At 37.8% G+C, this 72,089-nt stretch overlaps 1 long non-coding RNA gene across 1 annotated transcript; it reads left to right on the top strand.

The window, feature by feature from the left end:
- The first annotated feature begins 12,663 nt into the window (after nt 1-12,663).
- Nucleotides 12,664-30,578, top strand: LOC128910398 (uncharacterized). Its single transcript, XR_008466706.1, has 3 exons — nt 12,664-12,738; nt 20,176-20,297; nt 30,414-30,578. It is a non-coding gene; the product is annotated as an uncharacterized LOC128910398 (long non-coding RNA).
- The last annotated feature ends 41,511 nt before the right edge of the window (nt 30,579-72,089 follow it).

Here is a 72,089-nt window from a genome sequence, read left to right as displayed (position 1 = left end):
AGTGCAAAAAAAGGGCATTGCGGTTTCAATGCAGGAGTCAGTACTTGATCTTTTCCTGATGCTGCTGAACAGGCCTCGCTGTCTTGTATATTAGAATGACTTAATTGGAAGGTTGGAATATTGTCGAAAACTTCAGCGATTGCTGAGGGATTTCTTTTTCCCCTTCTGTCCTATTTGGTAAAATTCAGCATTCTCTGTGAATATGTGTAGAAGAATAGAAATCTTCCCTTTGCAGAGTTCTGCTGAACAAGCAGGACTGTATTGGTCTTCCTCAGAATTAAATACCAGCCAGACCTGCTGTTCATATGTGACACGCTTATTTGCATTTGCTCTGATCTTTTGCCCAAATAAAAAAGCAGGAACTGAATAGGATTTAATTACGGGCCTATTTAAGCTTTCTTTTATGCAGGCAATTGTGGAGTGTGTATTTATCTGAGTAGAACTTTTGAAACATGGTCCTTTCTGCTCTCCATTTTCTCTTTTTAATAAAGAGCTATCTAGCCACTGATGTTTGATTTGGTTTTTTTTTGTTTTTTTTTGTTTCATTTCCTTCTAACGGAAGCCTGTATTTAGTATAATGACATCAGGGTAATTCTAACATAAAGAAAATAATGAATTACATTATTTATTTTTCTCTCTCTGTAAGTCCTAAGCAAAAATATTTGCACTTTTGCTTCTTGGGTATGTAATTTTATAGGGTTCCATTTCATCTTAAGGAATTCTTATTCATCAGAGTGTAGGGGACATAAAATTAGGCTAGATTAATCTTTCTACTCTTTGATAGGGCTTTTCATTGCTTATCAGAAGAACTCGCCAAATCTAACCTCTTGGTTTTTTGGTTTCTCTGGATTTAAACTAAATGATACTTGTCACCCGTAAACCAAACTGTTTTACTTGTGGCTTAGCCAGTTCAATTAACATCTAAACCAGACATAAATCTTCAGCCATTTTTAGAAGCAAATTTTTTTTTTTTAAATGAATTTGCACTCATTTTTCATATTGTGATGATTTTCTCATTTACTGGGAATGTGCACTAGAAATGCTAGCCTGTTTCCACAGGACAAGTTGCCTGATGGGTGAGCCAGGTGTACTCAGTATGGTGAAATCGTGTTACTAGATGAGTTTTACACTAACTTATGATCAAGAGGTGAGTTTGTAACTGATCCTTTCTGAATTGCAGAATTAGTTCTGTAGAGTTCTAGTGCTAAGTGTTATTTAGTACGAGTCACATAATGAGAAATACAAGACAGCTTTTTTTAAAAAAACTCTGCCTGTAACAAAGATTTTTTTGATAATGAAGTGACAATTAGGAGGCATATTTTTTTTCTTCGATGTTGTTCACATTCAAGAGATACTAAGGTATTTGTGTTTGTATATACGTGTATAGATGTATATAGAGAGAAAGTATCTTAACCACAACATATGTTTCTATTGAGTTCATCTGTTTTCTTCAGTGACAGAGCCACATGATTATCCCTATTGGGGTTGCAGGCTAATACAGATATGGAAGAATGAGCTGGATGCCATACTGATTAATCAGGCAAGTGGTTGGTTACTCTGGTTATTTTGTGTAGAGGTCAGATGCATAGCCACTGGCAGAAATAATATGACATGATTTTTCAGATCCTGTCCTTCTTTCTCTGCTGGCAGTTGGGAAAAAGACATATGCTATACCACCAAGCTTGGCGTATTGAAAGTCAGTAGTATGAAACTCAGAGAGGAAGAGCAAACAGTATTGGAATAACGAGAGTGTTGGAATGTTTCTTGGAGATTAAGGGAGGATACAGAATATTATTTTAAGCACTTTCAGGTTACTCACTTCAGTTGTAAAAGTTACCTAGACAAACTTCCTAGGCGTCTTAATATTGTCCTCAGAGAACAAAGTCAATATGTAACACATAAGGGAAGCTTATAAGAATTCAAGATGGTGTCCTCCCTGCCCGGAGAAGCACACTTAGTCTGGTTTTGCAATACTTTGATTTAATTTAATGGTGCATGTACAATGTCAAAGAAATATATCACTTAGAAAAGTTTTCCTGTTAAGCCAAAGGTAAAGAGACTTTCACTGCTGTTAGATTTAGTTACTGCTCAGGATTTCATAAAAGTAATTTTAGATTCAAGCAAAGCTTGTAAAATTTTTTTACTCTTGTAATACATAACATAGAAAAATCATGGTTTGAATCAGCTTGATATTCATGGAGAGTATAGTAAGGAAAAAGTCCACTGTTAACTTTCATTTAATCACTTGGTAAAATTCATTTTGATCTAACTTTAAGAGATTAATTCTGCTCTATAAGACTGAGGAGTTCTGTGAGAATTAACTTTCCAAGTAGATATAACTTTTTCCCATGCTTAGGATTTTTTTTTTTTCTATTTAAGCCAATGGCAAATCTTGAGGGCATCATATCCCTGGTGATACAAGGATATTTTTCTCCATGTCCAGTTTCTTAATTAAGTTGCAGCATAAATGAATGCTTAAGATTTCATAGGACTTGATTGTCCTTTTTTCTTATGCCAGAGAATATGCTGGCTACATTAACGAGAAACTGTTTCATACCTGAAAGTAGTAGTAAAGGAGAAAATGAGAGACTGATATGAAAGAAAATTCACAAATGTATGCATTTCTACAACAACAAAAAAAAGCCTGTTATATTGCTATGTAACTGAAATGTCATGAATTAAAAATAAGACATTAACTGAATCGGCAGATCATCCTGGAAAGAAAAGGGTCATGTAGAATAGTCTGTAACCTCTGGAAAAAGAAATCAAGGTAGTTTCCTGGAATTAGTTGAGCTTGGGATCATAATAGTACCCCTGGCTAAATCCATCCACGACTCTTTTCCACCTTCTTTTGTTGTTACTTTTCTGTCAACCCCATTTCCCTCTCTATTTTGATCTTTTTGTATTTTTTTCTGATGTGTTTTATGATTCTGTGTTCAGGGCTATTGTGGTTAAGAGATAAGAAACTTGTTATTGTGCACAAACTTAGTATTTGCTGAAGTAAAATCTTCTGCACTTGATTATGTGCTAGCACTTAATGTCCTGGATTTTATTTAGTACTTTAGACAATTAGAACACATCATTTGAATACATTATTTTGCAGCTATCTTATCCCACTTTTTAGTTTTTGTCTATGTGTTAACCTTTGGAACTAGATAATCTCAGAGAAAACCTTATTTGTTTAGCAGTGATAGCAACAGAACACTTTAGTGTGGCTAATGGTTGTTAGAAGGGAGCCTAGCTTTAAGTGCAATGGCAAAATCTACCCCTGTACGGAAGGCTATTAAACGCTTGCCTACCACTTGATCACAAATCTACACTGATGGAAACAGGTGTTGCTCTGCTGACCTCATGGGAGCAATGCAAGCGTACACATTTGGATTTGGCTCAGAAACTTGAAGTGACGTGGGTCCTTGAAGGTTCAAGTGGAGAACAGGCCTTTCAGCCTGGTCTTTGCACAAGAGTGAATTTTACCCTGGGTATATGGATTATCCTACATAAAAGGCCTTCATCAGTTTTTACCATATGGTTAAAACACATATACATATTTTTTCTGTTACCTACAGGCACTGTGAAGCAGCTGGTATTAATGAATAAAAATAGCCAGCAAAATCATGGCATGTGGTTGCTAGAAGGAACAATTTATAGTTAGAAGTCTTGTAGATTACTAGAAAGAAGAAAAAAGGAACAACCCCAAAACACATGACCTCTGAAAGCATGTATGAACTTTAAGTTTCATCTGCATTTTGGGCACCTGTACTGCTCAAGGCAGCAGAATATGGAACTGATTAGAGGATACTAATTCTATTCCTATTGCTAAAAATTATAGGGAAGGGAATCGGAGACAGTATGGTGTTTTGGGTTTCTTTTTTAAACACCATTGCTGTAATTTGTCTTCTAGTTGATCAAGATGTCAAGATATTTGTAGCTTCACAGAGAACTTTGAAAGAGAGGATGTGATTTTTGAGTCTTGGAATAAATGAAATATACCTTAAAAGGTGAGCCTTGGAAGGTGGTCTTACTGTAATGCAAAAGTATAAGCTCTAGTAATTTATTTCATAGCCCTGGTTTAGATTTTTACCTTCCAAAAAATAAAGCTGACCTTCTACACAGAGCAATGATAAAATGCAAGATTATTATTTTTCACAAAATGATTCTTAGTATTTCATAATTGATAGTTACCAAGCTCGGTGGATGAGCAGTGAACTCTCTTTTAAACCTTCACTGAGGCTCATCTTATAGGTTTTTTCTGGTGGTGTGTTTGGTTTGTTTTTTTGTTTTTTTGTTTTTTTTTTTTTTTTTGATGTGAGCCAGTGAATTCATAATTTATTTCTCATACGGGCTGTGGTTCAAATGTTGGGAAGATCAGTAAAACATGCAAATTCTGTAGGATGCAAACACTAAAAGGGATTATGGTGTTGTAGTGAGAAAAATGTTGAAACTTTGTTTGCAGTGAGACTATAATGGCTACTGCAGTTCTTAATTTTTGTAAACAGGGAACAGGAGCAGTAGTAGGAAGGGGGTGGGATTTTATTGTTTTGTTCTACTGAAAGATTGGCATCAGATTCTATCTTAGGTTAGTGCAGGAGGGAAGAACATAAAAAAATCAGAATAAGATCAAAATAAATTTAGAACTGGAAAGAGTTTTACAGAAAAACATTTGAAGTTCTCCGTCATTCATTCAATTCATTCAAAAAGAAACTGAGAAGTGCCCAAGTTAGGTTAAAGTTGGGGAGGAACAGACGTCCTTGATATAAAGAGAGAAACAGCAACAGTGTTTAAAAAGTGTTCAAAGAAATTCAAACAGAAATAAGGTTGTATTTTGTAGTGAGTACGATGACCAGTTGCAACAAATTACCTAGAGATGTGATGGTTTCTCTGTCTCTTGTTTCATGAAAAGGCCACATGCCTTTGAAAGGTGTTGTAGACAAAACTGGGCATGATGTAGGAGTATCCAGGTGAAATACTGTAGGTAAGAGGAGGAGCTATACAAAGGTATGCAGTTGATCCACAGGAAGGTTCGTCTATAGAATATATTAATCTATACTGTAATTTGTCCTGAAGGAGAAGTTCCTAGATTGCATATGTCACTCTGCTTGCAGTGACAAAGGAATGTGACTTGCAGAAGCATTCAGCTGTAACCAAATTCTTCTTCCTTATAAGGTTGAGGGGAACATAAGCAGCCTAATGATGTCAAAAGAGGAACAACGTATTTCCTGATTATGCTGCTTGCTGGATCTATGAACTCCAGAAAAGCCAACAGGGGTAAATGCTTGGTGGTTTTGTGGCTTCATTACAGAAAAACTCTGGGAATATGGAAATCACAAACAGCAGGCAGGCAGGGAATTCTAGTGAGAACTTGTTTCACGATTAAAACTGCTAAACTGTGTTTTAGCTCTTCTAACTTCTTTCAAAAGGCAATGCTGCTCACTGTTGTTAAGTTTAAATTTTTGGTTACCCACCATTGTTTTTAATGGCTAATTAAAAGTTTGAAAATATGTATATTATTAACCAATATTATCCATTATGCATTTCTGTTTGGCAAGTGTGAAATGCACATGTATGGATGGTTGTAATACACCACTTTGGCTTTGTGTTTGAAAGCTGATCATCTGCATTTTTTGCTGATTTCCGGTGATGAGTGTCAGCAACCATTTGCTGTGAATGTCAGACGAATAAAAGTACCAAAGAGAGGCGTACTTTGATTTCAGCAAGAAATGTATAAAGTTGGAAGTTACTTTTAGTTTAGATGTTTACCTAATCCTAACAGAAGATGTAATTGCAAAGAAAAAAAAAACTTTAGGACAATTAATCTTTCTTGTAATAAGATATTAATACAATCCTTAAACAAAAAATAGTTCATTGTAGGTTATAAAGATGGAAATAAACATCTGCGGCAGTGAGGGACTTTAAAACCTCTTAGAACAGAAGTGTTTGTACACAGAATTGTTGCATTTTTGCTAGGCAAATTCAATTTCTAGGCTCACACATGTGAGGCATTTCTAATTTTACCCAGCCGAAATTTAGCATGCTAGCTGCCAGCCCCGATTGCTGTGGTTTTTGTTGCTGGGAGAGGGTTGGAACTCTTAATTTTTGGAAAATTCTTGCCCATAAACTGCAAATCATTCTTCATTGTGGTCGGAAAAAAAAACAACAATCCTTGAGTGTTTTATATCAAGTAGTGTGACTCTCCCTTGTAACATATTCTTACTAATGTTTTTAAGTGGAACTGCTGCATGACAACTTGTAGTATACAAAGTGTCTTCAACAGCAAAGAGCTGATTCACCTACAGAGGTCAAACTCACAAACTGGTAGTGGAAGGTAGTGATGTTAACACAGAGAGAGAAAGCTGCCCCTTGGAAATCGCTTGTGTGTGCAAATTCTTACTTCTGCTGCCTCATGGTAAATTCTCTTTCAAAAGGAGTAACCCAAGTTAAGTGTGCACATTTGTGGTTCTTTTGGAGTAGCAGCCTTGCTGTAACCACACAGTCCAACCCCTAACAAGGTAACTTTGTTACCTGCTGGTAAGAAAATGTGTAGAAAGTAAACTACTTTTATATAAAAATTCTGGACCCTCTGTACTCTATTATGCCAGTGTGATGTTATTGTTTGCTACACAGAGAGTTGTAACAGTACGAAGTAGGTGCAAGTGGAGAGATGGGGAATAAAATAACTCCTATCCCTGCCATGGTCAGAATACCTTTCCTGCGTGATCAAAGCAGTAACTTTTTTTTACACTGCAGGCACTGTTTACAAGGAATTGAAGTATTTCCATTGGTAATCTAACACTGTGCTTTGAATAAATCCTCAGCTACAGCCCTTTATCAAAATCCTGAGAGTTCAGATGTATGGTTTTGGATGTCACCATTAGTGCTACTAATAGGCCCAAAGAGGAAGGGTGAGGGATAATGCACTCCAAAACCACCCAAGTTTGAAGGTGGCCATTTTTCAGATGGTTTCAAGGCTTTGTATTTGTATCCAAGCATACAAGAACACACACTCATAATAGCAGTGTTGCCATTTGAAGAGTGGATCATCAGCTGGCTAAAAATGAAATATGTATAAAATTGCATTGATATTTATATCAAATGGATGTATGTATCACATCATTGCCTGCTATATAGTCATCTTGCACACAAATCGATATCAACTGTCCTTTATAGAATACTATAGTTGTTTAAATGTGCTGTTAATTCTGAAAACCAAACTTATTTTACCACAGAATATTCTATGCCATCTTAGAAACGTAGAATATTAGGATACATCCAAAAATATTTACATTAAAAAATCTGAAAAAAGAGAATCTATATAAAATATCTCTAAAAATCTCTATAAAAATAGTATGCTTTTGAAGTATGCTTTTGAAGTACATGAACTTAATACCCCTTTTTTCTGTATTCAGTATGCTGGAAAGTCCATTCAGAGTATATGGGACACTTACTCATGCTTTTAAATTGACAGCTGAAGATAACATTTTCAAATCTCATGGTACAAAGTGGGGTGCTATTACATCAAATTGTTGAGGGTGATAAGAGTTAGAGATCTCAATGGCTGTTTTATTGCTGGCATACATTGCACGTGCCTGCTGAAATGAATGCCTTGTATTTGAGTTAATGGGGAACCAGTCTGCTAAAGACCTTACAGCCTTTCAGTGTCATAGGAGAAAAAAAACATTGCAAGATAAGAAAATATAATGGTAATAAGGCATACTGTCATGAAAAACCAATGCTGTGTACATTTGGTGTCCTGTTTTCAGATTTATAAACTTTTTAAATTCCTCTATTCTCTTCCCATGCTTGAAAGAAAACTGTACTGTTGTTTATACAGAGGGCAAGGTCTGAGTAGGTGATTTGATTAATCTTGATAAGTAATGCTAGATACAGTTATGGGGGGAGGTCAGAGATTTACATGAATACCACCTTGATACATTAGTTTTATTACAAATAGCATAGTTTTGTTTGTTAGTTAACTCTGGGAAAACTTATTTGTTCTATAACATGCAAAATTACACAAGCAAGATATGTAGTCTTCTCTGATACAGGAATTTAATACAATTAAAATGTTTAAAAAACACATTGTAAAGGCTGCTTAAATCCTTTAATGAATAATAGAGGCTTTCTCTTGTGTGTGATGAGGACAGCATAATCCTTTCCCCAGAAGGCCTTTCTTTCAAAAGAGTTTCTTTATACATTCCTTCTGTGTCTTGGTATTATGTAAGCTGAGTCCCCTGGCTATAACAAACATTGGTTAGCTGACCTTTTTAAACAACAGTTTAAATAGTTTGGTTTCAGACCAAAGTTTTTTGTAAGGGAAGCAAATGAAATTATCGCTTCAATTCATTTTTCCATAACAATTAAATTATTAAGACACAATATTGGACTGAGAAGTAAAGATACCTGATTCGTTATTAATCATGCAGCATTATGGTAGAATAGCCCCAGTAACACATGCAAGAGTGCTATAACTGTAGGTTTTATATTCTAAGGGCATTTGTAAGACTCTCCGAATCTTTGTCCAATCACCTTTTCACAACTTGAAGACCAAACCCAAGCTCTTCAGGAAGAGAACCGATAGACTTCTGAGACCCTGGTAAAGTAAAACACTGGGATCTTTCACCAGAGTGGCTACTTAAAATTATTAACTGCTTTTTTGCTTTAGGATTAAGTGACAGCTATGCCAAAAGGGACCTGGGATTCTTAGAGGAGAAGGAGGACATGAGGCAAGTGTGGCCATGCACTGACATACTGGAGCAAAACCAGGAGAGGGCCACCGGCATCATCAGAGGACTGGAGCACATAAAGGACAAGAGGAGGGTGAGAGAGCTGGCTTTGTTCAGCCTTTGAAAAGGCTAAAGGGGGACCTTGTGCCTGTCCACAGCTGTCTAATGGAAGGGTTTAGAAAAGACCAAGACAAACACTTCTTAGAGGTACGTAGCAAGAAATAAGAGGCAACAGACACAAGTGGCAACAAATGAAATTTTTAGTTCTTAGAAAAAACATATTCACAGCAAGGGTGGTCAAATATTAGAAAAAGTTGCCCGGAGAGGAGGTGAAATGTCTGTCCGTGGGGGTGTTCAAAACTCAATTGGACAAGGTCCTGAATAACCTGCTTTGAGCAGGGTGTTGGATTAGGTAAACTCCAGAGGTCCCTTCTAACTTTAATTATTCTATGAATCTTGGGGGAGAAAAGGGATGAACAAAAGGGTTTATTTAGAAAAAAAAAATTAAAAAAAATCTTATTGCTCTGATGACAATTGCTTGTTGCGATGTTAAAACTGACCCATGGAAGAAAATCTGGACACTTTGCGGGACATGCTTTGGAATAGAAATACTTGCTTTTGTTTGTTCTAGCAAAGCTAGATTTATGACTCCCCTCCCCGTTTTACAAGACAACAAAATTATTTATCTTTGTACTGTATCACCTTCCTCAGCTGTAGAAGAACATCTGTTCCATGGGAGTTGCCATCTTTTTATTAAACTATATGTTCAGGTTGCAAAAAAAGGGGGGAAAAAAAAAAAAGAAAAGGTAAACTTCAGGAAAAACTAAGGAAAAATACTGTCTTCTCAATTGTTTTCTCACTGTAGTCTTTCTCTCATGTTAGGAAGAAAGTTATTCTTGCTAAGTATAGGAAGAGGCTTTAAGGCCAAAGATTGCTCAGTATTAGCATGCCTTGGACCTTCTATGATTTCCATAAAATGGACTTAAGTGCTTTTAAGCTCAAGGGTAGGTTTTAGTGCAATAAAAAAAAAAAAGAGCGATTAACTTTTTGAGTAAAGGAAACTAAAAGTGATTGATAGGGAGAGGTATCACAGGTTTGAAGATTTCCCCTGCTCCCACTCACACCCAGTTCTCCTGCCTGCTCTATTTTTGCAGGGTCAACCTTACCATTGTCAATTCAGTGGCTCTGTCCCCTGTATGAAGCTTCCTGCTGCAACTCTTTGGGCTGCTGCACCTTGTAATCCCTCTGGCCTTCTTCCATCAATCTTGCTTTGTGTCTGCCAAGCACAGTCTTTTACACCCCTAAGTTGTCCACCTAATTTATTAGAAGAGCAATGAAGTGTAAAAAAAACCCCAACAATGAAAACTAAAAACCAAAACAAAACCCAAAACATCTTGTCTGTCACAGCAGGTTTAGGCATAAATCCAGTTTCTCTTGGTACGAGCTTTTTCTGTAAAGAAAGACTTGCAAGAGGGCACTGTACAGTTGTCATGAAAATGGAAAATGGACATTAAACTAGCATCTTGATTTGTGGGCAGAAGAAAGAGCCTGAATTTGAGGAGGATTTACTTTGGCTGTTGGACAGCTGAATTTCTGCACCTGTAAGTCAAAATTAGTGAATATTTTGCTATTTGTTTTCCACTACAAACTCATTGTATTCAGGAAGGGAAAGAACAGAAGTAATTCCTTTCACCTCTGTTCTTATTTTTACAGGAAAGGGAACATCAAATATATTTTGTACAAGAGCCGAACTGTTGAACAACTGTATGCACAATGTTTTATTATTTCATTTTTCTCTTGGCCTTTTTTATGATTCTATTGTTTCCAGATGTGTCTATTCCAAGTAAATATCTACCAACTTTCCTTGGAGCAGTCAGAAACCACTAATGAGCTGTTACATAGCAGCTGTGTCAGACTACTACCTGTTTTCAACCAAATTCTCAGCTCTTTTTGTTGCATTGCTTAAGAGCTAAAGCAGCGCTGGATATTTTTGATTTTAGATGAACTCAAGGGTGGCTAAAGCTCTCAACATCATGTCCTATCAGCTTTATGAAGATATCCAAGCTGGACCTTTACTAATGTGTCTTCAAAATTTCAATTATGGACACATTTGTTGGACAGAACAGCCAAAGGCTTAGATCTTGTCCCAGTTCATAGAATCATAGAATGGTCTGGGTTGGAAGGAACCTTAAAGATCATGTAGTTCCAACTCCCCTGCCATGGGCAGGGACACTTCCCACTAGACCAGGTTGCTCAAAGCCTCATCCAGCCTGGCCTTGAACACTTCCAGAGATGGGGCATCCACAACTTCCCTGGGCAACCTGTTCCTGTGCCTCACCACCCTCAGAGTGAAAAGTTTCCTCCCAATATCTAATCTAAATCTACCCTCTGTCAATTTGAAGCCATTACCCCTCATCCTACCACTACATGCCCTTGAAAAAAGCCCCTCTCCAGCTTGCTTGTAGGCCCCCTTCAGATACTCAAAGGCTGCTATAAGGTCTCCCTGGAGCCTTCTCTTCTCCAGGCTGAACAACCCCAACTCTCTCAGCCTGTCTTCATAGGAGAGGTGCTCCAGCCCTCTGATCATCTTCGTGGCCCTCCTCTGGACCCACTCCAACAGGTCCACACCCTTCTTGTGCTGAGGATTCCAGAGCTCGATGCAGTACGCCAGGTGGGGTCTCACCAGAGTGGAGTAGAAGGGGAGAATCGCCTCCCTTGACCTGCTGCCGATGCTTCTTTTGATGCAGTCCAGGATACAATTGGCTTTTTGGGCTGCAAGCGCACATTGCTGGCTCATGTTGAGCTTCTCATCAGCCAACACCCTCAAGTCCTTTTCCTCAGGGCTGCTCTCAGTCCATTCATGTTATAGAACAATAGGCAAAATCAGAAAGATCACATCCTAGGATGACTCTGCTGGGTTAGAATGTGTTTTTCTTTTCCACTTATTTCTGTTGCTTTGAATGTCATAATTGGTCTCCTTGTTGGGCTGACTTTGACTAACTGCTGTCATGCATATGCTCTTTTCCCTGCCACTTTCTTCTTCTCGTCCCACAGACGTCTGAACAAGTTGCATGCCAGAAGCTTGTTGGGAGCTGGAAAGAGCATGAAAGTGTCCTTCCTGGCTTTCTTTCAATATCTTTGCCAAATCCTGATGTTGGGTGGAACCCGGAAAATATTCACATAGAAAAACAATTAAGAAAATACCATGAACATATTAATTTGGATTTTGATGTGAATTTATCTGACTCAATTGAACAATATTTATTTCAAAGACTTGGAAACACTTTTTTTTTGTTTAGTTATCAATGAAAATGTACTACTAACTCTTTTTTGTAGGTACCAAGTGAACTGGATGCAGAGTAAAAACTGTAATTCCTTAAATTCTGAAGGACAAAATTGGTTTCAGATCAATGAAATTCATCCTGTGTTGTAAATATTGTCCATTTTTATTTCTTATAGTAAGGATTATATAGTATAATAAACTATATAACAATAATTATTCTGTAACAGTTTATGGTTCAATAAATGCCTCGTATGCATATTTACATAGGTGTATTTATAAGTTCCAAATGAAGTCAAACAACTTTGACTACTTAGACTAAGATTGATCAGAATGGATGAATAATGCATCTGGATACTTTGGAGACTGTATAAGCAGAGCCTCTATACCTTAAAATAGGTTTAGAATTAGTGATTGTAGGGCTTGACCTTTTTCGGGTGTTATTCATCTGCCTTTGTCTCTTTGACACATATTCCCTCCAGCTCTAGCTCCTCAGCCATTAATTTTCTTAACTTCAAGTATGCGGTGTTTGCCTTACAAAAAGCACCTCCCACCAGTTGTCTCACCTTTTAGGTAAATGACAATGTTGAGCAGCGGTAGTGCTTTTGATACCCTTATTCTATTTTGATCATGGTGACTGCAATTCTCTTTTAGCTGGAGAACTGAACATTGAATTTTGCTTAAGGCAGCTTCTCTTGAAAAAGGAGCAGCATGACTGAGTAACACTTCAGTCATGGGGTAAGAACGTAATAAAAATGTCAATAGATAATCAGATGTAACACTTATTACAGTAGTGCTACATACAGTTGTATGTACCTTTTCAAAATTTTCTGGTTTTGTTATGAAAAGCATAGATTTGCATCACAGTGCAGGGATTGGGAATTCTGAGACTAAAGGCAGACTTCTGTGCCAGACTTAGCGTCAGAGAATTTTCTGTCCTAACAGCATTCGTATTACCCAGATTCCAACCTCTAAATGTGACTGAGTGAACTAGAAACATTATGTCTTCAGGAATGGGAACGTAAGATTCCATATTCCTCCTGTTTTTCCAGAAAAGAGGGAAAACTTTCTAGAAAAGGTATACCTGCTTGTTGGTTTTTTCAGACAACTAACTATGTTATAGAAGCATGAAGTCCATGTGTAATCTCATCCCTTCCTCTGTTTTAGCATATATCTGGTGATTAATCTATTTTCTTTTACTTTAATGACCTGATTCTTTACTGCATTGTTTGACTAAATATAGTCAAGTTGGGCATAAACTTTGCTCTGTGCCAGATACCCAGTTAGGCTTACGCTGAAATCTGTGCCAGATACCCAGTTAGGCTTACGCTGAAATATTTACAGAGCTTGAGCCTTAAAAAAAAAAAAAAAGCCAGGGGGGACAGGGTCAAACTTGTGCCATCTGAAAACTTAGAGAAACGTTCTGTGAATTTGCAAAATAATTTTACTCTCCATTTGGCTGTTGCATCCTTATTTTGAGTATTCTGATACGCCATGTCTGTTACCTTTCTGCTTGAATTTTAGCTGAGTGAGCCACAGTGTAAATTGTGTAATGAATCAAAACCACCTGTTCAGCATTTGGCGTCTTCAAAGGAAGGCAAAACTAAATTCATGTGACATATGAAGACTGAGAATATAGCACGTCAGCTATCAGTTATTCTGGCATTAAGTAAGGAACCAATGAGAACAGGTTGGGAACGCTGTTGCAGACAATTTCAACCACCATTTTACTGAGAGGAAATAGCGGAGACTGAAAGCATGCTGCTGGTGGAGAAGGATTTAAATGTAGAAGTTATGCTGATAAACTTTTCAATATAGCCTAAAGGCAAGAAAGCTAAGGACAAAGGAGAAGTGAAAAAAGTAAATAATTTCCTGAGCAGTGAGGTACAGGTTGATGTCAACAAGTTTTTCAGATCAGTGCTATTAAAGAATTTCAAATGACGTTATTAAGCTTATCTGGCAAAAAGTGTCACTTATTTCATAGTGAGTCCCAGGCGGAAGGGATCAAACCCTTTGCTTTTGCATTTTGCTAGGAAACTTATTCATCCCAAATCCCTTCAAGTCAATGGAAAGATTATTTTTTTTATTAGCAGCAAGACACTGTCATCATCAATTGCATTGAGTGCCCTGTTACTTTGCAGTGATATGGAGCATTATTACATGAATAAAAGGATAGAATTTAATAAGTAAGATATAGTTCATGAAGTTATTGTCCAAGTTATAGTTACAGGAGATTTTGTTCAACTGGCACAAAGTATATTGATAAATTAGTAACCTATTTGTTGGACGATGAACATTTAACCCCAGTGAATAGTTTGCATCAAGTGCTTGAATAGTTTGGTTTTTTCTGCATAATGTCTGTGAATGTCTTGTGTATTCACCAGAATCAGTCCTTCTACAGTGGTTTATTTGTTTGATGTGGGTTAGTCATTGATAACAAGAATTTGTTATTTGTGGCATAGGAAATAAGAGATCTGGAACTGACTTGCTGTAGCTTCTAATGCCTGAAACCTTCCCACCCACCCCACTAAGCTCCCTCCCCTCAGCCAACCAAAAGCCGCAGAAGAGCCCCAAACCTTTTGACTGCGATTGCAACTGCTTCAAGGGGAGAAGTGCATCTATGTCCTAGCACTCCTGTTTCAGTCTTGTTTCAGTGTTCTGGGTACACTGTATTCATTCTAAACACAGTAAATTCAGCCCCAAAAAGAAGGGCTTTCTTATGATTAAGAGCTAGGCTGGATCTTTAAAGAAATCTTGGCTTCATTGCCTCTTTCCCATGTGGCCTGGAAAAAGGCACTGTGTCCAGATGTTCAGAGGTGCCTAGCTGAGTAGGATGCAGCTGGCCCACTGGACGGAGAGCTCATGCTGCTCTGTCCTACCACAGCTATTGCTTCTGCCTTGTTGGTGAATCCACCCCTCCTTAGGCATCTATCTTCTACTGGTTTCATTGTTCCTAGCCTTGCATTATCTGTCTGTTGATCCTCTGTCTAGAAGGAATCTTTTTCTCTCAATTTAAATGCTAAGTTTTCTGTGTAAGTGCAACCCCACTTTCCTGTAGCTGCTAGTGAATGCTGTAATACAAATAACCATCACTTAATGTGGTTGAATTAAAAGATACATCTGGCAAAGTTGATGCAGGAAATAAATGACTATACTATTCCTGCCTCCTCAATGATAATTTTTAACTCTTCTAGACTTTATTTCATTAAATATACAGTATTATCAAGTGTGAACTAGTGTTGAATAGTATATCAGTACCACAGTAGTATTGTGGCTTTAATGTAGTAGCTGTGTAACAATACAGTTACATACAACAGTTCCTTACAACAATACAGTACTTAAAACACATTTTGCTTTCTAGAGCTTGGTTTGGCCCTAGTGTGCCCCTGCTCATCTATATGCCCATGCCTAAACCCTGCCAAAACTATGTGTGTTGATACTTTACACACTTCTTTCTACGTCTACAGTTGGCATTGCTCCTGTCTCTTTGGCAAGGACTTGGAGCAGAGCTATTGCATTGGTGTGGTCAATGCATTTCTGATGGTGGGAGTTGTGTTGATGTAGGGTGTTGCATATGCCTAAGGGATACAGGCTCAGCTCTTCCTGCCATCTTGAACTGCAACTTTCAGAGGGAGTGAAGTTCCTTAGGGACAGTTTTTGGGAACAGGCATGGGACTAGGCAGTACAGAGAAAAAGAGTTTCTTAATACACCTAAAGCACTACTGATACGGCCTTAGAAAGGTTTAAGAAGGATGGAAAACTGTGGTATTGGTGTCAAAACAAGATTTCAGTGCTGTATTGCCTATCTTCAAAAATGCATTTTGAATTTATTGGAGGTTTTCCATGGACATTAGTTGGCTGTTGGTTTATCAGCATCAATATAAATTTAATTAACAGTACTGTTAATTCCTATAGTCAGCAATGCTGCTGTTGTTTTTTAGAAACTTCAAGTTCCTTTCTGAATATATTCCCCACCTAATTTCCTATCTTATTGTTATATCTGGTGGGCATTATAAGCCAATGGCATGTAAAATTACATTATTAGATCAAACCCTTTGTTAGAGTATGGTTGCGTGTATCAGGTATTACTTTGGTATTGCTTGTATCTTGCTTCCTAATACATGCATTTATTCAGAGGATCTCATGAAAAACATTGACCTATAATCACTGTACCTAAATGCAGACCATTTTCAAACCTACACAGGGGTCGTCACTGGCTCATGTTGGAATATGGTGCTACTGGGGCTACATTTGCCCTTGTTTAACCAAAGAAAAATAATAAACAACATTATGTGAATTCATAGAGATCTTCAACAGTGTTGCTGTGTAACAATACAATGCAGATGACCAGAGCAAAACTAAAACCATGCCACACAAACATATTAATAGTAGTAAACAGTTCTTAGTATTCTTCTTTAGTATTCCTTAACAGTAGAAGAAAATGAGCAGGAAATAGTGGAAAAGACATGATTAGCTGATTATACGTATCAAACAATTGAAGGTCAGAAGAGATCCCAGATACTTTTTTTTCCAATTTGTTAGCCTAGTAATCACTCATTTATAGTATTAATAAAGAACATGAAAAGCAGATATCATTTAAGAATCATGAAGTTCATCAGGTATTAAAAAACTGTTCATAAAGTTGACTATCTGCAGCCCCAGAAAGCCGTAATATCGTGTTGTCAGTGTTTGAGACAAGGTAGATAATGCCCACTGTTTTTTAACTTGACATGGATCTGAAGACCAGTAATAAACCCAGTCCTGAACTGCTTTCTCAGGCATAACTCCCACTCAAGTTTCTCTGTCTGAGTGAAGAACAGAGGCTGTGGCATCGTTTGTGATTAAACTCCACATTAAAAATCTCTTCCCCTAGTCTTTGATGTTGACTTCAGAGTTGGTTCTAACAGATTTTCCTTTTAATAATTTGCCTGCAACAGCATGGCAGCTTCTGTTGGGTAATTCTTAGTATTCGTGAAACATAATAGCAGTGGATGGACTTCATTGAAGTGTTTTGAATCATTGGCGATTCAGAAAGTAAACGTGTTTTTTTTTCATTCACTCCAGATCCAAACTGTTGGAGTAAACAGTGCTTTTTATTGGAGTGGACTTTGCATAAAGACACTCCACTATCCAACAGTGCACCAAAATTGTATGTTTAAAAAAATTCAATGTCAGTGGTTTGAGTTTTAAAAATATTGTAAAAATTATCTGTGTCCAAAAAAAATGTGCTCAGCTGTAGCACAAGAACAATTTGCCAAACAATCAGCTGAAGCAGGAGGTTCCAATTTTGCAGAGCTTCAGGGGCTCCTGGCAGAGAGGAAAGCTGTGTTATATACATGCTGACAAGTACAAGATAAGCAAGCTTTCCACTCACTGCAATCTTGTTGGTTTAATTACCCTCCAGTGCCCATTTGTGGTAGCCGCTTGGGGTGTCAGTACTGAGGAAACAAGTTTAAGTCAGATTCTGCTAGTTATCAGGTAATTGCAGATTTTGGCAGAAAAAATAGGGCCTGGCTTAAAAGGGGTGAAAACTACCACAGCAGTAAAACTCAACAGAAATATCTTTCTTTAAATCAGTTTCAAAACCTATGATCAGCAAAATTCCAAAACCAAAATACCTCTTCGCAAAGTGAGTCAAAGCTACTTAAGCATTAAACAATACTCTGTCATTTGCATAATAGACAACTAGCAGCAAAGCTTCTCGCTGTCTGTTTTAATATACATAAAGATACTGGAAGGGATCTATAGTATGGGTTGAAATATGCAATTTTCGGTTAAAATATCATAATTTCTGCTTGATATCATGTGGAATTGAGGCAGATTCTCTAACATTTTGAAGATTTTTTTTTTTTTTTTGTTGCTGTTCCAATGATGAAGTCATATGAGGAAATGCTACCCGTCTGGTAAAATAGTTATAATTTCCTTTACTGGATATGAAATAGTTGATCTTATTACACAACTAAAAAACAATGCAATTGCTTTGTGATATGCTAATACTGTAGAGGTTTGCCCTTGAGGGTGACATTCTGTTTACATTAATAATACATTACTGTTTTGTCTCTGACTTTAAAAATTACTTCTGATATTTATTTCCACTCAAGTTGCCAAGTTTTATTGTCAATATTTGAAAGATCTTTTAATCATACCCTACTTTTAATATTTAGCACTCTGAATTTTTCAATATAAATTAGTCCCAAGTTATTTGTAATTCTCATGCTTGAACTTCTTTCCCATTTAATTGTATTTTTCTAGTAGTGTAACTTTAAAGGGCACAGTATAAGAGCTCATTGTTAACAGCTGTGAATTTATGCATAGTTATAGCAGAGGACCACCTCTTTCGTCCATGACATGATATAACCTTAAGCCATGCTTTCCTGATTACCTGTCAGAGAAGGAAGTCTTTGGGGACTGGACTCAGGCTGTTTGTTTGGTCTTTTTGTGTTTTTTTTTTCTTTTGTTTGTTTTTTCTTTTTACACAATTCCTAATACAGTAGGGTCATGTTCTCAGCAGGTCTTCCAGGCACTGTTGCAATATAGATACGTGACACTAAGTCTCTTTGACAATACATTCTTCTTCTAGTTGACTACTGGTGTTATCAAATTTATTTTTTCTCCAACTATACCGTGTTAGCTTCCATCCCCATCCCCCCTTCCATATTTATTTCATCATTTACAACCCTGCTAGGTCTTCTGTAAATTATTTCTCTGTTGTTAATGAAGTTCAGAATATGTCCCAGATCAATATATATTTAATTTTTTTCTCTGTTGTTGTTAGCAAGTTCAAAGAGAAATAGATTATTAAATATAAAATTGAGACACAAAACATTCTTATCCACAGTGATATTTTATGTGGTTGTGTGTTATATTTTTCTTCTGCTTCCTTGAAAACTTCTGATTACAGTCATAGAGACTTGCTTAAGATGTCATTTAGGTTGGTGGTTATGTGCCTGAGAGTAACCTTACTCTCTAAATATGGAAGAAGCTACATCAAATCCATGCCTGTGAAGTCTGTACCATGCAAGTTGTACAGGACAAAATTTTTCTTGGCATGGTCACAGAGCAAATTACTTCTATTACTCAACAGGATCAGTGAGTCTTCATTGTTTGCTGTAAACTATAATTTAACATACTATGAAGATACTGCCTGTGAAGTCTCTGAAGTTGAGAAATGTTAGCGGCTGAAAGCGTACTCTGGAACAGTGTCCCCAGCTGCTTGCTATCTTCTGCTTACTGTTCCATCGTCATGTGTCTGGGCACTTTTGGAGAAAGGGCGCAAGACTCAATGGATGGTTGATGCAGCCCCATAAGGCTGCTGCTCTTACATTCTATCAGTGTCGTAAATTTTCCACATCTGCATATCTGCAAAGGAGGGAGAGGAGGAGCTTAAGAGATAGTATAGGCAAGTTTTCCAAGAATACACTTTTCTTAGCTTGCATCGAAGTTTATGTGAAACAAAGGGATCAAAGCAAGAAAGAAAATAGAAAGGAGGATATAGAAGCTCCCATAATGAAAGAAAAGTGAAACTCGGATCTTAATGAACTGAGAGAAGGAGAATGAGACTATAACTTTCCCAGAGTTCTGAAAAAGCTTATATTAAAACATTAGGTATAATATCAAGTATTTTTAGTATGTCTGTCTAGTCAGCTTGTCCCTCAAGAGTATCTTAGATAGTATGCATATTTAAGGCAAGGCAGAAAGGAAATTTGGGATGATTATAAGCTTCATTGCAATATTATTCAGGACTTTGGAACAAATTTCAAATGAAAGGATAATTTGAAGGTAAGTCGAGTATGGAATTAAGTACAAAAGAGGATTAGTAAATGGAGGTCACAGCCAACTAACCTGATAGTGTCTTTTTGAAATTATATTAACTAACAATGCTACACACTCAGATTGCAATAATGATCTTCCTGAAGTCAAATACTGAAATTAAGTAGACACCAGACTGTGTTGGATCAGCTCCAGAGCTTGTTTGACAATGATCATGCAGTTCTTTCTGTTTGTCATTAGCAAAAGTAAAGTTGTCAGGACAGTTTGCTCTTTTGCTGCTGTTGGTTTCATTGGCTTTCCAGTGTTATGCTAATAAAATCTTTTGTCAGCAGATGTAAATGAGACCTCTTTTGGCAACAGCAGAACTTTTTAACAAAACTTTTTTTTTTTTTTTTCTTCATGCAGAGTTACATTTTAAGTGCTGAATGGAAACCACATGAAGAAGGCAGATATAAATGTTCCTAATGCAAATCTGCAATGCTGTTTTTGCTGGCTTTTTTTCCCCCACTGCTTTCATGTCCAGCCAGGTATGTCCTATTAATGTAAGACTCTAACCTTCTACAGATTCCTAGAAAACTCAGATGGGGTCTGAAGAATAAAAAGTTTGATATTGTAGTTTGACTAAGGTCAGTTGGAAAGAAAATGCAAATAAATCTAAACAAAATACAGGATCTTCCCGCACTAAGGATCAAAACTTAATTGCTTACGTCCTTATTAAATGCCCTGAGACAAGTTTAGATTATCTTTTATGTTAAGTAAACAAAAATAAGTTTCCTCCTTTATATGAACAATGACATCTATTTTATTTTGTCCCTAAAGGCACAGCATTACTGATATTTGAGACTGAAATTCTATTGAATAGGAGGAAATTATGACTGGGTTTGGTTACAACTATTTAGCTGTCACAGGCTGCCAGGGATTCTCCATTAGTTGGAGTAGTAAAGGCTTGTGCTTTGAAGAAGAAAGTCTTATGTACTATTACCATTTCATTATGAAGTTCTTAGTCGTAACTCATTTATTACAATAAATAAGTTTACCAACATGGGTTCAGTATAACATGTAGTAACTGTCATAAAAGGCCTGTTCTGCAAATGGAGGCATGGTGAAAGAATAATAATTCTCCTTAAATGTCAGTAGCTGAGCTGACGAAAATAAAGATATATAAAAGGAAGAGCTGGACTACAGTCACTCCTACCCCCTTCTCTTTATCCAGGCAGGCAAAAAAAAGCATCCATCATATCTCCCTTTCATTTGATTATCTTTGTAATTTGTGCTACATACTGAAAGCACTCAGTGTATTCTTTGGAAGACCACCAGAATTATATGAATGTATTTTTGTTCACAGAGTATGAAATTAAAAGGTGACAAGCTCAAAAGAGAACATCAGAGAAGCCCAAAAGTGGCAAGTATTGCCACTAATCCTTTTTGAATGCACTGACATAATGGCATATCCTAACACAAGTCAGGCCATAGGTTGGAAAAAAATTATGCCAAACAGTGCATGTGATCTGCAACCCACTAACTTTTTCTATTTTTTGTTGGAAAATCTGTCCACTCTAGAGACTAAAAATTAATGTAGAAAATAGAAATGTCTTTGTTAAACTCTAGACAATTTATCATTGCTTAATTAGGATGTTCTTTAGTTGGCACATCTCTAATCAGAAATGGGACCTCCATTCTTATTTCCTTTGCTCTCTTGATGTCAGAAATCAGACCTTTTAGGAAAAAGTAAAATTTAAAAGCAAATCCTGCAGTAGGAGAAGCCTTTTGTGTTCTTTAAGATTCTGACATTTTAAGTACCTATAGGAAATGCTTTTCATTAGATGAAGAATAAAAGAAGCAAATGTTATTCTGCATGCGCATGTTTGGCATTTGATGATAAGCAGCCAAAAAGTCAATGTGACCCATATGTCCGAACAATATGCTGCTGGGCATATTTTCTCTAATGCACTGCAAACGAGATCATGCATTGTATAACTAGCATATGCATTCTGTCATATTTGCCTTTGTAGAAAATTATAAAAGAATATTTTGCAGAGTAATGTAATCATTTTTTCTTCTTTATTAATCTCTTGCATGGAAGGTGGAGGTAATGTGATTAGTCCCCTTCCTTCAAGCCATTGTCAGCAAGATGGATGAGAAGTGATCATTGTGGATTATTATCTTGTTTCATATTCTAGACTACTTGTGAAAAAGGAAGCAGATGGTGGATAGTAGAAGGGGTGTTCTATGTGTGGCAGTGTCCGTGGTGTGACAAGATACATGAGTTTTCCTCTTTGTTGTTATCTTTGTCATCAGTGTTTCTCAGGAAGATCTCACTTCATAAAAGAGCTTGCCGATACCTGCTTGCAGAAAAAGTTTGAGCCTTCAAACTGCAGGAGAATATGAGGGAATTTCTAGGTGGGTTGCTTGACACAAGCATCTTTTATTTCATCTTGATAGCCGTTCCCGTGCAATCCAGCTGTGTTCAACCTGAGGGTGTTGGTCAACAGCTGGCTGAATATGAGCTGGCAGTGTGCCCAGGCGGCCAAGAAGGCCAACAGCATGCTGTCTTATATCAGAAATAGTGTATCCAGCAGGACTAGGGAAGTGATGGTGTCCCTGTACTCAGCACTGGTGAGGCTGTACCTTGAATACTGTGTTCAGTATTGGGCCGCTCACTACAAGAAAGACATCTGAGGTGCTGGAGGGTGTCCAAAGAAGGGCAATGAAGCTGGTGAAGGGTCTAGAGCACAAAGCTTATGAGGAGCGGCTGAGGGAACTGGGGTTGTTCAGCCTGGACAACAGGAGGCTGAGGGGAGACCTCATCGCTCTCTGCAGCTACCTGAAAGGAGGCTGTAGAGAGGTGGGGGTCGGTCTCTTCTCACAAGTAACAAGCAATAGGACAAGAGGAGATGGCTTCAAGTTGTGCCAGGGGAGGTTTAGACTGGATATTAGGAAAAACTTCTTCACCAAAAGGGTTGTCAAGCATTGGATCAGGCTTCCCAGGGAAGTGGTTGAGTCACCATTCCTGGAGGTATTTAAAAGATGTAGACATGGCTCTTAGGAGCATGGTTTAGTAGTGGACTTGGTAGTGTTAGGTTTACGGTTGGACTAAATGATCTTATGGGTCTTTTCCAAACTAAATGATTCTATGATCAGATATAGGCATCTGTTTAAGAGGCTTTATTTTATTTTAATTTAATTTTACTCAGTGGATTTGAAAATTGAACCTTTTAATTAGGTGCCTTAACATGGATTTGAACAAACAGCTTTTTTCATTCCAGATCAAAGTTTGATGGGCATTGTTGAACTTTGACTTCTGGCACTTTGTGTTATTTCACAAATATATGTAGATGTGTGCCTATACATCTGTGTATACAAGCTGTCCTCGGTGTAATCTCTTACAGTTTTGGAAAAATTAAACATGAGAATCCCTCATCAGGGGCAGGGATGGGGAGGACTGAAGGTCAGTCAGTCATTCACATAGTCAGCAGCTTTCAAACTCATACTCAGAAAAGCTTAGAGTGGGATGGAGTGAGATCCCAGGGGACAGTGGCTAGAAATATTGTATGATGGGCTAAAATCGGACAAAATTCTTGATGCATCTTTTAGCTGTGTTCTACTTTGGACTAGGAAGGAAAAACACTGCTTTCAGTTTTACTTATATTTTTACGAGCAATTTTGAAAAACGTAGAGAAACCACAGATACCAAAAGTGGATGAGGTGCTCCCCTGTGCTTTGTTGCATGCAGAGATGAGATCCTGTCTTGTCTCCCACTCACATTCCCTTCTTAATACATCTGAAAGTTATGACAGCCTCTTAAGTCACAGCATAGCTCTGAGAAGTTGGTTTTCATTAATTGCCTTGGGTCCTGATTGTTGATCCCTATTTTGTAGGTATGGCCTGAATGTCATGTTCCCAAATGCATTATTTTTATATTTCACAGCATTGAAATTAGTATCATCTGAAAGGATGCAGATTACTGGGAAATTCAGATCTGTTTGTCTTAAACACCTGCCTTCCTTGTTATTAATGTATTTTAATGTATCTACTGTCATCATCTTTAAGGACATCTGGAGGGTATAGACAGTGCTCATTGAGTGAGAATTAATACTGTAGAACCCACAAGAAATAATGCCTTCGGATATTTTTTCTAATACTGACTCTAACACTTTGTTTTTAAGCCATCTAAGGTGCGTTCCACTTATTCATGATTTAAACTGAATGGGATGTGAAATTAAGTCAGAAATCTTGTAAAAGTCTGTATCTGTTATGTCTGTGCAGTTTCTTTTTTCCCTTGAGAAGTCAAGTGTCTTTGAAGATTGTTGCTGTCTAAAACAGCATCAACTGGCATTTGTTACCTTCATAAGTTATTAGTTCAGTAGCTGTCAATTGTAAACAAGTGTTTAAAGACCTGCAAAGAGAGACTAAGAGGAAAAAACACTTTCAGAGGGCTTAGATTCGCCATCAAGGAGTCTGAGATCCATTGCAAAGTACGTATGGATATGGAAATTAGAAAAGGCAGAGAACCACTGCTTTTCTCTGTATTAAGTTAATTCCACATAAAGTTTTTCTTAATTATGCCCTGTAGTGCCATCAAGCTATCTATCTGGCCTACTGATACCTTGTTGTCTTCTGTATACCACATATTGAATGAAGTTTTTCAGAGTTTTTTTTGGCACTTACCAAGATTTCAAGATTAATTAAAAAAAATGACGTCGTTTTATTGTTTATTGAAGGACTCATCAGAAATCTTTTTTCTTTTTAGTTCTTAATTGTTGCTTCACATTATCCTTGCTTTATGAAGTACTGGATGATAAAAAGTCAACAGTCTAAATTGCTGATAATATCATTACATCCATCTTTTAAACAATTTACTATTTTCTTTTCTTCTTCACTTACAGCAAAAATATCCTTTACAGTTTAAACTTTTAACTTAGCGTCCAGAAACCCCAGTTATGATATGTTGCTTCAGTAGTTTCACATGCAAGACTCTCTTGGTAGAATATTATCAGTTGTAGTTGCCTTCTGTTTGTATACACTTTGTTTTCAAATCTCAGTTGAAGATGTTTGGTTTTCCTTTCTTGCTTCTAATTTCCTGTTTTGATATTTTATGACTTTGTGAGTAAGTAAGTAGTGCAAAATGTTGGGAAATGTTAATAGATATTCTGAAGACATATTATTTTGATTTCCTTCATATTAAATTGCTTGTTTTATTCATTCCTAAATAAATATTTCTCAATTGGGTTGGGTTAAAATGCTAAAATATGAACACAAGGTTTAACTGAGGACTCAAAAAAAAAAAGTTTAATCCAAGTGTTTGTTCTGGATATATGTATATATATATAAATAAAAACTAGTATCTCTGTTAACCAAACATAAAAAAAATCACATTACAAAATTATTTTCATTTATTGTTTTATTCCTGTGAGTCTGCTATGTCTCTTAGAGCACAGAGGGACAGATTTATTTTTTCTGTATCGTTATACTGCAGATAAATACCTGATTATTCAACCACAATGCAGTCTTTAAGGTGTTGTAGTCCAATCATGAAAAAATTAATTGCATCCATCCTTATGAAAAAAATCACACGTAGGAACTCAGATGGAAGGATTGCACCTTGAAAAGAACAATCGTGATGTCTCAGTTTAATTACAGTTGCACTGCCTTGTCTTAGTCATTTTATTCTGGAGGGGCTCAATGTAAAAGCTTTTGATTTTTCCCAAGTGACTAGTGATTTTGAATGCTTTGCTAGAGTCTACAAGGTTTCAATGTGGGACACATAGAAGAATCTGAATTTTCTTCTCATTTTCAGACAATCAAGTCCATGTCATGTCTTTTATAGACTACCCACACACTGAAGAAATCAAAATTGGTAGCGGTTTTTCACTTTCTCCTGCATTTTATGAAAGGAAAATATATTTCTTAGATTTTTATTTTTTTTAATATAAGTTCATTTTGTGAAGAACCTATTGGTGCTAATGAGTGTTTTTCCCAGAAAAGGGGGAGAGGGACAAATCTTTTGGTGAAGGAGATTTAGTATGAACCACAACTTTTTGAAACAAACAGGAGTGAATTCCTGTGTCTGTCTCTGACAATGACTTCAGTTGTGAATTTTTATTATTTTTTTTTTTGAAGCTTTCTGCCAGGTATGTCTTAGAGATCATTAATAAGTCACTTTCCTCCTCCTCAGTTTCTGACTAGTTGAGCAGGACACTGCATTCAATGGAATGGAAAAAAAGCTGAGTTGGAGTACTAGTGATTTTACATTTTAAATTAGACACAGATCATACAGAATGCATAACTAATTCAAATCGTGCAGATTCATTTGTATCTATAAATATCCTTGAAAAATTGATATGTTCCCAGTTATATTTGGATATTCTTCCAAAACTTTTGTCTTGTGAATATGTGAAGGAAAATGTCTTCATTTCTTTATGGAGCCTTGAGTTTCTTCCTTATAAAAAAACCTAATTTGTATAGAATGAGAGAGTTTTTATGTATGCTAACCACAATAAAATTGGAAGGAGATCTATTCCCATTAAAATTGTTTCAGGCAAAACAATTTATTACAACCACAAAAGTAGTATTGGTGCACGAGTTGTAAGGAATGAAATTTTAAAGACATCTCCTGGGTTCTTTCACTAGCCACAGAGTTCAGGAGAAGGCTAATGCATTGCTTTCAGTTATTTTGGAGGAGAAAAAGAAAATGAGGATAAGCCTTATTACTATTATTATTATTATAGCTCCTATAAGAAATTGAGAAAAAGCTATGCTAAACCTATAAATTGTTCAATTTTGCTTTCACGGGATGAAGTGGAACCAGAAATTGTCTTTTTTTAGATGCTGTTAATGGATGGCTCCATGAAATAATGCAAGCACTTCCAAATACTTGTTTTTATTTATTGTATTTTTAATTTTGCTGAAGAATTAATGCAAGGTAATTCCATTGAAAGGAAGCATTTGTGAAATCAGTGAAATCTGCAAAAAGTTAATGCAACGTAATGATAATTGCGTTATGTTCCTTTGACAATAAGGCTGAGTCTCCTAGCTGTTTATTTTTTATGGTCCAGTGAAGATCTAATTTTTTTTAGATCTAAAGTAGTCTCAGTTGCTTTTCCACTTTTACTGTACATGCAACACCTCAGGGTCAAACCAATCACTACCACAAACTTCAGTGAGAGTGAAATGTGGTTTTGTGTCTGCAGTTATGACATTCTTTCCCACAATCTGCTTCCACTTTCTTTAACAATAGCCTCCATGTCTGATCCAATAAGCTAACACATAAAAATAAGTCAATTTCTTAGCCATGAGTACTTTAAATGATAAAGAAATGTCTACCTCACTTTTTATAAAGTTTTTTTTTTAAAGCCTTTCAGAGCCTTTTGCATTTACTTACTGTAAAAATATTCTCCTCAACTACAGTTACTTTAATCATGTTGGTTGGAAATGGAAAGAGAGTAACCACCCCCAGACTGGTAACAGTTTAAATTAGCAAGCAGTGAGCAATTAGAACAAGATCACAGGAAAAATGAGGAAGACTGGAGCTCCAACTATTACTGTTGTACTATTACCAGATTTATGTAATTCGTCGTCAGTGTAAACTGATGCTGCTGCTTTGAAGTCAACAGATCTGGACCGTTTAACTTAATACAGGAGTAGGAAACTATTGCTTTCTGTATGTGAAGTGTCATTTTTTAAAAAGTAAACCAACATCAACCCACCAAACACACAAAAAAGCCCCTAACCTAAAAGAGCTCCCTCCCATCCCTCTTTAAATTGCTTTTTTATGTCTAAAGTGTTCTTTAGGCCCATGTCATCTATTGGCTGCTCTCTACCTGCGTGCACTGTGAGAACAAGCTTTGGGTCTTTGACCCAAATGCGTGTGCATGGCTCCCAGTCTTGATACCCACATCACTCCACAAACTGCCCCATGAACAGCAGGGAACAGGACAAACTACCACCTCTGTTGGTTCCAGGTGCACCTTGCTCTCACACGCAAGAGAGAAGTTGGTAGGAGGACAATTTTACTGCTTTTGGGTGATGACCAGCTCTACTGTGCTTTAAGCCAATGTGTTTCAGTGTGTATGAGTTTCCTAACTAGCTGAAACCCTTTTTTTCTTATTCTGCCCTTATTCTCAAAAGCCAAGGTAAAAAGATGAAAGATGACATGATTGGTTTAGTGAGTTAATTAATAGCTATACTCCCTTCTCGGGTCTTGTTCTGGTTTTGAGACAAGAGTAACTTCATGGCTATTCAGCTGTACTTCCCCATGCCAGATCAGGCTTCCCTGTGATCTGTGTCCTACTTACTCATCACATATTTCTTTGTGTTTATGTACATAACATTCCTTGCTGAAGCTGTGTAGTATCATGCCCCACATGTCAAGCAGAATGTTGTTCTCAGTCTGGGAAAAGAGTGGAAAATGAAAAGATTGTTGTTGGACTTTTTTTGGATTTAATGTTTATAGCTGAGAAACCTGAGTTAAATGGTATGTTTCTGCTCGGCTAGAGGGTTACCCTGTTTCCATAAAACTGCTGTTTGCAATGTGATATGAGCCATTATTCAGCTCTTGGGACAGACAGGGAGTTAAAAGGTCAGGCTGTCATCGTCCTTCTGTCCCCTAGGTGCAGTGTGTTACAGAGACAAATGCACATAAGGGGAAGATTTCTGACATTGAGAGAGAGGAAGAGCATTTCAATGTAATTAGAGTTCATCAAGTCTGACAGAAAGGTGTAGACCTGTAGAACTGAAGTGAGTGCAGCTGTGTTCTTTGTATTGTACGTTATATTGTATTTCATGGGTAGCCATAACTATAGGTTACAAAGCATTTTTAATTCATACTGGCAACACTGAGTGTCTAAGAAATACTACTACAGTGGTGATGTGTGAATCTCAAAATATTCAGAGGTTTGTTCTAGTTTGGATAGCAGTAAAAAGTGCAGATGGTGATGTGAGCCTATTGGATCTCTCAAAATGAGCTGGGGACCCCAGTACAGAAGAAGTCTCCTAAGTTTTTTGGCCACTACGAGAATTAATTTTGAACTGGATGGAGCAGTGCCCAAAGCAGCTTAAACCAAATGGTAGCAATCAGCAGCAAAGACAGCCAGAGAGAAAAGCAAAAGCTACACAAGTAATGTAGCCAATTTCATTTCAATTTAACTCTGGCATGTTTTTTCTTATTGGCTCTGAAATCTCTTGGCATGTAGATCAAGATATCCAAGCAGTTTGAGCGGAGATTTACTCTTCATCTCTTTGAAAATGCTTTATGCCTGCAGTTAAGGAAGTTCAGCAGAAACCTGTGTCTTCATACTGAGAGTCCAATTTCAAATTCTGGTCTTTTCCCATCTGTACTAGTTCCACCAGAGCAAGTCTGCCTCCAGACGTCATGCTACCTTCAATATTTGAAGGCACTGAAGGAGAGTAATCTGCTTTCCAGTGTGGAAGTCAGATGCTGGGATAGCGAGTTGTCTTGTCTGTGTAGCAAAGAGAGTTGGCATAAATGGTTTGAGACATAAGACCAGTGAAGTTACAGGATCAGAGATAAGGAGCTTAACTACAAATTTCCACGTTTTCTGACATTTAAGGAAAGTGTACTTTAAAGGGCAATCCGTAGCCTTAATTCTGTTTTACCTAAGCATTTTTATTAAGAAATGCCTTCATATCTACTAAAATGGCAAAAATGACTGAATAGTTTGCAATTCTAGGTGTAGTGAGACCTTCATTGCATCAGTTCACCTGAGACTGACAGCTGTCCAGAAGGAGAGTGGTAGTGTCCCATGAGGCACCGTATATAGTTCTCAGGAGCTTACAGATTTATAACCAGCATGGAGGCCTCACAGAAGTTCATAAACTTTGCTGGCATGACCTGTGGAGCCTGCAACTTCTCTGACATGTTTCATGCCTAATTAATGAGGCTTTTAACTTTTTGGCAAAACGTGGGCTTAAAAAAGCCTAAAACAGATTGTGTATCGTCAGAAACCAGAGTGTCTAAAGCAACTACCCATTGCAGAAACCCTTTTTGATTCTATGCTCCTCAAGGAAATCTGTATTATATAGATATGGTAGGTTCTTTAGAATGAAAATTAGGACTAGCAGTTCATTAGAAATCTGATTCGTCAGTATTTATTCCTGTATAACTCTTGCTGGCGAAGTTCTTTGGCCTAAAAATGCTGCTGTTAATCCCTGATTGAGCTAGATATATTTTTAAGTGTCAAGGAAATTGATTAACCATTTGTTGTGTTTTGTTTTGTTTTTACAGAACTTTAACAACTGCCAGATGCTGCGGGCAAGTGGTGCTTTATGAGTGTTCTTGTCAGTAGCCTGAGGGAGGGTAGAAACACAAGGGCAAGGAGGTTATTTTTGGAATGTGCAATGCAATATTTTGTGTTGCACATTTATTTTAATAGAGGCAATGGACTGTGAGGGCATTTTAAGTTTTAACCTTTTTCCCCTGATAGTTTCAGATTGTTGTGTTTAGAGGAAAAATTGTTTGGGTGTTTTTTGAGAAAATGACTGATGATTGTCTGAAACTTGTCATTGGTCCTCTTCAGCACTACGGACCACATGACATTGAATAATCTAGAGGAAGCAAACAGTTCTATAGGGCAGCAGTATTACTTCTGAGTGTCTATAATTTAAGAAAATATTCTCCCTATCAGACCTTCCTAGTTGGCAGAGGCACTGAAGTTGTTGGCAGTGATGGTTGATGCTCACTGGGAAAGAAGAGGTGGTGTCTGCGGATCCACATCCTTCTGATCATACCCGCTGTTTAGAGAATACCAAACATGTGGTAAGTGCCCTGCCAGTTTGTAAGAAAACTACATAAGTTGGGCTAATTGCTTAGACTTCGTGTAGTAAATTTGGTTTTGGTCACTTGAACCATCTGTGATTCTTGGGGGGAGAAAAAAAAAATATGTGACAGGTTTACAAGCTGAGCTGCTGGTTATATGCTATAATTTACTTTCATCATGAAAAGTTAACAAGTAGTTGCCTGAAGCTAAGCCCCTAAATATAGGAGCAAAAGTATTTTTTCAAAGATGCTAAATACCCAAATTGTTCCCATGATTTGAGCGACGCATGAGTTGAACCACAGTTGTACAGTCCCAACGCAGTGTTTTTGTAAGGAAACATGTCCTTGAAGATAAAATGTAGACAAGTAAAACACAAATACGAAAAATTTAAATAAGGCATGGAAAAGACTGTAATTTTTGTCAGTTATGTTAGGGAAGCTCTTGACCTCTGTGCCAATCATTTCAGGTATATCCAAATTATTCTTTTTGTTGGAAATAGCCCTTTGTGCCCAGTGAAGGCTGGTTTGCATAGGAAGTTGTTAATCTCTGCAGTTCTTTAGCCTTGAATAGGAGAGGGTGGAGGGGAAGGAAGGAGAAAGAGAGAAAGAGTATAATTTTAAAACAGCATCTCCCCCAACTCTAAACTTTAGTTTTTTTCAATGTCTCATAATTAAAAAATGGTTTGACTGATTATTTTGCAATAATTAACCTCCTCTGGGTATGGTCTAGACAGGAGATATTTTAACTGGAAAGGCGCCTTTCCTTCCCTCTGTTACAGGAATTCAATACTGGGATTATGGTTTAAAGGAAACTCTTACCTTTTGACTATGGAATTATTGTCATGGCCTCATTATAGTGTGTTGGAAAGGGGTTTTACTAGTTGTTACATTCAGGAATTCTTCTGGTCCCTCCTATTTAGAGGAGGAAGTCAGGTTGCTCAGGAAACCCAATGACTGCAGTGCAGAAGCTGGTGGGGAAAGTCCCGATCCAGCTGTTCTGGCACATGCATGAGCAGTAAAGGATGCAAATGAGACATTCCAAGAAGAAGTAATAAATTTGGCAGCATTCATGTGGTCAGTCTCAGTGAAGGGAAGCAGACATCAGAAAGCCAGAACTACTTTATTTAGTCATGATGAATCTCAAATAAGAATATTCTAGTTCCATTAACTTAAATGCATTAAAAAAATTGAGTATGTTTTATATAGATACCTTTTAGCAATGTAAATCCAGTATCTACATTTCTGCTACTTAATCAGTTTATATATTTAACTGAGCAATATTACATATAGAAAAAAAATCATCTGTGTTAGGTTAAAAAGGGGAAATCTGTTCCTTACCTCATTCTCTATGGTGTAAGGTGGCACAGTTTAATGAGGGCAAGGGAGTTATCCGAGGGATTAAATTTGGCTCCGCATACAGAAAAGCAGAGAGGCAAACCTGTAACATAAAGCTATGCTTGAGAACATCTTTGACGTGCACCTACATGAACGAGTTTTATTTCCAAGTGGCTGGTTTTACATCCACTAGCTGTTCATAGTGTTTGTCCACTTACCAGTGCGCTCCTGATGGGAAAGGGCACAAAATTTTCACTGAAGCTCTGTTGGTTACTTCCAGAAAGTTGATCTGTATTTCTGAAAATGAGACAGATCCTGCCACCCTGAAGCTGATTTTTTTACCACCAGTAAAGTAAAAAATACCATATCTTAGTTAAGAAATAGCACTGGCGGTATTTTCTGTCACTTCACAGCTACCTGCACTACATAGTTGTGGTTTATTAATTTGGCTTTATTGCAATGTGGCTGTGCTTTGCCTATATACTCTATATCCAAAGTATATCTTGATTTAAAGCTGAATATCATGCTTTCTTTTTGTCCTGAGTTTAATATTCTTAACTTTCTGTGGGAACATAGTTTGAAACGGAGGATAAATGCAATTTTATGAGAATCTCTGGTCTCAGATCAGAAACCAGAATCGTCTCTGGACTGCAGACTGACACCTCATTTCTTTCTCTTTAAGTTCCAACAACTATGTGACAATTTCAAATTAAAGCTCAATTTAAATCCAGGTCACTAGAAATAAACAGCTACCATTTTAGTAAAAATGTACTCACCATCTATTTATCTATTACATAAAAAAAAACAATTTAGGACCAGGTTTTGATTTTTATTTGCTCCTATTCAGCCTGGAGAAGGGAAGGCTCCGGGGAGACCTTATAGCAGCCTTACAGTACTTAAAGGGAGCCTACAGGAAAGATGGGGAGGGACTCTTTATCAGGGAGTGTAGTGATAGGATGAGGAATAATGGTTTTAAACTGAAGGAGGGGAGATTTAGATTAGATATTAGGAAGAAATTCTTTACTGTGAGGGTGGTGAGGCTCTGGAACAGGTTTCCCAGGGAAGTTGGGGATGCCCCATCCCTGGAGGTGTTCAAAGCCAGGTTGGATGGAGCTTTGAGCAGCCTGGTCTAGTGGGAGGTGTCCCTGCCCATGGCAGGGAGGTTGGAACTAGGTGATCTTCCAGGTCCCTTCCAACTCTAACCACTCTGTGATCTATTTGGTAGAAAACCTTTAAAAATTTTTGTTTCGTGTTTCACACAGCCATTATGTGGAACTACAATTTACTGCACTCTGGTCTAATCGCTTTAAACAGTCTCTGGTTGCCAGAGCCAAAGAAAATCCTGAACCATACAGATTTAAATGTTTAAGCAAATCAGTGACATCATTAATTCATAAATCCCATGTTAGCAAGGTGCAGAAAGAATGTTTATTTTACCACATACAACTGATCTATACAGATGGATATGTATTATTTCTACTGAAGTACGATCCTCATCTAAGCTGAGTTTTAGGATTTTGTGTTTATCATGTCAGCATATTCCAGAACAAGTTCAGTTAGTTCATAAATAACTAAAGAAGTAGTAGTAGTAGTTCAAGCATCCTTTCAAAGGATTCTATTCTTATTACATGTTCAATAATAAAGATTTTGAAATCATATACTGTTCAAACCTACGTATGTTCAAGGCCAGCACTGTAAAATTCTGCTTTTATTGTATCTTGCCTTCGCTAAAACTTCACTCAAGTAAAGAATAATATGATAGAAATATATTGCTTATGATAGCAATCATGTCCATGAAGCATGGTGTAAAGTCTTGTATTTGTCTTTATAAAGGCAATGGGCGTGTAGGACTTTGTATACACATCTTATGAAAATAGGTGTTAGCAGCTGTTGAATGAGAATATGCTGGGTGCAAATAATTGCCTTTATGGGTAGAACTAAACTTTGGATTTGGAAACATTTCTTTTCTACATATTGGCTTCTAAATCGTTGACTAAAATTGAAACAAGTTTTCTCTGCAGATCTTCATGGATAAGAAAGCTCTAGAGAAGTAGAGCATACTGAGCAGGGAATTAAAGCTACATTATTATTATCTAAAATCACTGGGCAAAGTTGTGTTAGTTTGAGGTGGTCATTTGAGACTATATAAAGAGGATGAAGAGGTAGAAGTTTACTGAAAACAGGAGAAAAAATTGGAGCATCCACAGTTATATACTCCTTTGTTATGTTATTTTTAGGAGAGGAATATGCCTGGCTGTAGCTTTTGAAGGCAAAACAAAAGGCTGATACTAAAGACTATGCTTGTCCAGTAAACATATCTGTCACCAGAAGGGAAAGGTAAGACTAGCCACAAGCAGCTGTCTTAACTGAGTCGTAACATGCTTTTGATCAAATTCCCATAAATCTTCATTGTATTGATGGGCAATTGTATTTTGACTTGCATGAGCCTGAAGTCTTTGTGTACCTGAGGTTAGAGAAATGGGATTTCTGTCCCACATTATTCTTGGCCATTGCCACCCACAGTGCGCTGCTGCATAAATAAAGTCTAAAAAGGAATCCCCCAGAGTTTTGGTGAGTCCATTTAATAAATCATGTGCAAAGAAAAAAAAATAATTCCCTTAAGCCAAAGGGAAGTGATGGAGTAGACTATGTGGGTTCATCTGGTCAGAGTCATGTAAAAATGTGTTTACTCTTCATTTTACATACCCTCTATGTGTTGATGTGACATCATTCCCTATAAAGCTAGGAACACTGTGCATGCATAACCACGAGTTTGTATGAGATACAGTGAATATCCCGTGAGAGAGGGAACAAGGCATAATTTAAAGTTGGAACCTGGAGTGATTTATGAAGGTCATTGTCTTACTGATTCAGATACTTTCCATATGTTGTTGTAGAAACCCCTTTTTGTATTGTACGTGTAAAACATGTGTAGTAAATTAGTTTCTATACAACTATCCTCTTTTAAAATGTTTTGGTTTTAAAATGTTGATGTGTTTTTTATCTCCAATCTGTGATATCCCACTGTATTTTTATTGAAAGAACACTTTAAAGTGAAAGATATTGAGATGACTTTGCTGAAGGTTGGTGTGGTTGACAAGAAACCTGGCAGTGCTTTTGATGCTAAAACATCCTATTGCACTGGATTTATGGCTTGACTTCTGTATCATGCTTAGCTGATTTGGAGAATGCCCAGTATCATAAAGCCCTGAAGGTACTGACCTAGCATGGGAGGAATAGAAGAATTTTTCTCTTACCAGCTGTAGCACATTAGAATTCTATCTCATTTTATTTTAGAAATTATTTGAAGATGGAGCTAGTTACATTAAAATTATGTGATGGGAACATGATTACTAAAAATACATTACTTTTTGAGGAATTAGAAGACTCCATTTAATTTACTATAATATATAAAATACTTTTATTGCTGGGAGACTTTATTTCACAGGTTGCTTAGTGAGTGAGCAGACATTTATTAATCAAATAAATCAACACCACCCATGGCAACTTGTCCCAGAAGTACCTGCTGAGGAGAGATGGATGAACAAAGCATGAGGAAAGAATTATCTGGTCCGTGCTGTGCCTTTCTGCTTGCAATTTTCTAGAATTTATTCGTTATTCAGCATTATTCACTAAACAGTGTATGCAGAGTAGTTTGGCTTGTAGCTTGTTCAGAAGAAATTTGTAGTGAGTATTCAAAATATATTTCAAATGAAGACTATTTGCCATTAGTATGGGGGTCGTTTTTGGTTTTTTTGTGTATGATCCATTACTTAAAAAAGTCCATGGATCACAGAGTGATCACAAAGCTCCTAAGTGTTACTGTGAAGTTAATAATAGAATGAATCACAATATTACTACACCTTGAGTTTACACCCTCCATACGCAGACTTTAGTGGTATTCAGAACAAACTTTAAAATAAATTTTTCAGCACAGACATTTGGGAATGCTGCTTTAAAATACATTAGGCATACTTTCTGTACTCTTTTTTTAGATATCCTTGTTTTGGTGGCTGTGTCTGCTGTTAAACTTTTTGCTTGAGTATCCATGGAAAGTGAATTGTAAAGAAGACACAAATCCACCTGAAACTAATAAAATACTCAAATATCATTAAAAAATTGTGAACTTTGTTTTCCTGTAACTGCAATCCAGGATCTATGTTTTTAGAATCTTTCTCCCACCTTCCTATCTTGCAAAGCTTTTAAATGTTCTAGCTGTGAAGTCGTGTAAGATAGCATAAACTGAGCTCATCAGTACCAAAAGCTCACTTTGCAAGTGCTTAAGATATTTTCAGAAACATAAACCACCATCAGTGCTGAAAAATTGTAATTTTAATCCGGTTCCTTGATTAAAGGAATCAAAAATAAGCATGCAACTTGAGCAACAGTTACATTGCTTTGCTTTGTTTCTTTCCTTGGAGTGCAGCCATGAAGCTGCTGAGTGTGCAGAAGGCTAGGCTGAGCATGCTGGTGAATAGCACAGTAGCAGGCCTTTGGACATCCTTTATTGTATCCTGCACACTCTTAATGTATCAGTGCCCCCTTGTTCGCCAGACTTCCATGCTGTGTGAGCTTGCTGCTGGGAGCGGAGAACAAATGTGACTGTAAAGCTTTATCATCTGCTGTAGCCATGAGTGGTTTGCTGGATGAGCTCTCCAGCAGGTAGGACAGCTACTTCCTCAGGTCTGCTATCATTAGTCAGAGCCACCGCTGCTTACCCCCTGAGAATTGCTAATGTATCTTTTTGGGCTTGAGAAAAGTTTGTCAGCCAAAATAAGTACTTTCCTCATAGCCTAAAGGGAAAGACAAACAACTCTTTCCAAGGCAACTGTGGAAGTAGCTTCTACATGTGTAGGATACAAGGCAAATTTACTGGGCAGATTTGAATTACTAATTTTCATTTTTATGTTTTCACAGAATTAAGTTTATCTGTGGACTGGGGACAGAAGCAAGGTGTATGTGATTATTCCACTCTCAGAAGAGAATCTGAAGTGAAAGCGGGAAGTGAGGTGATAGAATGCTGGCTCTGAGTGGGAATTGTTTTTACATTATGGTCATCTCTTACTGTATTACCCTTGCCTACAGGGAAGCAGCAATGAGTCAGTGTTTGTGCTCAGGCACGAGCCTGCTGACCATAGATTAAAGAATTATTAGCGTGTCAGTTGGTAAACTCAAAATGAGTCTACAGTTGCCTCTTCCATGTTTTTCTCAGCGCTTAAAACAATTTGTCATCAGCTCTTTTCCGCTGCTTGTAGAACCACTGGAAATCCCGTCCCAGTCAACTGCTTATTATCTCTAATGTCAATCAGTTTCACTTCTTTCCTCTCACTGGGTGATATGGTTAATTAGAGAAGTGGGAACTTGCACATCACAGCCCTGGGAGAATCTCTTCCAAGCAGAGTCCTTCCTAGGCAAGGACTGCTCCTCTGCTCGTCACTAGTTTGGACTTTCCTTCTGTCTGATGCTTCTCTGCTTCAACAAGCTCTGTATAACTCTCCTCTTTTTCATTGAGGCACATGGGTATCAATTTTTCTGACTCTGTAATGGGTCTTCTTCATTGGATTCATTCAGGTTCTCAGCAAAAATGAAAGTGGAAACCAAATGCATCCTCACCATGGAATAATTCCAATTGTCTCATCTGAAAACATGAGTAATTTATTTTTCTGGAAGGTGCACTCATGAAACTGGAAGCCCAGCCTGAGGCATGATAGACAGAGATTAATATTAAAGTTTTTCTATCCAGAACCGCAATTTTTGTATAAGTGGTATACAGCACAAGCTCATCTCCAAGGACTGCAATGCATTGAATATATATAATTTGATCTTTTCTTGGCTCACATATCATCAATTGTTTACTAGATTCTGGTTTCGAAATCTTTGTTAGCCACAAAGGTATGGGGAAAGAAACAAACAGCTAGAGTTTCATATCTTGCTTTGTGATTTTTGTGATCAGGCTTTCTAGCTTTATAGCACTGACACTTAAGAAGGGAAAATCACCATTCTTTGAATATCTTTGCATTGACAGTTTGTTCGTAGAATGATAAAATAATTTAAGTTGTACAGGCCCGAACAAAGTCTTTTCTAACTCCATGCTCATATGGATATTTCTACATTAAGAAAGGAAAATTGCATTTCAACTTTGACAAATGCCAGCTCGTTTGCTTCCCCAGGGCGTATTGCCCCTCATCCGCAGCAGGTGGCGCTTGGATCCCTCAAATGCATGATTTACCAGTAGCGAACGCGGTTTTACATCGCAAGTTCTGCCTGAGCTGTGGAAGATCCCCTCGTAACATCAGTGTCTTCTAATACAAGTGGTTTAAAAGCGGAGTGATACCCACGAAACAGGAGAGATGGGGAATAAATAATAAGTAAAAGGAAGTTTTGGAATCAGTGACATTATGTTGGGTATAAGGACTATTATTAATTTCTTTGCAATGGCTATGATCTAGGAAAGGATGTGAGTACTGTTCTTAATGTCCTATTAGTAGGAAGCAATCGCCACACTTGGGAGCTGCATACCTACAAATGCATTCAAATATAACAGCAATTTATACCAACATGAATGAAATCAGCACAAGGAAATAACAAGCTAATGGACAAGTAGAAACAGCCAGTGCTTTTTACACAAAAAGTACTACTGAATTACAGTCTGATTTTTGATGCTTTTTATCTTTTTCAGGAAAGGTATTTCAGCTCTCCTGTGCCAAGCACAAACGAATTTTAGTTAAGAACATGCTGCTAACTTTTCAGTTTAATCTAGCAAAAGCATGACTTCTTTTTACCCTATTTAAGAGAAGACAAGGATTTTAGCAGTGATTTTATACTGACTGCCTACTCCAGTGACTAAACCAGAGGTAGGCAACTCTGATATTTAGGGCCATAATGTATGATTTGGAGCATTAATAATGCAGACCTGATAGGCATTGGCTCTCTGTGCAGTTAATGGAGAAAGCGGTAATTCCTTAGGCACAGGATGCTGTGCACCATGAATGCATATTTCAGAAGCATTTTTTTGTACTTTTCTGTTCTCTGAACTAGCAGCCACTGCCTCCCAGTGCTTGATAATCCCTCACATTTTTTTATAAAGAAGTTCTGTTTCTTTCTGGTATAGTAACTAGTGTGAAGGAGTAAATGCTAATTGGGAGGCCCTAGGAGAATTAAATTAGACATTTCAATGAAAAGGGTGAAGAGAAAGTAAGATCTATCTTTCTGGGTCTAAAAAAAATAATTTGCAAGCAGAGTCAATGACAAAAACACTGTCAGGATGGGATTTCAAGTGGTATTAGATCATTTTGGGGCCATCAAAGGTCCCTTCTGTTGCTGTTCTGTCTAAGTACTTACAGAGCCCTTGTAATCATGGTTCACCTCCGTGGCCTTGGAAACTAAGGAAACTGGTAAGATTGCAAGTGCTAAGAAGATACCAAAGATGAAGCGACTCCTACGTCCTTAGCCATAATAACAAGTGGGATTCCAGCTGGACCATAAGTAGTGTACTAAGGCAGGATTATTCTTGCAAATCAAGGTATAAAAAGGGTGTTAGCAAGAATTATGCCTAACCATGTTTTGTTAGTGTGTGTGAGGACGTATTGTTTTGTGTTTCAAAGAGATTTCTACCTGTGGTTTACCTGTGATTTCTGTCACTAGTGCTCGTTTCTAGTCCTAGAGTCGACACACCAAAGAACAGGAGAAACATGTAGTAGAAATATGCTGAGCACTAAGAGAGTTTCTACTGATGGGTGACAGAGCTGAATTCAGGCAAGAGTCTGACTGCTAAACTGCCTGTCTGTCAAAATATTTCTTCTTTTTTTCCTAGCATTGTGTCATTACTTCTGGACAAGAGCCATTTGCGTCCATTACACAGTCATCTTCATAAAGTCTGTTTTTTTCCATAAAGTTATCTCTATGGTCAGTCACAAGATTTGATTTGTCTGGCACTTCTGGTCAGTGTACTTTTAGTCTTGAGGCACACAACTATATTTTTGTACCTAGCTTTGAAGTACTTGCCCCCTGTGTACTCTCTCATGACTTAGAACGTGAGCAACCAGGTATCATGACATTATACACTCCACTTGAAGGAACATGATCTTAATCCAAATTTTCTGGCTGCGTTGCGTGCCAAATATATGTTAATGAGCATGCCAGTCCATTGAAAACAAGTTATTATTTATCATTCTCCTTTTAGAGGAAACGGAATGAATAACTTTTGCTTTTCCTTTTCTATATCTAGAAAATGCACTTAGTACCTTTGCCTGACCGTCCTTCATTGGTAAATACTGAGCTTGATTCTCCCCTGATTTCCATTCTGTATAGATATTACCCCTTGTCCTAGGAAGTTGTAATATATTAACATGTCATAAACAGTGGCATTTAAAATTTATTTGTAAAAAAATGTCATGGATGAATCATATCTATTAACTTTGCCCAAAACTCCTGCTCAAAAGGGACTTGACCCAGAGCCATAATATTGAATTAATGCTGTAAATATAATTACAGAATGTACAACCCTCAAAACTAAATTCAAACGAATAAATGACATCGTATACATGCTATCACTGAAAGGATACAAAGTATAAAAACCCCAAACCCAAACAGCTACAGCCATTGTTTGTTATCAGTGTACATCAGCAGTCAACAATGGCTTTGGCATACAGAAGGTTCTAAAAATAAGTGTTAATAAATTCCAACTTAAATATAAAGCCTGTACCAAGGAACAAATAGTATGCTATGGTGTACAGTTGAAACTTTGAGCCTACCACAAATCCCAGAAGCACGCATTCCCAAAACAAATGCTTTCCAGCAAATACCAAACAAAAATAACTTTTCAACAGAAGATGTCTCTGGAGTGTAGAAAAATACCATCCCTCTTAGGACAGTCATGCAGGAGAAAGTTAGTAAATAGTTGTTATAAACTCCAGCTTCTTCTGTGGATTCAGCCAATAACCATCATGCCTGGGTGGTGGCAAGAAGAACAAGATTATTTTCATCTTCTCTATGTGACAAATTCTTCTGTTCTCCAGATTAAATGAAATAAAGCCCTTCACTGCATCTGGTGTAATAAAGTTATACTATTACCCTCTTCTAGACCAGATGAGGCAATCAGAAATGAACACTTTTCCCTTACAGCTGTTGCTGCTGCTTCTTTTGATCAAAATTGCTCTGTGTTCTTAGTGACTGTAAATCTGAAGGAGGAAGTGTTTTTAGGAGATGGAATAGACATGCATCACCCTCTTTGGTAAGCATTCAAGGCTTTCTGTACTCTGGGGATTGCAAAAAAACCTCTGCATATTTCAAGATCTCAGATGTTGTTCTTTATTAAAGGGATTTTCCACACCAAAATCTCCAAGCATGTCATGGATATTATTCAGCCCAAATGAAGTCATAATTAAGAGTTCAAACAAAGCAAAATCAGGGATTTTTTGAGAATCTTAATAGATCTCACATTACTAGGCTGTTACCAGCCCAATACAGGAGGGAATGAATAATGCTTAAACCATTAAGCCATCAGGGCATTTGAGGAAATGGAAAGCATCCATCCTATCTAAGAAATCAATTCCACAGAAGTTGTTCCATTGTCAAACAGTCTGGGAAAGCAAGTCCGTTAGTTTGTTGGGTTTTTTTTAAGCTAGCAGGGTTTTATCAAGACAGCTTCTTTTTTAACTGTGTAATATTATGTACATTATTTCAACATAAATTGACCTAGAACATTTAGATAGTGTGTATTCAAGGCAAGTGCTAGCACATAGCCTTCATTCCCAGATTATTCTTACTTCTAAATAACTAGTGGCCACAATCCTTTCTTCTTACTAACTGCTGCAATAGCCCCTCAAACTATTTATCTGCTTGATAATTCTTTTGGTGAAGAATTTTTTCTTAATATCCAGTATAAACCTCCCCTGACGCAACTTGAGGCCATCTCCTCTTGTCCTATTGCTTGTTACTTGTGAGAAGAGACCGACCCCCACCTCTCTACAGCCTCCTTTCAGGTAGCTGCAGAGAGCGATGAGGTCTCCCCTCAGCCTCCTGTTGTCCAGGCTGAACAACCCCAGTTCCCTCAGCCGCTCCTCATAAGCTTTGTGCTCTAGACCCTTCACCAGCTTCATTGCCCTTCTTTGGACACCCTCCAGCACCTCAGATGTCTTTCTTGTAGTGAGCGGCCCAATACTGAACACAGTATTCAAGGTACGGCCTCACCAGTGCTGAGTACAGGGACACCATCACTTCCCTAGTCCTGCTGGATACACTGTTTCTCCTATATGCAACCAGAATATTTGAAAAAGACAACACAGGTAAAGATTTTTATAAAAAATGCAGGCTAAGGAACGTAAGAAAATCTGAGGTATTTTTTACGAAAATAAAACTATAAAGCGTCTCTTTGATTTGAACAGATTGATGAAGGTAGTCATCAATTCTCTTTCCCTTGATTTTGTGCATCTCATGTTGAGCTTCTCAGAAAGCTACCTTTCTTGCTGAAATAGTTGAGGAGGTTTCATAGCTAATCTTTTTTTCTCAAAGTCATTTGGACACATCACGTACATTCAGTCTCCTCTCTATTCTCTCTCAGCGAGGTAATTGTCTCTAACTTATTCAGGAGGCAGCCTTGCAATTCCTCCCATGAAAGACACTCCCACTTCTTTGGAGGTGTGACTGGCACTTTGACAGGCTCTGCTATCTTTCTGTACATGACTGGTCTGCATAACATTCTCTGATTATGATTCTCATTTTGCTTCTTTGACTTAGTGTGTTACATTTCATTATGAAGTGATGTCATCTATGTGCAACATAATAATCAGACACTTAGATGATGAAGGGTTTGGGAAGACTGGCAACCAGTATTTTTCCTGAAAAGGCACAGTAACAGAAAGCGAGACTAGCAATGTACCTAAGAGAATTCCCTGTTCATCTCAGGGAATCAGGTTTACCTGATTCAATGTCTTGTCTGTGGCAGTATTCCACATCCAGTCCTTCAGTTTTCATACCCTATGGTATGAAATATCTAGCCAAATATATGTTTATATGAGTGTGTAACTTAGGATAGTGATGCTACATATTCACTGAAGGTTATAAAAGGAGAAAGCTGTGGAGCGCTCACCAGGGATGGGAGTCTAGAGAAACAGAAGGTGAGATAAATGTTTCTGGAGAAATCTGGGTTCTGAGAAGCCTCAAACTTGAAAGGAAGACACAGGACTTGGTCTTGTGGAATGTCCCAACCAGCCTACTGCAATCTTTGTCACCTGTGAGACAGCATATTTCATCTTGTAATAGAACTTTTAAAGAAGTTGAGTAAAATAATTGGTAATCTCATTAATAGGAGCCTTTGAAGTGTTATCTTCCTGCTAGTTTTCTTTTGAACTTCAAGACCTTGAAAGATTCTGGCTCTGCTGGAACTAATACTGAATCTTTAGCAGAGCTGACCCCAAACCAGTCCTTTATCATGATCAAAAGTGGGTGACAGTCCTGCTCCTGTTGCGTTGGTAAATCTCTACATGGAAGAATGTGTAACATATAGAAATGAAGGCTCCTATGTCACGTTGAAAATTGTTCTTCAACTTTGGTTGTTTTTCTGGCTTTGTCCATGACATCAGAAGCTCCTGCTGAACAGCACTATAATCCAAGGAATAAGGCACAGTCTTAGACTCTAGAGAGTTACAGTCTTGAGTGACCAACTCACCAACTTAAGCAATGTGGGATTTCTGTACATTCCGAAACATTCTGTTTCATTACATGCACTGTTGCCAGACATACTTCATATTCATTGCTAGCAGGTTCTTCATTTGACAAGCCAGGCAGAATCAGTTTTGCTTCTGTTTTACAGTGAGACAATTGGTGCCTCTCCGAAGGCCAGGGGCCTTTGGAGTCTAGGCTCTGGCAGTGTTTGGATCCAGATCTGAATTGCAGCTAATTCGGCTGAGCGCTATGCAGCAATGGTTATAAAAAGGGATGTAAAGTAAGAGAAGAATCAAGATATTTCCATTTAGATAAGCCAATAAAATTCTCCACTGAAGTGACTAAGTGCATATTTTCTTAAATCAGAATGGATGCTTATTCTCTTGTCCTATTTTCTTAATCTTCACTTCGTAGGCCATGCGGAGTTTATTCACTGTAGATGGTAGCTACAGAGTAAACTGAAATTTCCACATTTCATTGATTGTCTTCTAGAGGACACTTGTCAGACAATAAAATTCTGATTATTTTTTCCAACTACATTAGTAAGCCTGAGCTCTAATGATAGAAGGTAAAATCTATGTATTTCAGATGAGAACAGGCTTTCTAATTCTAATGTCGAGAAAACCAGCTGACTCCTTTGTGCTTTTCAGGGCTAGAGGTTTTAGGCTTGTGATTCAAACAACTGCAAAAAGTTTGTCTAATTCCAAGTTTTACTCCTTTTTAAAATTCTGACTAATTTCAGATGAGTCTTGTGGATCTGGATGGTTTTATACTTAGATATGCTATTACAAGAGGAATAAACAAGCTTATTTCATGTGAAAGCTATCTTTTTGATTGATTTCTACTGTATTTAACCTGCCACAAAACATTTTAGCTGAGAATAATATAACAAGATGATTAATTTTTTTTTGGTTTTGTTTATCAAAAAGAGTCTAAGGTAAGCCACAGTTAGCAACAAATGCACTTAAATACATGAACATAAATTCTTTTTTGTGCTCAGTATCACAAACTTACTTAAATGTAAGGAAGGGCTATACAAGAAAAGGCTAGAGTAGAAATAGTACATTCATGTATCTAAATCACTTATGGTACCTTTCTATTTTTTCATCCCTTCCTCTCAATCTAGTGTCCATTAAAAAACTATTATGTGGAAATCTTTAAGAACATACTTTACTACCAATATATTCAATGTTGTGTATATCATCCCTTTTATAAATTTAATGTCACAACTTGTGTGCCTAAAGTAAAACGTATACACACCAGATTTGCAGGAACATAGACTTTTATGACTAGCTTTGATCCACTGAACACGCCAGTATTTCCTGTAGAAAGAATGTATTTCATGGCAAAGCCAGGCAAAAGACGTATTTTATATGTGCAGAAGGGGGAAGCTGACCTAAAATGGTAAATGACAATAATTTTCAGCATTTTCAGTCCATTTAAATAATTTAATCTTAGTGCAATTTTAAGCTATGACAATCATTTAGTCTTGATACCTTCTATTCTCTGCCTTGAAAATGGACTTGTGTACAAGGCGGCACAACAAGTAATACAATAGCTAAATGTTTATGTTTTTTATCACATCTCTGCAAAGTTGCATCCTACATGTTTCCAGCTTATTTATTGAAGAAATAACTGGCTTTAAAGCAAAATGATGTGCTAGTATTTCCTAGTAGCACTTGCGAATAGCTATAACTATCAACAGTATTATTTTCTTTTTTGAATTATATTCCTGACATTTGATGTGCATACCAATACTTTTAAATTTTTTGTACACAAACCCCCCAGCTAGCTGTTTCTGATTGTGTGTGTTTCAGTTTCACTGTCAAAAAATGTCCATATTCTAGAATTGGTGTATTGTACTCTATAAAAACCCACTTCCCTCCCAAGCAACAGAACCTCTTAAGAATTGTTTAGCTATGGATTTGGTTTTAGTGTCTCATCGTCTCATACTGTCAATTTGAAAATCACGCTCTTGGTTTTTTACCCCTATGGTTTTACAGTTAACCTCTAGTGATTAGATCTATTTCACAATGAGTCCCGTGTCTAGAATACAAAGGAGTTTCCTCCTGTTTCTTTGATGAGGAGTGATTTATATCTGTGCTTTTCAGGGAGCAGAGTTAAGGCTCTACCTTAAAACATGTATAAGGGCACAGTTCACAAATTATGGAATAGTTTTGAGGATGGTTATGTCATAAAAGGGAAATATTTAATCCATACTCAGTTTTCACTGTTGTTTTTTAGGGTCTTCTGTAGAGCAGAAGAGGAAAAACACTTGTTGAAAATGACAGTGTAATTACAAGAAAGGAAAACTGATCTGAAGACTTGTGGCAGGTAGATCAGGACCTAAGTTTATCTTGTTCAAAGCATTTACTAGATTTTAGGATTATAGTGACTATGTGTCAATTGTGACTAATAAATATGTTAAACCTGGACATAAATGGAGGTATGTATATTTGTTTTGTTGCATCTGATATGGATCAGGTGGATTTATTTATGGGAATGTGTGCAGGTTATGGAAAGAAAGAATAATATACCTGCCTTATTATACGAGACATAAACTTTGGACATTGAAGGAATGAGGCAAAAATTATTATGTCGTCTAAGTGTTACATGGATTGTACTGTAAGACTGATTCTACATACTGGAAAGGCATAGGCATCTGTAGCTGAGGAATTTTTACATTTGCTATGATATTTGCAGAGTGAGATATAAAACTCCCCAAAGGAAGTTTTTTCATAATAGACAACACAATAAAGATTTCAGGCAAAAAATTTACAACTGGCCGCAACATGAAATTATAAAAGGAATAAATCATCCTGCAAAACGTACTGTTAGAAGCCCATTTTGAGACAGTATAACATTATGTGAAGGCTGCTTACTTTTTCTCCTCAAAATAGAGGAGAAGCTCCTACTGCTAACATAAAACAGTCCTTTGTCTGGTTCAGGCAAAATGTCACCGAAAAGATGGAAAGCCCAAAGTCAGCTCAGCTCAGCTGCAATTTTGTGCACCTATGTGATCTCCTATATTAATATTAATGATCTGTAGTTAAATGACTTCGCATCCTGAGAAACTAGTCTAGGAGGACACTTATAATTAATGGTAATGTCTGCACAAAAATGGTTTTGGGGAAATCATTAAGGATGACTGATGACATTGGAAACATAGAAAGAAGATAATGAGCTCTTTCTTAGCGGGCAGTTGTATATCTGTAAGAACCTAACTTGTCCTCACTGCTTAATATGAGAGTATTGCTCAAGTGTTTCTGTGTTTTGGAAAAAAAATTGTCATTTTCCAGAAATGGTATTTGAGGAAGAATGTGCCCTGTTTTACTGTTACAGTGTTTCAAATGAAGGAAGTTACAATTTCAGTGTGATCTGGAAAGCAAAGTCATTCTAGGTGTTAACTGAGACTCAACAAATGAAATTCTTATGTCAGAAGAGCCTTCAGGATAAATGGATGTTTATTGCTTGCAAATGGCCATAGAAATCTGAATATGTAGGCTGATGCAAGAAACTTTAGTCTGTGAAAAAAGACAATAGTTTTTTCACTGCACTGCTCGTGATGTTTCAGTGGTCTAATCTAAGGATTATTGCTGCACAAGGAGGAAAACTTGACCTCTTTCAAGCATCTTTAGTGTTAATTTCTTCCTTTCTTGTTGCATTGCTTTGCATTTCTTCACACTTGTTTATAATCTTTTCCTTTATTCTAGACCATTTGGCTGAGTCCTGGAATTGCTACTACAATGACAGGTAGCCAGAGACATACATCAGGGAGAAGTTTTCCCCTTTGATTTCATGAGGCAGCAAATGATGAGGTAGGTAGTGGTTTACATGAGGACAATACTGCTGAAGGCAGCAGATGGAGGCAGAGTGCAATAAAAATCCTACTATGTTGTACTCTGGTCTCCAGCCCAGGGGCACCCCTGGCTATTCGGTGCAGGCACATTGCTGTATGCTTTATAGAAGAAAATTGAAGCTTGTCCCAATGGCCAAAGACAAATGGAACTCGAGTTCAAGTGTTTTTCTTGGATAAAGAAAAAGGATGGCCTCTGAGTTGGCTTGAGGTACCTGCTGTCTACACATGCCTCTCAGAAGTACATACAGAGAAAACAGGAATTTGCTGAAATCAAGAGATGGCTGGGGTAGTAAAAAGTTCATGGCACAGCTGCCTTCTTTCCTATGACTTGATTGTGGGAGGACAAGCTGGTTTCTTCTCTGTGGGAGGATTTCTGTGGTATTGGTAGTTACTGGGAACATTGCTGGGACCCATGATCCCACAAATGAAAACTAGGAAAATATAGGGTAATCTATGCAATACATGTATTTAGAAGATGTTATCTTATATCTGTTAAAACATGTATTTGAAAATGCATTGTAAATGTCTTCATAGACTTTAGATTTTACCCTGTTTTTGCAGGTGAAAGAAGAGAGGTTTGGAGCAATTTAAATATGATTTTTTTTTTTCTTGTCAAAACATCTAAAGAGCAAAGGAAACAGAAGGTTTCTCAGACTAGCCAGAGGAGGAAGAGTTGTCATCATTCTCCTTTTGCCAAATAGCTCACAGGGTAAGGAATGCTTTGAAGATATTTTCTCCTACAAATGTGATGTAACCAGCAAGCTGAAGTAGGCTGACCAGATTACAAATAAACAGTTCTGAGAAACTGTCAAGGTTTCTGGAGTGTAAGAGTGGTGTGACAACTCCCAGCAGGTAATGCTGGAGAGGTTACCCTCCTGCACTGATTTGCTTAATCCTCTGCTCAATCTTACACCACTGTTGGGAATGACTAACTCTGAGGACTTGCAAGTTTGGGTCAGGAAGATGGGGAAAGGGGGAAAATGCCCTAGTCTGAACATAAAAAGAGTGTCTAAAATGTTTACAGGACAGCAAACAATGCCCTGTGGGGCACCTTTCAGGTAAGGCTGGAGAGGTTTCAGCTGGGGATGGGGGAACCAGGTGTTCCTCATCTCCTTTCACGGCTTTCAGCTGCAAGCCACAGCAGTCAGCAGTGCAGTGTGGGAGGCTGAGCTGCAAGGAGAGGTTTTGTGTGCATGCTGAGAGAGGTTTGTTGGTTTTTACTTTTTCTTTGGTTTACTTCCCCTGTAATTCCTGTGTGGTGGTGGAAAGGTGGCTGTCTCTCTTTGTACTGTGGAACTGAATTGAGAAGCTGTCCTTGAGACTTGCTGCAGCAGGACAGCACAAGAAGGGGCATAAGTCTGGCGTAAACCTGGGGTTTTCTATATACTTCTGAAGTTCAGGTTCTGTCCTCTTACATCTGTGTAAATTATTAGAGCCTTTCCAGTGTTTGGATATAACACAGAGGGGAAGTTAGCCAGACATTACATTTTATTTCCCTTCTAACCCCATGTTTTGTCATTTTTTAAGTGATTGACTGGCAGGAGTTTAAAGAGGATGCATTACTATTTAACTGTGCTGCAACAAATAATTGATGTTTTTAAAGTTTTCTTTCATTCAGACTGGTCTGGAGCTCTCTAGCATAGTTTATTTTTGATTATAGAAATTCATTTCAGTTAAATCATTCCTTTATCAGCAGGATCTGCCCACATTTGGTTAGACTAAATAGCTCTAGAAGCCACAGTGTTTTTTCCAATTGCTTTGAATTAAAGTTGCATTAAGAAAAAAACTTTTGCTGAGATTGAGCTGGATCTCATTAATACAGAAAAATTATATTAAGGAAACTTTAATGTGTAGCTGTGATGCTGTGCTAGTCATAGCCTCAGCTCAGTTCTGAGAAAAGACTCCTGATTCTCTAGTTTTCCCCCTTGCAGTTTTGTGTATGCCCATGACCTGGAAGCTTCTATCTGCCCTTTCCTTTTGTTACTGTCTTAATCAGCAGTGTCCATTAGTTCTTTTGGTGCTTTACAATGCCTTATCTTTTGGCAGGTAAATCTAACAGGTCAGAAATGAAAAAAAACACTGTCTTATTTTGTCAAACAGATGCATTTATGTTGTTGGTATGTCTGCTTTTACTGAGTGACTTCGTACTGCTACACGTGACACATTAGGTTTGTTTTATGAATCCTTCACTAGGCTTGTCTGATCTTACTTGTAATTGTATGTGCTGCCAAACACTATTGTGCATCTTGGAGAAGATGGGGAAGTTGCACAGTTGTAAAATAGGGGTGGCCTTCATGTTTTTTGATACTGTGATTTTTATTTTTTTTTTGTAAATTACTCCAACAACAGAAAGGGAGGTGAAAGTTGATTTCAAGGCCATTTTATGTACAGCTCTTCAACAAAGAACTGGTCAAAAAGACCTTAGGGACAGTGAGAAGAACCTTTGAGTGACACTAAAAAGGTTTTTTAAATGTACCCGTAACACTACAGTCCTGTATACCACTGCAATATGTGAAAAGGTGATAAAAGCATTCTGTAGATTTATAGGGGTATTTTTCAACTCCAGGTTATGTTCTGAATCCTTTTACTCCTGACAGTAATTGCATTCAAGTATCATGATGGATTTATAGGACTGCATCTTGGCTCTTAAGAAAAGCAGTCAGATGTCATAAGTCAGAGCATCCCCATGGTCATGCATTTATTAGCATATTTCCTTCTAAAGTGTTTTTTTAGTTCTTGATAAATAAGCATATTGTATATATTCTGATCCTCACAAATCTTACCTGTTTCTTTTACATATCCGATTAGTTCCTGTGTAAGACTGTATTCCTAAATCACATCCCTTGTGTTTCTCCTGCTGATGGTCCTAATTTTGGCACAGCAGAAATGCAGAAAAATTTTTACTGCTTCATGGGACTGGAGATCATATAGTATAGCTATTGAAATGACTCCCCCCCTTATTTTTAACACTGGTTCCTGCTTTAGCCAATTAATAAATTGACTAAAATATGGATTTGATACACTGTACCAATTCTTAAAATTTACTCCATGTGAAGAAGAAATGATATTTAGTGTGTTTGAGACTGTATCTGTAATGTATTAGTATATCAGTAGATTGAATTCAGGAACTCGCCATTCAAAAATTATTTATAAAGACTTCAAGTTCACTTATCTTTATGGACTTCTGCTTCAGCATAAATAATCCTTGTCATAGTGCTGAACCTTTGAGGTTGGTGCCCAGAGAGGGAAACCTTAGATGGAAAGTATTCAAAAGAACTTGCTTTTTAAAGATATGCTATATTGTATATTGCTTGGTACAGCTCTCTCATCTCTGATTATTCCTTTTAATGTAGATTTCAAGTTGGGAAAAGGGATAAGAATCATCATGCTGTATACTTCATGCTGAGACTTCATGTTTTGCAGGCACTGGCTCTGCCTTGGGTTTACAGTGTAATGTGGCCTATTATTCTGGACATAAATTCTGTCCTCTTGCAAAACAGTCCTATATCATGTTGGCTGAATGTATAACTATGTAAGAAATACATAAAATGCAGTCTTCTCCCTGGTAGCCTTAGCGTTTCCAAGAGGTGCTTTGTTGAGGTGTAGGAAGCAGAAATTCCCATGTTCAAGGAAACGAACTGGAGTATGGGAACATTTCTTGTGCCCACCAGCACACAAAGGGTGTGTTGTGATTTTACTGAGAGTTGATTGAAATAGCAACTTTTCACAGGTGAGCCAGATCTGAGTCTATTACAAGAACATACGTGGCACAGGTAGAACATTGCCATTAAGTTTTTCTCCTTTTTTAAAAAGATCAAAATGACCATTGCTTAGTTTTAATGTAAATATACCTCTATTTTCTTTGTTTGTTTGCACAAAGTTCGTATCAGTTTCAGAATCTCTGTCCATATTGCTGCACATTAGAACTCCTGAATCCTTCTATTCACTGCACCCACTTCCCCAAATGAAGCATCTGGATCCAGATTTGGATCTGAAACTTCATGGATCAGAGTCATATATTTGAACTCTAAATCCATATAGATATAAAAACACATGCGTCTTTGTGTATATATGAGTTCATGTAATTCTATATATAGGCACATACAATTCTTAAATTCTATGAGGAAAAAACAAAAACAGTGTACATCTTCAGCTAGATCTGGGTATGCCCTGCTGTCATCAGAGGAATGATTACAGCTCATGACGTGTCTAAACTGCCCAATTAAAACTGGTATATAAATGCACAGCAGTATGCCTGCAGCAGAGTAGACTTTAGCTACTGAATATATTCTGGGGTTTTGTCAGTCTGCTGTACTATTGTGCTTTGCTACCCTGGCTAGGATAGAGCTGGCTGCTTCAGGTACATCTAAAATATATCTGTCACAGCACTGTATTGATATATTTTTAAGTTTCTATGTTATAAACTCTTAATATTGTATTAATCCTTACAACACTGAAGACTGGGCTCACCTTTGAGATTCAGTGCTTTTAATGTCGTCGTTCCCTGCCCCCCCGCCCCCCCTCCCCTCCCCCCCCCCGCAATTTGATATGCCTTCCAGATGTTTCCTCTTCCTCTGTCTCATGAATATCTGTTACTATATCATCCACCTTTAAGGTACTAGATCTCACTTCTGTGGTGCTGACCCTCTCCTTCAGCTCTCTCCATCACACAGTCCTTTAGTGCCAGCACATACGTCATCATTTTCCTATGTGTCAACTTATGTGGAAATCACCTGAAGTAGTTAGGATTAAGTGCTTCAAACAAAAGGGATAAATTGCTGTGTTTAATGTTGTTAGTTTCTCCTCACAACCAATGGTCTCCTAGCTATGAAAATATTCTGCTAGGATAGTTTTGAACAAGTTCTAATTATGGAGTTAGCTGGAAAAAATCTGATGTTATCTTAGACTATCTTTCTTCCTTGCATTTTTTTTCTCTACTCTCAAACATAGCCCATCAAGAATTAAACATGTTCAAGGGGGTGGAAGAACATATTAACGAGGAAAGATAAAAGAAACTAAACATGAGAAGTTTGGCCGAACAGTTTCCAAGACAGACCATGATGGCTTTATATTTGTTGCATGGAAATTCCAGAGAGGGCAAAGAACTAAGACTTGGAAAAAAGGGGACCGTAACTGGGAATAGTGGAATTGAAAAATTCTAGCCAAAACATCTGAGGAAAAAAAAAAGTCTGAATGGTGTGATATATTATATTGTGGAATAGTTTCTCCTGATTAAACCCTGTCATTTGAGGTTTTCTTTTTTTTCTTTTTTTTTTAAATAATGATTTAAAAAAATAGAATGTGTATGGAAGAAGTCTTGCACAACTGGGGATACGTTAGCCTGGGTTCCAACTGGCTCTGGAATTTTATAATATGTTTACAAAGTCAACAATCGAACAAAATGTTGTTGTTGTGATGTATTTTATCACTTAATTTGTGATTTTTAGGAGTTCCGGGTTGCATCAAGCCTGCATAATGCTCAAGCACAGATAGCCTCTTTTGCACAAGGGATGTGACTTATGCAGAGATGCCTGAATTGGGTCTGAATAAAATAGCCTTATACTGGAAATGCTGTATCTGCATGCGCACTGCATCCTGCTGTCCAGGCTAACGCAGCCTGCCTCCTGGTTAGCTCAGGCGGTTCTGAGCTTGTGTGGGTATGCTGATGGGGTTCCCAAGATGGGTCAGGAATATGTGCATTCATTTGCATGAATTGGTGGCTTAAGATGATGCTCCGAGTTATGCCCACTTGTGATGGCTGCATGTTAACGTGATCTAGTATGATAAACTGATCAGCGAATTAAACTAGTTGAAAGAACACTTCTTGGGTCTGATACAGAGAGTGTCTCCCTAAAATGTCATACCCTGCATCTAAAAGAAGGTATTTGGTCCCCAAAAGTGACTGTTTCAAATACTTCAATATCCTTTACCTTAGGCCACATACTACTTTTCTTTTAAGTACTTGAAGGTACAGTTTCACATGCATATAGATAGAACTTTCTTGAAAGTGCTGAAGGAAAAAAAAATCATCAGGTATTAAGTTTCTGCCTTCCTGAAAGCTATAACAGGGGTCTAATTACGGAACCTTATAGACAGAAAGAGCTGATTGCCTTTATCCAGAACACACTACACCTTATGCCTCCTGTTTTGAGCACTTTCTTTTATATTGCTGGTCCTTTATGTTGATTCTGTCAAGGTATGAACACTGAAAAAAAGACACATTATTTCGTTTCCCAAATAGGACACTTAAAACAATAAGAAGCAGTTTTATTTTCCTGATATTTTTTGGATACTATCAGTCTTCTCCTCTTTGCCATGCTTTTCAGATATATGGTTGAAAAAATTTCCTTTCTTATTTGTCATGGAAAGAAGATTGGTCCCACTGTTCAGTTTTGCTTGCCATCGTTCTCACAGTGAATATGCAGTTATTTATACATGTAATTGCTTTGCAAATCTAATTAATGAGAGTTCACTAATTGTACATATTCAATTGTTAAAGCTGCCTGTGTTAATTTTCAGAACACTAGCTCCAATACTTGAGCTACGAACACTTGTTCAATATCTGCTTCAATGTTATGTGGAAAGATGAGCTTAACCCATGGTGTATACCAATAACAATACACTAAAGTAGTCTCTACACAGGACTTGTTCTGGCTATCAGACTTCGCTTTTCTGAAGACCTCAACACCTCACAGGTATTAGCCTGTCTACTGATCTGGGTGCTGAAGTGAGAATTGGTTTCTTAATTTTAACAGGAAAGCTTTATTTCCATTAAAATAAAAAAAAAAAGTCGTCACCTGCAGTTAAACATCAGTAGAATGACCTTTCTGAAGATTTGGTTCAGGAACACAGAAGAAAAATAAGTAGCTATCACGGCAATAATAGGTTTGACTTTTATAGTAAGGAAAAAACATTTTCTGTGTCCAGATTCTGTGGGCTATATATATATTTTTTCCTCTCATAGGCATGACTGTCATGCTACATACTGTAAGCAGTCCAACCTCACCAACAAACCACATTTTGGGATTTGATCTAGGAGTTCCTTTTCCAGTGTCAAGTACAATAGGAGCAGTGGAATAAAGCATGCTAATCTCCAGTTGAAGTTGACATCTCTTCCGCAAAAATCCTCTTATTTTCCTTTGGGCTCCCATGAAAGTCAAGTTTATAGAACAATGAACTCCAGGAAGGAGCTGGAGCTCATTTACTATTTGAATAGTACAAAATCTTTCATAATAGGTTGACATTATTCAGTGTGCAGAAAAATGGAACTGGTGTAAAACTGCTTTTTTTTATAAATACTTCAGTTGTTTGTTACCACGAGAAGAAGAAATTAATTTACAAATTGTTCGTCTTTCCTGTTCACAATTCCAGAGCTGCTAGTCCACTTGTCTCTAGCTACTGTGTGCAATTACTGTGCAGGCTGCCAGGAAGAGAAACATAATGAAATATTGTGTCCTTCAATTAACAATGGCAGATCAAACGGAAAGTACTACTAAGAAAACATTTCCCAGCCATTCTTCTGCAGAACACACAAGTGCAATTAGAAACAAAACCAGAGACATCCTCTCTGCTGCCTGTTGTAGGGCATAGTTATTTGAAACAACCTGCTAAGGGTAAGAAATAATCCTGACAAAATTTAGCCCACTGTTACGAAACAGAAAACAGCCAGCTTGGAACATTTTGGTTCCCAATGCTTTATTAATCAACATGCAGCCTTTAGTATGTTTATCCTCCCAAGCATGCCTGGAGATAATGGGGTGCTGTTTTTGATACTTAACCTGATGAAGAGGTGCATAGAGGTCGTAAGAGACTAGGATAGGAGGGAATGAGACCAAAGCAATTCCAAGGGTGGTAGCTCAGAGCTATATCAGTTTCATTCCTTGGCTGTCTTCTCTTTCTCCCTGTAAGAGAAAGTGACAACACAGATGACATGGGGACTTGGGCACGCTACACTTCGGTAAAGCTGCAGATTTCTGTAATCCATAACTAACTTGAAAAATGAACCTGCAGTGTGTGGAATAATGAGCCTGTTTCTTCTGGGATGGTGTAGCCCTGTGGACTGATAGGAATGCTACATGTGGTACCTTAGGGTAGATATTTCCGGAAGTGCTCTCTCTTGTTATAGCTCGGCTTCTGTTACTATTCTGTGGTAGCTCTGATAATAATGCAGAAGGCAATATGGAATGCTTTAAAAATTAACTCTCGAAGTTATGCTCAATAAATTTAAAATGCCAAATTAGTACCTGCAGCCTACATAGGCTGTCATAGAGGCACATTAAGGCTTCTTCATCCGAAGGGAAGGAAGGTCAAAGGATTGTAGCACAGTGGTACAAAGACTATTCAGCTTCAGAGCCAGGAGAAGACCTTTTCTACTTCTTGGATTCTCTTCTAGACACTGCTTCCTCTGCATAGAATATAGCAGTGTTAGTTTGTACTCTTTGAATATAATTGTCTTAAAAGTGTGCTTAAGAAAGGAAGCAAAGATTTTATGTCTGTGAGACAAAAATCAAGAGTGTATACTTCTGCTGTAGCCATTCACTCAGGAGCTGCTCTGCTCCCCTCTCCCTTTCCAATTTCACATGCCTTTCATCCTTCATCTCATTCCAGCTTTCAGGGTGGCGTCTGTCCTCCTCCTCCTGATTCTCTCCTCTCTGCTGGAACTGAAGCTGTAGCAGAAAAAAAGAGCCTGAATACTCAATGGGAGGGATCTTGAATTTGTGAAAAAGGACAACTTGTAGCCTTTTTCATTTTGTTCTTTCTTATTGTAGCTGCCTACTTCAGAACTTTCACACATGAGTGCAGACAGTTTTGCGATGATATTTTAGTTCTATGGTTGCGTACATGAAACTTTTTATATTTAGTATTATACTCTGTACAGATCCCAAGTGAAAAACATGGAAGTAATGCTTCATGCTGTAAATTAAAAGTATGCTGGTGTTCTGTGAGAAGTTTTTGAGAGATAAGTGGTCAATTCATGTGTTTCACATGTCTAAAAGCTAGAGCTAAGCATGTCTTCCCCACTGTCATATTTAGCTCTTGCTTCTCCTTGTGGATTTTCTCTGATCAAAGTATGATTTGTTTGATTTGAATTTTAAAATTAATGAGGTGATGGTTTTTTTGGTTGTATAACTTTGGGTGGTTATATGAACCTACAAAAAATCCCATAGATCCCATAGAAAAGGTAACTAAGAATATTTTTGTAGATGAAAATTTATATCTGTGAATACCCATGTGCAACATAAAATGGCATGAAAAATGAAATCAAAACAGTGCCCACATGAGGTTTAATAATAAGACCTTACCAGAATCTTGTCTCCTATAGTTTGATTAAACCACTTATCCTTAGTTTGAAAAAAAATTACTATTACATCATATCATGAAATAAAAATCCATTGCTTTTTTAAGAACATATTTTGATCTGCAGTACAGAAAATGACCAGGTTTACTGTCCTTTTGGTTCAAAAAAGTAATCTATTCATGATTTTCTTGTTCTTAGGCTTCCTGGGTCAAATGACCTAGATTACTCAAGTGACTAGATCCATAATTACCTCTAATTATTTGTTTTATTCCTTTGGTTAACTACGTTATGATATCAGATTAACTGATGTTACAGTTTGAATACCACCCCAAATGTGTGGAAGTGGCAATATCTCATTTTTTTGGAAACAGCCTCTTATCTATTAGCACCATGATGCTTGCCAACCTTTAGTCCTTGAATGCTTTTATTAATCTACAGCAAACAGCTTACATACGAGATACACCTTAGGTATATTTTAAAACATCTGGTCCTTGATGAAAAACTGTAGATCCACTTTGCTGTTCAAAATACGTAATTTTTATCAGTACCACTGGCAATTAAAACTAGTAATGATTCATCAAAAGATTTTTAGCAAAATAAAGACATTGCAATGGCTTAACTCCAAAAGTTTTCATTGTCCTTGCAGCTGTTGTTTTGCTCTACTGCCTTTTTTCAAAGCACATTCTATCTGCAAATGTGACACTTGAAGATTCAGGAAGAAGTGACACCTCACTTATTAAGAATTTCTCTGCTTTTCCATTAATAAATGTTATATTGTCTTCAGAACAAAATCTGCTTGGATGAGTATACATCGGAGCATACAATTAATGAAAAGCCAAAAACAAATGTCGGTGCTTCCCTGAGTGTAGGGAATGAGTCTAACACACTTATCTGATGCTTTCCTCCTCTCTATCTCCTGGGACTTGCATATTTTTGTTCACAAATCTCTGTTCTTCTGTTTGGTTATTGCAACAGTGATTGTTTGGCAATTGAACTGGGGATTGTTTATATTATGCATGGCTGGGTTGTTTATAATTACTCTAGGGAGACTTGTTGAAAGTGTTGTGGGTTTTCTACTCTCATCGTGATTCTGGGAATACTCCTGTGAATGGGCTCCAGATGCCCAAGGACTCCATCTAGAGTTCTTCAGTGGGGCAGGATTGCTCCTTGGGTGCCATGCTCTGCACAGAAGAGGCTTACTGGGTAGGAAGGCTTGACTGGTGATAGCAGAAGCACTTCTTTCTAATAGTCTTGCAGGTATTGAAGTATGACATGTTTGGGGAAAACAAAATCTGGTGGTGACAGAGAAATATCAAGTTCAGGCAGGATCCTAGTCTGGGTGTGCAGTGAAGGTCTTGGAAGTGCCAGCTATGTCATGCACTGATGGACAAGCAAGAGGCTCAGTTTTTATTGTTGGTCTTTATGTAGTTCCATTGCTGTCAGTGCCAATTAAATAAATATTACTTATGTTAATGTTACTGTTAGAATTGGCATGCTTCAAACTGTATTACTTGTTCAGGCTGTACTGCCCATGATGAAATCCACTGAAAAGTTTTCTCTATCACAACATCATAGAAAGTAGGGCTAGAAAGTATCTTGAGCTGTAATCTGTTTATTCCTGTATCCCAAAACAAGGGATCAATACCTGGCTGCAAGCCTGGTGTCAGCAGCAGAATTTTGTGGGTTTTGATTGTGGGTTGGTCTATATGGCACCAGGCCTGCTGGTGACAGATTGGGTACACCTGTCTCAAACTGGGAAAAGGATCTTTGCTCATTAGCAGGGCTCATTGAAAGAGCTTTAAACTAAATTTGAAAGGGGAAAGGGATAAACCCAAGCTCACTAACACCAATGCATGCAGCATGGGCAACAAAGAGGAGGAGTTGGAAGCCATTGTGCAGCAGGAAAACTCTGATATAGTTGCCATCACAGAAACATGGTGGGATGCATCCAAACATTGGAACAGGCTGGCCAGGGAAGTGGTTGAGTCACCATTCCTGAAGGTATTTAAAAGATGTGCAGATGTGGTGCTTAGGGACATGGTTTAGCGATCAACTCAGCAGTGCTAGATTAACAGTTGGACTTGATGATCTTCAAGATCTTTTCCAACCTAAATGATTCTATGACTCTAAGGTTAGCTATACCTAAAACATTTGTTACAGATTCCACCAATTCTTTAAAACCTCCAGGTACAGAAGTTTCATGGAATTTCATGGAATTTTTCAGAGTTGGAAGGGACCTCTAGAGATCATCTAGTCCAACTCCCCTGCTAAAGCAGGATTGCCTAGAGCAGCGCATTACTCAGGACTGCATCCACATGGGTCTTGAAAGTCTCCAGAGAAGGGGACTCCATAACCTCCCTGGGCAGCCTGTTCCAGTGCTCTGTCACCCTCACCATAAAGAAGTTTTTTCTCATATTTCATCGGAACTTCCTATGTTCCAGCTTGTGCCCGTTACCCTTTGTCCTGCTCCTGGGAACCGCTGAAAAGAGTCTGGCTCCATCCTCCTTAAACCCACCCTTTAGATACTTGTAAACATGAATAAGGTCTCCCCTCAGCCTTCTCTTCTCCAGGCTAAAGAGTCCCAGCTCTTTCAGCCTTTCCTCATAAGGGAGATGCTCCAATCCCTCAGTCATCTTTGTTGCCCTACACTGGACTTGCTCCAGTAGTTCCCTGTTGTACAACTATTTAAAACAGTTTGTTTCAGTTATATGTACTATCCTCCTGGCTTGTGCGAAAAATCTCATACGTCGGGTAGTATTCACAACTATAGATGCCAGTGAGCTTTCACATTTTGGTGTCCACTCGTGAGAATTCAAATTTCAATTGTTTTGATAAATCACGGTGTAGAGCAGGATTTCTCTTTTTAGGCATGAATTTTTCCATTGGAAAAGCTTCCCATATCTTGAAAGCTATTGATGCAGTTGTCAGCTCGGGTAGTGCTGAGCTAAATTTACTTCTTGATGAGCTTGCTTCTTACTAATACCTATATTCTCCTCTCTGATTCAGCTTTCAGTCATGTTTTGACCAAAAATTTCGATCGCATCCACTCTGTGAACCTGGATCTCTAGCTGTATAGCTCAATATGTTTTCCTCAGAATATTCTGTTGAAATGCTTGTGAAAAATAGGATAATTAAGGATTGTAGGAATTGGGACAAATATTGGTAGAAAACTATAAAGGAAATGTAAAACAATATAAAAAGCTCGGTAGTTTGTACAATATCAGGTGGGTTGTGCTGATCTGCATTTGGGTTTGACCAGTTGGTGTTTAACCAAGACTACAGGAATTACTTCCACAAGGAATTTTTATTATATGCAAAACACATGTCAGGGTAAAAAAAAATAAATCTTTTTGTTTCTGTTGCCACAGATAGGGCAGTGAACTAGAGTCCTATAGCATAAAAAAGACATATAATTTTCTATTTTCTTGTTATTTCTGGCTTGTTGGTCTTGTATATTATATAATATGGGAGAAAAAGAACAAAATATGGCATCGCCAATCTTCTGTGTTGTTGCACAGAATTCATTAGGTAAAAATGCTCAGATCATTATAAAAATTTATTACGCTCTGTCATTCTGTCAACAGTGTAGTACTGAGAAACAACTCTTTTTACAAGAAAGATTGCAAGAAAGATCTGAAGGTGCTCCATGTGAAGACTGAATGAAAGAGATGGTACTGGAAACTTTTATCTGAGGACGTTGGTCAATCATAGCTTTAGCTGTATTGGCTTTGTCCAGCATGGCAGTGTTTGGCCACAGATAACAACACGCTTCTTTAGCCATTTAAAAATGATCTGGAGGGAAGCAGTACAATAAATTGGAAACAAATCTATAGGAAGACATGTTTAGCCATTGAATGCTTTGTGTAGCAGAGTCAAGTCAGGTATATGACATGGTGAAATTTTTGTTTCAAGTGGAAAAGGAAACAACACCTGGAAACCAAGTGATTGATGGTGGTGCGTTGTCTTTTTTTTAATATTTTTGTCTGTAATGACAGTTTTTCTTTGCCTTTTTGCTTCGACATGACTTTTGCACTGCAAATTGATTTTAAAACAATTTCATGGAGGGTATCATTCTACATAGGAGCTTCTTCCACCAGATTGACATCCATTATGTTTAAAAAGCATGAGTACATTGTATAATCTCTGGTGTTTTCTAGCAGGGCAGTGCACACTATTTTGTTAAATTGCACAACTAAGGAGCAGTCCAGGCTGTGTTAAATATAAAATGTGTGATCAGTTGAAAGCTTCATAAGGAGGTGATCAGGCTAAAAACAGAAGAGAATGTGGTTTGAGTGTACAAACTGTCCAGGCCTACCTTCCCAGCTTATGTGAAGTGCATATCAAGTATCCCAAAGCAGCAGTGGATTTTGCTCCTCCTGTCAGAGTGCTATCACTTCTCTTCCTGCTAAAATTGCTCCAGTGTTGCTGTTTGGCATTTTTTGGCACAGATTCTGATGTGCTGAAGATTTTTCTTTAATTCTGGCAGAGGAAGACCACTCAGGCAAAGACTTTCAGAAATAATTTGGGGCGTTACTCTGCTTTTGGTGATCCTTGCTTTGTAAACGGGGTTTGATGCTATTTTGAGTGGGTGTGCATGTTCAGGTTTGGTTTTTTTTCTCCTTTGTTGATTTCTTATGCATTCTTTAAGTACGTCAGAGTAAACGCTTTTCAATAATTTGTCATCTTTGAAAGTTATGACTTGAAATAGTATTTTCAAATGGATTGATTCTATTGTTACACTAGACATAGAGTTATGTTCGCACTAGCCATGCAATGTAAGTAGCTATCATTTTGAATCCTCAGTAACATTTGTTAAAAAAAAAAATAATTGTAATTCATTAATATCACAGGGCTGCTATTTCTCAAAAAAAGTATGGTATCTGTTTAGAGCTAAAACACCAGAGAAAAGTTAATTGGGTGAGCTCTCTAGGGACACCTTTGCTAGCATCTTGGTCCCTGGAGAAGTTGTCCAACAAAGCTCTGTATTGCAGCATCTTAAGAGGAGGTTCTTCTTATTCAGGGCAAATCTGGCCCTGCAGTCAGTGGGAAATATCCCTCAGGGAGAAAATATAGGGTTAGATACCTATATGCATGGCACTTGAATAATTTTCAAGCTGCAGTTTCTCCCTGATAACTTGTGCTGTCACACTCTTTGTATTGCATTAATAAGTACATTTGTCACGGATTTTTTTTTTTTCTGTTGTGATGAAGCACCATGACTTTTTTCTGTCACTTCTAGTGTGTGAAATGACTATTCCTGTGTTTCATAATACGAAAAGTAGTGACAGTATAGTGCACTTTATGGATTGCTAATATTCATTGAAACATCTCTACTTTTGGGAAATTGTCTAAGGGTACAAAAACCTGATCTTCTTTACAAAAGAAATCCTGACAATCGCTTTATTTCAAGACATCTGAACAATCTGTGGCAAATAAATTATTAGAGATGAATCTGAAAATCAAAACCTTATGTGTATTGCAAAGTGTTAGAGAAACTATAAACTGATTTTTGGCTTTTGCTGCATAGGCCCACATCTGGTCAAATGTATTGGAAAAAATAATTGTAAAGCTAAACTTTATGATTTGTTCAGATTTAAGTTCTGAGAAAAATATAGTAACCTTTCCTTGAAATAGAGCTGCTTAGTTAGTCTTTGTTAATGAGGAAGAAAAGAGGGGGGAGAAATAAGCAAGCAGTTAGAGGGAGGGCAGAAACAGGACATGGCACGAGAAGCAGCAGTCACAGGACATCACAAGCCTAGTTGAGTGAGTTCTAGGAAAGAGTAGAAAACTGAGACTTTACTGATATTTCCATAATTATGGTAGCTTGATAAAATGGAGCTCAAGACCAAAGCATCGGCAGTTTAACTTGTAAACCTAAGCCTGTTGTCTTGCCTAATTACGGTTTTAGACTAATCCAGATTGTTATTGAGTAGCTCAGGTAAAATTGAACATGGTCTTGCACCGTGTTCCGGCATTTATCTAGCTGAGTGCATTCTTTTCAGCTTATCTTCCTGAGCACCTTAGGCTTGTTTTTCTTATGTTTATATTTTTCAGTAGTTTCATTTATTGATTTGTAGAATAGCTTACCTGTATGTTAGGTGACTAACCACTTCACATAGAAAATAACACAGGTAGAATCAATCTACCCAAGTAATGTGTTTTCAAAAGTTCTCACTGTTAATCTTACTCTGTATCATTGACTACTTTATGATCCAAAGCAGCACGTGTACTCTTCTGAAGTGTAGCTGCTTGAGATTTTCATTTTACTAAGTTCAATAGCATTTATGGCTATGTAAATTCCAGCAGTTGGCTATATAGTTTTCTTTTACACATCTCTCCCATAAATTTTCAGGGAGCTCACAGTTATTCTGGTAGGTCAAGAATGTATCAGGCACTTCATCCTGCACAGAGAGTTTAGAAAATTCTCGTGTATGATGGCCGGTTTTGGGCACTTTCTTGACTGCAGTACAGTTGCAAAAATTAGTTGTAAATAAAAAGTTTATTTCTGCTTTGAGCACATATTAAAATAGTATGCATGGTTATAGGAGTAATCCCTAAAGATCAGTCCATAAAATTCTGGCTCCAGCCAGAATTGGTACATCCTCTGAAAAATTCTGGCTCCAGCAGCTGGTGTTTTGTGAGAACTGAGAGACATACAGATCCCTCACTTTCTTCTAAGCTTTTCCTCAAACATTTGTAAAACCAGCTGTTGCAATGCTACGCACTTATTGCAATAACACACAGGTATTTCACAGTTATCAAACTCAACCCATAACTCTTACTGATCACCACCTATGGCCATAGCAGGGAGTGCAATGTAGGGCTCATTTTGATTTTTGTACAAGGCATTTATGTCATGGTGGTCCATGACTCTGAAGTGTGGACTCAGCACTAGTTCCTTCTGTTTATTTTCTCTGAATTCTAGGAATATATCCTTATTCTACACCTCATAGATACTAGATCAGAACCTCTTCTCCAAGGAGTTTTGTTAGGCAACAGCAGCTGAGGAACAAGCGGGTCTTCCCTGTCGTACTGGATTTCACGTCATTCGCCGTTTTCCACTGAATGTCTGTTTTTCCTATATCTTTGAACATGCTGTTTCAGCTGAACGTGTTTTACATAATTTATTAGCCTGATTCTTTGTTTAGTTGCCCTGTTGGCAGAGGATCTGCAAACACAATGGCAATGGCTCCTGAGGAATTTCTTTGACGATGGAATAATTCCCAAGTGACACAAACCATTCTCTTTCATCCCTCAAGGGCTGCTGGTCTGTGTGTTTCCAGTACAAAGGGAACACAGTTCTATTGCTTCTGCAATTCAGCTGTTCCATTTTCTGGAGTAACTTTATTCCATAGCAAATTTCTTCTTTTAATCAGAAATTTGCAACCTACGCATAGAAGATGATTAAATGTCTGTCTTTCCCTTTCCATTTCCACCTCCTAATGGATTTATATTCAGTATAGTAAGGTGACAGTATGTTTTTCCAATTGAATTTGATGACAGAGATCAGCAGGCAGAGTGTAGTGGTACCATATAGAGTGGTAAAAATAAGAGATGACGAAAACATGAAATTTAGGCATGAATGGATTAATTAATTAATCTGGTAAAAAAAAACTGAGTATTTCGTATTCTACAAAGAATTATAGCATGGTGTAACTGTGTTCAATATATGTATTAATAGCTTGTGTTGATTGGTCTAGGGACGTCAAGATGTCAGTACAGACAGTTTAGTGTGCAGCTGTGTTTGAAAATGTAAGCTATAGGCTAGAATGTATAAGTATGAAGGATCATATGGAAAATATTAAATGCCTTTATAGAAACGTAATATGCTGTATCATTTAGAATAGTGCTTTGTGCTAGTTATCCTGTGGAAAATTACGAATGCAAATAAAAGAAATGAAAATGAAAAGGCTAGAATTGTTTCCCTTAGACAAGAGGGAAAAAGCTGCAATAAAACAATAAAAAAAGGTTTCAGAGAGGGTAGGGCAAGAAGGGCACATTCATGAAATTTCAAGGAAGCAAATTCAAAACTGATGAAATAAGAACAGAATGTGTGGTTGGACTGGGAACTCCACCATAGTAAGTCGTGGAAGACAGGAATTGAATGAAAGTCATGAAAGGATGTTTTTTTATAGATAACAAAATGACTTAGAATTATCTGAACTGATTTTAGTAACTGTAAAAGTTCTAGAGATTATTTACAATTTTGTATGAAATAGTAAATGGATGAAAAAATCCTGGGAGCATGAAACTTGGCCAGGTCACGGCACTACTACTATCCATATGCCCAGCTACTGTTTTTTATTTTTATATGCCAACCTTCTGGATGCATTCTTTACTAGACAGAGGTCTATCTTCCAAAGGATGACTGGATGGCACTTTTTCTCCCAGTGGCTCCCAACTTAGGTGTTATGACACTTTGCTGGGAGATGGGAAGTGTAAGTTTGAATCCTCTTAGTCTAATGAATGGATTTAAGGAAGGGTTCCCCACTCCTTTGGTAACTGTTTTAACCTCTTTGCTCTTTTACGGTAGGCAGATAACACTCCTCTTTTATAGAAACTATTTTTAATCTGTAAAATTCTCTAAAACAGTCTCTTTTGCATCAGGAGTGGCCTTTAAGTTTTGTGGATGAAAGGCATCTCTACTTTTGATTCAGATATCTGAGTCCAAGAGACGAAGAAAAAAAATTAGAGTGTAATCAATCTGTCCTGCGTAACTCCTAAGTTTGGATTCTGTCCTAGGGATGAGACAAGAGCAGACAGTATGCTACACGTGGGTGTCAAGAGCCTTTATCCGAGCTGTCCATCTCATGGGCAGTTATCCCACATGTACTTTCCTCAGGGCTTTTGACCACTCTGCTCTATCAGGTGCCGATGACTGTAAATGTTAGGATACTGATCTGCTGGATTTTGGGACTGATCTTTCATTCCAAAGTCACCTGCTGATTATATACTGCAATATAACTGAATTTAGCATTTTGATGTTCATGTATGATGACACTAAAACCACATATGAAACCAAAGACACAAACCAATTTTTTTTCTCTTAATCAAAATCAAAATAAGGTGAAAACCTTGATATAGGATTTGATCAAACTTTCAATGTACTTTACTTGCAGTCTATTATTGATTTCTGAGATAGTTGCAGGACACAAGTCTACAGGAATAAGAAAAAAATACACTAATGTTTTCCAAATTAAGAAGAAAATTAAATCCCTATTTTAAAATTTTTCAATCTCACAGAAACACAAAAGCCATTATAGAGCTGAACAAGTTCAATAGACACTTGCTTGTTAGGCTTCCTGTGTCATGGACAAGGCAACAGCGAAAAGAAAATTAACTGAGATTCTGTTTTCTTATTAAATTTTCCTAGAAGTTTTGTTTATTTTTTAAAATTAGCTTTAAGCTATGAAAATTGTAACTCCGAGCTATAAAATACCTCCAATCAAACACTTCAGTTTAAAACAATGATGTCTTTTATATAATCACCTTCCTCCCTGAGCTGACAATTTTCTCATATAACAATATTCCTTAGTGGCCAGGGTGGTACTTTAAGCACAAATACAGACTAGAGACAGAGAACAAAAATAACCAAATAGCAGATTTATCAAACAGCAATGTGGGTAAAATAAAAGCTCCATTTGGGAGTTTGCACATTTCTACAGCCTCAGGGCTGCGGTATACATTTCTGTCAACACTGTTAATGTGAAAAATAGCATTGACATAACGTAATTGGTACAACGATGTAACAGTTGCACAGTCGTGTATGATAACACATAATCTTAGGACCATATTCCTGTGAAGAAATGAAAAGAAAAACTTGAGATATTTTATTTGGACAATCCTGTTGCACATTGTACTTCAAATTTTTCATATAGACTTATGTGTCTATCTGTGCTGACCCAAGATTAGCTGTATGTTGTCAGCCTCTGCATTTTGTCTGGTAAAGAGCACATTGTAGGTTCGTCAAAAGCTCTGTGGGCGAGCTTGTGTCTAAGATTTATAATCGGATTTCAGGGTTTCTAATTGTTCACCAGCTCAGCAGGAAATCAAGTGGCAAAAAAACCCCAAGCCAAAATTTTACCCTTTGGTACAGAATATTCAGAAAGTAATGCTTTCTTTTTGATGAGGTCATTATGCAGTTCGTTTTGGCTTTGTTTTTGAAATTTAAATGTTAATGAGGAAAGTGGTATGTTCCAAGATGGGAAAAGTGGAGCAGGGGTTATACTTTTATATTTATTCATATCTGACCAACAGTCCTCATTCTTCCTCATCTCCCCTAAAAAAACCAATTCAGCTGTTTTTCATTTTTTGTCTGTATTCCGGTTTTCATTTGTGTCAGTGCTTTGTTTCTGGTGGTGTGTTTTTGTTTGGTTTTTTTTTTTTTTACTTTGACATTTTAGATCATTGAGTTAGGTAGCAAGGCAAAAAAACATGAGAAATTTCAATAATATAAAATGATATAAAACTTGGCACATAAAAAGAATGTTGAGAATCAGAAAATAATCTCTTTTCAGAAGGAGGAAGAACAAGAGTTATTTAGCAATTTATTTTTATTGTTCTTACTTTATTAAGCAACCAGCTGCAGCTGGTTCCTAAAAGGAACCAGTTCCTTTATAAACAACAAGACATGGAGCTTAGAAAGATGTAGGTGTAAATAGTGCATCATAACTGGTACTCAGCTCTCACTTTTCTCATTTATTTTTAATCATTACTTCATAATGTGGATTATAAGGTGTAGTTTACCACTCCAATCATATGATTCTCAGTCTTTCCTTCTTCAAATATTCTCTCAACACCAAAAGAAGTGGTGGTGGACTGAATGGTATTTGTCATTCAAAGCATATAGCTTTCTCTGCCTTAGGTTCCTTATAAAACATTTAATGTTTTACACATCATTCTCCCCTCTTATAAAAGTGGGCCCTGCCCCAGATAGTTTTCCCACAGTTCCGGAAAAAAATATATAGCTTTTTTTTTCCTGGGGTTGTCTTTTTCTCCCCTAAGAGAAAAACCAAGAATATGCCATTTCTACAGATATGTATTTTTAGGGGATTTTTTTGAAAAGCACAGAAATTATTGTTTCAGAGTCTCCTTTTGCTAAAATTTATACACTGTCAATACGGAAGCACTCTAGAGATGGTGAGAATATATGTATGTAGTTATACATTTTGACAATTACATTCATATTATTGAGTACCCATGTAATTCTTAACTGTCAAAAAGGGGTGTATGTGCTGCTTTTTTTTTTTTCCATGGTATTACCTATGTATACCTCCTTACCATTACCTACACAATGATATTTTTGTCCCAATCCTGTTCCACCAATTTCAGTCATTACTTGTGCAAGTATTGAGAGAATAGGAAGATAGTTAAGACCATTTGTCAAATATATATTTTTTTCATCTATAGGAAGCGCATGTGCCATACGATGTTGTCCATACATTATTCATATTATTTAAAAGTAGCACATTCATTATAGTTGCAATATATTGTAAGTGCTGGAGATATGTTTTTAATATACAACAATAATATATTACATTAAAAATACATATTTCTTCCACATGCATATTTGAGGAGCTGAATGGACACTTTATACATCAGGACTCATCACTGTCCACATTCCAGTGTCACAGCCAGGCACATGTACCTGACTTGGCTGTTTCCTATAGCTATATTATGCTAAAACTGTGTGAGGTGCATATATATATGTTTGATGCCACAATGGCATTAACACAGGTGTGTACCTACAGACATGTATCTGTTTCTACTTAGCAGACTGTGGTGCAGCCTGTCTTAAAGACATTCTGCATGTATGTATTTTGTCTGTATACATACAGCCTCTTTTTTCAGCGTTCCTTTTGGAATCTGTTCCTTTGTATTTTTTGCTTAAAGCATATACAAATGTTTCCTTGTTCTGTAAGATGGAGGAAGAAGATGAAAAGGCACAATAGCTCAGTTTACCCTAAGTCTTTCAAGAATTTAATGAAGAGAAGGGTGGTCCATTTGTAGTAAGTAATATATGCAAATGTTGCCCTTTTCCAGTTTGCAGTCTATTTAAGTGCAATACTTAGATTTTTATGAATTTGTTCCTTGTTTTTCTTTGTTTTGTTTTGTTGGGTTTTTTTTAATGTTGCTGAGAGAACATTTCAAGCAAAAGCTTTTGGCTTGTAAGTTGTTTGCAAATAATTTCTTTAAATTGTCTTTCACTATTCATTATTTATGAATTGGTGTTAATTCATGCCCACATGGATAAAGCTTCCATAAACTTTGGGTGGGAAATCAATGGCATTTCCTAAGGGTGTGCAAGCATTTCTGGGCTGAACTTTCCCACATACAAGTATTTATGATTTTGATAACTTTGCAGAATCTCTGTGTAGCTAGTGTATTCTGGTTGACTTCGTGAAGGAATGAGGCTTCTTATTCTTTAAAAATCTCTTTCAAATGTATTTCTGATGCTGCTGACCAGGGCTTCACCACATTCCTTGCAGACCAGGGGTACCTTGTGGAAGTTAGTTGTTGAGATGGAAGTAGCTTATGACAATAGGCTGAGAAAGCCACAGGTTTTCTTTCTTCCTATCTGCAGGCAGGAGGTTTGAAGTAGTGGAAAATTAATAAAGGCAGAACAAAGAAGCCAGATGTTTTAAGAGGGACTAGAGAAGATTCAAAAAATACTTCTAGCAAGAGGAGACAAGATACAGGCATGCTTATATGATGGGAGGTGGTTTTGTTGACCAAGGTCAAAGACAGTGAGCTAAGCTGGGCTGAAACAGCTCTCTCGTCTGAGAACAAATCCCAAAGTGTTTTAAACGCTTTCACATCCTCTAGGGACTTTCTCAAAAGTACTGCAGCATAGTAAATAAAGACAAATGGCATTTAAATCCTGTGTGAAGCCAGTTCGTATGTCTGGCATGCAACACCCTCCAAAGAGCTAAATGGCCCAGAGAAAAATAATTCAGATTGTCCCACAGGCATTGGGTTCTGGAAGGAAGTTTGCTATAATTATGAGGTTATCTCAAGTACCTTCCTTGGATGAGATCTCAGAAGAGAAGCCATGACACAGAAATGTTTGTCATCTAATAAGGACTAGAGTTTTGCCTACAACTTACTTTGCCATACTGCTTAATATCACAAATACATTTCTAGATCTTTGACTTGCTCCTGCATCTTTCCTAATTTGTATCATGGTGGAGAACATTACTTTGGATGTGTGCTGTGTCCACAGGAGTTAGAGGAATGCTGCAATAGAATCACAGAATCTTCATGGTTGGAAAGGACCTTTGAGATCATCGAGTCCAACCAAACAACCTACAATCTCTGCCACTAGAGCATGCCCTGAAGTGCCACATCTAGACGTTTCTTAAACACCTCTAGGGATGGTGACTCAACCACGTCCCTGGGCAGGCTATTCCAGTGCCTGACCACTCTTTCAGTAAAGTAATTCTTCCTAATATCTAATCTAAACCTCCCCTGCCGCAACTTCAGACCATTTCCTCTGGTCCTGTCATTATTCTCTTGGGAGAAGAGGCCAACACCCACCTCTCTACACCCTCCTTTCAGGTAGTTGTAGAGGGCAATGAGATCTCCCCTCAGCCTCCTCTTCTCTAAGCTAAACATGCCCAGCTCCCTCAGCCTCTCCTCACATGACCTGGTCTCCAGACCCCTCACCAGCCTGGTAGCTCTCCTCTGGACACGCTCCAGCACTTCTATGTCCCTCTTGTACAGAGCGGCCCAGAACTGAACACAGTACTCGAGGTGAGGCCTCACCAGTGCTGAGTACAGAGCCACGATCACTTCCCTGCTCCCGCTGGCCACGCTATTCCTGATACAAGCCAGAATGCTGTTGGCCTTCTTGGCCACCTGGGCACACTGCTGGCTCATGTTAAGCTGGCTGTCCACCAGCACCCCCAGGTCCTTCTCTGCCGGGCAGCTTTCCAGCCACTCTCCCCCAAGCCTGTAGCGTTGCTTGGGGTTGTTGTGACCGAAATGCAGGACCCGGCACTTGGCTTTATTCAACCTCATACAGTTGGCCTTGGCCCATCGATCCAGCCTGTCCAGGTCCCTCTGTAGAGCCTTCCTACCCTCAAGCAGATCAAGTCTCCCACCTAGCTTGGTGTCATCTGCAAACTTACTGAGGGTGCATTCAATCCCCTCATCCAGATCATTGATAAAGATATTAAACAAAACTGGCCCCAAAACTGAGCCCTGAGGGACACCACTGGTGACCGGCTGCCAGGAGGATTTCACCCCATTAATCACAACTCTCTAGGCATGGCCATCCAGCCAGTTTTTAACCCAGCGAAGAGTACACTTGTCTATGCCATGATTCACCAGCTTCTCCAGGAGAATGCTGCGGGGGACGGTGTCAAAGGCCTTACCAAAGTCCAGGTAGACAGCGTCCACAGCCTTCCCTGCATCCAGAAGGTGGGTCACATGGTCACAGAAAGAGATCAGCTTGGTTAAGCAGGACCTCCCTTTCCTAAACTCATGCTGGCTGGCCCTGATCACTTGGCTGCCCTGCACTTGCTGTGAGAGCTCACTCAAGATGATCCTCTCCATGATCTTTCCTGGTACCGAGGTCAGGCTGACAGGCCTGTAGTTTCCCGGATCCTCCTTCCGACCCTTCTTGTAGATGGGCATCACATAGCCACCCTCCAGTCATCTGGTACCTCCCCTGTTGACCAAGACTGTTGATAAATGATGGAGAGAGGCTTGGCGAGCTCTCCCGCCAGCTCCCTGAGGACTCTTGGGTGAATCCCATCCAGCCCCATAGACTTATGTGCATCTAGGTGCAGAAGCAGATCATTGACTACTTCCTCCTGGATTATGGGTGGGTTGTTCTGCTCTCCATCCTTATCTTCCAGCTCAGGAGACTGAACACCCTGGGGATAGCAGGTCTGACTATTGAAGATGGAGGCAAAGAAGGCATTAAGTATCTCAGCCTTCTCCTCATCCTTGGTTGCAACTTTCCCCTCCGCATCCAGTAAGGGATGGAGATTCTCCCTGGCTCTCCTTTTGTTGATGTATTTATAAAAGCTTTTTTTGTTGTCCTTAATGTTAGTGGCCAAGTTCAGCTCTAGCTGGGCTTTTGCCTTCCTAATTTTCTCTCTGTATAACCTAATGAGATCTCTGTACTCCTCCTGAGTTGCCTGTCCCTTCTTCCAAAGGTGGTAAACCCTCCTTTTGTTCCTAAGTCCCATCAGAAGTTCCTTATTCATCCAGACTGGCCATTTTCCCCACCCTTTAGACTTGCGACACTTGGGGGTAGCCTGCTCCTGGGCCTTTAAGATTTCCTTCTTGAAGAGCATCCAGCCTTCCTGGACCCCTTTGTCCTTCAGGACTATCTCCCAAGGGACTCTCTCAACCAGTGTTCTGAACAGGCCAAAGTTCGA

The sequence above is a fragment of the Rissa tridactyla genome, chromosome 5, assembly GCF_028500815.1.
Source record: "Rissa tridactyla isolate bRisTri1 chromosome 5, bRisTri1.patW.cur.20221130, whole genome shotgun sequence".
Lineage (NCBI taxonomy): Eukaryota > Metazoa > Chordata > Aves > Charadriiformes > Laridae > Rissa > Rissa tridactyla.
Note: the sequence above shows the minus strand (reverse complement) of the source record. Positions and strands in the feature narration are given on the sequence as shown.